Here is a 72,089-nt window from a genome sequence, read left to right as displayed (position 1 = left end):
GAGAGGGTGAGCTTGGATACTCAGTGAATGATATTAGTAATAAAGATTTTAATGAATGATATCCGAGATCTTTATCAAAACAATACGTATCATAACTTGTACAAATCAATGGATGAACCAAGTTCATCTATCAAGTCTTTCAAAGCTTCAAGGGATGCTTACTAGCATCAATATAACACAAGGGATGACATTCCTGACAAAACAAGGGAATAATCGACCCGGAATCGATTAGACAAACCCACCCGCACTAGACCGTCGATGGCAAGGGAGATATCTCAAACAAGGGTACTAGTTGCATTAGAGTCCCCTAGCACTAAGGACTTTCCAAGAATGTCATCAAAGCAAGATAATACTTGATACAAAACTAGGGATAATCATTCATGCTAAATCAAATATTTTCCAAAACAAAGCAAAGCTTTATCAAAACTTTATAACATAGCTTTATTAAAAATACCACTCACATAGCTCTTCGGATGCCGAGGTTAGAGCAAAGGTCTAAGTCCTACAAATACATAGCAAAGTCCACTAAATGCATTTCAAGAAGACAATAAAGAATGCTCAAAGATTGCTATGCAATGCACTCTCAAAACAAGTTTTACATGCGAGCAGATGATCTTGGCATTTCTTTCAAAACTGAGCCAAAACAAAGCAAGATATGCTGGGAGTTAAAACACTGTTTTTCATCTTGGGAAAACATGCTGGGTACCACCCAGATCTTGGCCGAGGTCCCACACCTCTTGGCCGGTATGGTCCTGATGACCACATTCAAGGAAATGAAGTCAGGAAAATCTGAGTTTCCCTTCGAAGAACATGAACATGAAGAAAATGAATGCAAAGATTATAACTTGTTATTACAAAATCTGAGTTTTCAAGAGATGAGTTCAAATACATGGACCTGGGTACCCATACTTGGAGATTTCGTGAAAACAACACAAAGACATGGATCATGATATAAACTTTTGGATCAAAACATGGTTTTCTTTCAAGAACACAAGAATATCTTCTTTTTCTTTTTTTTTCTAAAACCAAACTTTAAATCAATGCATGGCTCGCAAATCATGCTTGATCATGCAATGTGATTAGATGAACATAAAGAACAACATGAGCAGATCAAGAATCTAACCTTGGGGGTACGGATCTAACGGTTTAACCTCTAAGAATCAAGCTTGGAATCTAGCTCTCACTCTAAAACTTCTTCTTCTCCCTAGAGCTTCTCTCTCTAAAAGACAAAGATATGATACAAAATGATGTGTTCTCTCAACTGGTTCCTGACTTAACCCTCTGCTGGGACACGTGGCATTGTCGGATTGGATCTCCTCAAAAAGGTGACAGAATGACAAGACAAGAACATGACAAAAGTGTGTAAAACAAGCAAGGTGGTATGGGCTCTCTGGCAAGGTAATGATATCGGGTTAAATCATCAACTCCGGCAAGTAGGTTTTAATGATCTCGGCCAGAAAGGATAACACTTGGCCTAGCTGTGCCACACCTCGGTCTAGATGTGCCACACCTCGGTCTAGGTCATACCAATCCAGAAACAAGATCACTAGGTGCAATGATCAAAGATTTAGGATGCCTCGATGATAACATCTCGGCCTAGATGGTACACATCTCGGCCTAGGTGATGCACACCTCGGCCAATATGTCAGGGTGAAGGTGGAGGTCAACCAAATGGGTTCCAAAATGGTCCTAAGGGTAAGAGGTTCAAAGGTGTGATTTAGGCTTATAATGACCTCGGCTCCACACTAAACAAGAAATAAAACATGCAAGCAACACTTAGACAAAACAAATCAAGGTCTATAGATGCAAACTTATCAAGACAAAATCGTGTAAATGCATATGAGCATGACTAAGACAAAGTGAGGGCTGTTACATTTGGTCTGGTGGCCACTGCCTCAACCCACTTGGATACATAGTCCACAGCCACCAAAATGTATTCAAATCTAAAAGATGATGGAAAGGGACCCATGAAGTCGATGCCCCAAACATCAAAAATCTCAATAATCAAAATAGGGGTCATCGGCATCATATCTCGTTGTGACAAAAAGCCCATACGTTGACAACGCACGCAAGCTCTGCAAAAGTTATGGGCATCTTTAAAGATAGAGGGCCAGTAGAACCCACATTGTAAAACCTTGGCGGCTATTTTCTGCCCACTGAAGTGGCCGCCACATGCATGAGAGTGACAAAAGGTAAGAATGCTATCGGTTTCACTCTCAGGCACACAATGCCAAATCACTTGATCCAGACAATACTGGAACAATTTCGGGTCTTCCCAGAAATAGTGCTTGACTTGTGAGAAAAATTAGTCTTTGTCTTGCTTAGACCAAGTTTTAGGGATTTGACCAACCGCCAAGTAATTTGCAATATGAACAAACCACGGGGGGTTCGCTCGTGACACCACAAGACGTTACGCGTCCGAAAATGAGTTGTGCAAGGCTAAGGGATCACTCGTGTGCTCTATAAGGATTCGGGATAGATGATCCGCAACAACATTCTCAGATCTCTAGTCTCGAATTTCTAGGTCAAACACCTGAAGGAGTAGAATCCACCTAATCAGCATAGGTTTGGTCTATTTTTTGGATAATAAGTACCGCAAAGTAGCGTGGTCAGTGAACACAATGACTTTAGACCCTAGGAGATAGGTCCGAAACTTATCAAGTGCAAAGACAATAGCTAGTAATTCTTTCTCAATAGTAGTGTAGTTTAATGGAGCATCAGAAAGAGTGTGACTAGCATAATAGATAGCATAAGGTGCTTCATTCACCCTTTGGCCCAACACAGCCCCGACAGCATAGTCTGAGGTATCACACATGATTTCAAATGGGAGCAACCAATGTGGTGATTTCATGATTGGGGTGGTAGTAAGGGCTGCTTTAAGTGTTTCAAAAGCTTTCAAACATGCATCATCAAAGATAAAAGGCATGTCCTTAGCAAGTAAACTACATAACAGATGGGATATTTTTCTAAAGTCTCTGATGAATCGACGGTAAAAACCTACATGCCCTAGGAAAGACCGAACTTGACGCATAAAAGTGGGTGGAGGAGGGCCTGCAATGAGGTCAACCTTAGCTTTGTCCAACTTTATACCTTGAAGGGACACAATGTGTCCCAGCACTATACCCTCACGAACCATAAAATGGCTCTTCTCCTAACTCAAAATCAGGTTTACCTCAGTACATCGTTCCAACACTCTAGTCAAATTTCTAAGGCATTTCTCAAAAGATAGTCTAAACACCGAGAAATCATCCATGAAAATCTCTAAAAATTTGTCCACCATATCGGAGAAAATGGCCATCATACACCGTTGAAAAGTCGTCGATGCATCACACAGCCCAAAGGGCATGCGCCTATAGGTAAAAGTGCCAAAAAGACATGTGAATGTGGTATTTTCCTGGTCATCAGGGTACACAGAAACTTGATTATACCCCAACTAACCATCGAGAAAACAATAGAATCCCTGTCATGTTAACCGCTCTAGGATCTAATGAATAAAAGGTAAGGGAAAGTGATCCTTCCTAGTCATGGAATTGAGCTTACGATAATCAATGCACACTCGCTACCCAGTGGTGGTTCGTGTGAGAACTAACTCTCCTCGCTCATTCTCAACAACAATGATGCCCGATTTCTTGGGCACCACTTGTGTGGGACTCACCCACTTGCCATCCGAGATGGGGTACATAATACCCGCATCTAACAATTTCAACACCTCCTTTTTTACTACCTCTTTCATGTTGGGATTAAGCCTCGTTGCATTTCACGGGAAGGTTTGGTGTCCTCTTCTAGATGTATATTATGCATGCACATGGAGAGATCTATCCCTCACAAATCAACCACCGACCACCCTATAGGACTCTGGTGTGCCACGACAACACTCATTAATTGACTTTCCTACTCAGTAGTTGAGTCAAATGCAATTACAACCGGTAAAGTATCCTAAGGCCCTAAAAAAACATGTTTGAGTGTGGCCGGGAGTGGCTTCAACTCAAGTGTAGGTGGTATGACTAGAGATGGTATGGCAGGCTCTCTAGACAGAGAAAGAAGGGGCTCAAACTAGGCTTTCCATGGAGAAAAATCCAATGTAAGAGAAGAATCAAGCAAAGCATTCACTTCCTCAACTGACTTGTCAATATTAAAATCCTCAAACCCAAAATGAGCTAAACAAGCCTCTAAAGGGTTCTCTACAAGAATGGAGGGTAAAGCCTCCTCTAATATTTCCCCCACAACATCCATAAATAAGCACTCCTCTCTTTCATGGGGTTGTTGGGATGCTTGGAAAATATTGAGTTTCATTTGTATATTCCCAAATGAGACATCCATAACCCTGATACGACAATTAATACATGCATTAGCTGTAGCCAAGGAAGGTAAACCTAAGATCACAGGGATTCGTTTCCTAGAGCTGGCTTCCGGTTCCATATCTAAAACCAAAAAATCAACATGAAAATAAAACTTATCAACCTTTACTAGCACATCCTCAATTATGCCACATGGCACTTTGAGGAACCGGTCAGCCAACTGGAGTGTCATAGTAGTGGGCTTCAACTCGCCAAGCCCAAATTCCTCGTACACAGCGTACGACAACAAATTAACACTAGCCCCTAAATCTAACAAGGCTTTATCAATGAAATGGTCCCCTATAATGCATGCAGTGGTTGGGGCACCTGGGTCTATAAGCTTAGAGGATGTGTCACTCAATAAGATGAAGCTTACTTGCTCCGTAAGTATGACCTTTTGAGACACATGTGTCCTAGATTTACACTTTTGTGTACCAAGGTCCTTAAAAATTTTAGCATAAGAGTTTAATCACCCCCAACAAAGGGAGGTTGATTTTAACTTGTTTAAAAGCCTTCATCATCACTTCCATGGATATCGCCTTCTTATTGAAAGGGACGATGTATTAAGGCATTGGGGAAAGGGTTCCTTAGGCACATATGGTGCCTTAGACTCATGTGAAGTACTAAGGACTAAGTCATCCCCCTTATGTGTTTTTCTCTCCTCCTTGCTCTCATCAGGTTTACCACCGTGGTCACCCTTCTTAGCCTTAGTTGCATCAGATGCAACTGGTCTAGGCTCTAACTCCTTTCCACTCCTCAAAGTAATCACCGCTTGCACCTGTTTATGGTGCTTTCCATTCCCACTCGACCCCTCTGCCCCATATTGACTCTTAGGGTTAGCCATAGTCTGACTCGATAATTTTTCCTCTTCTCTCATATTCGTGTTATTGGCCATTTGACCTAATTGGGCCTCTAGCTTGGCAAAGGAGTAAGTGTGGGAGTGAACTACTAGTGCCAACCCTTTAAGCTCTGAAAGAACTTCCAACACCTAAGTCTCAAAGGTTAAGTTGCCTTGAGGAACAGGTGGGGTTATGGTTGCCGGTAAGGTTGTGGTGGACGGTAGGAAAATTGGTTGGCAAAATTATTAAAATTTTGCCTTGGTGGTGGAAGGTTATAAGAAGTGCCTTGTGAATGAGGTCTCTATGAAAAATTAGGGTGATTTCTCCATCCCGGATTATATGTGTTAGAATATGGGTCATTACTCGATCTGGAGAATCCTTGAGCGGCATTCACATGCTCTTAGACTAATTTTGGAAAATGTGATGCCAAAGGGCACTCACTCAAGTCATGAGCAGGGCTCGGACAAATAGCACATGCCTCATGAAATTGAGGCTGATCTTGCTGTGTTGGGGCATGTCCTGAAGCTAATAATTAGTCCATTTTGGGAGACAATGCCTCTACTTGTTGGGCTAACTCTAGGTTTTTCCCCGCCTCATAAATGCCCCCTCTTTTCGGGGCTCTAACTACAGGTTGCCGAACTTTTCGGGCTGTGGAGACATGGTGAAGGGAATTATCATTTAAGTTCTCAAATAATTGCGATGCCTCGGCATCATTTTTGGACATGAATGTCCCACCACAAGAAAAATCCATCATTTGGCGGTAAGGCTCAGTTAAGCCATATTTGAACAAGTTGCCAATCAAGCACTTGGTGGTGGGGACACTATTAGAGAAGGTCACGAAGTGTTTCCCATATTTCATGAAATTGGTTGCCATTAATTTGAGCAAAATTTGTGATGGCTCACCTAAGTTGGTTGGTCTTACCAATGGAAAAGTACTTCTCCAAAAACTTCTGCTGTAATTGGTCCCGTGTTGTGACATAATTAGCAGGTAAGAAGTTCAAACAATGTTTGGCTTTGTCCTTTAGTGAAAATGGGAACAGTCGCAACATTAAGGCCTTATTTGTGAAATTCTAGATCCTCACTGTAGAGCAAATTTATAGAAATTCATGCAGATGTTTGTAAGGGTCATCATGAGCTAGTCCATGGAATGATGGGAGCATTTGGATGGTGCTGGACTTAATCTCATAATGAGCAGCAGTGGTATCGAATAACTGAATGCATGATGGTGATGTATATGCAATGGGTGTGAAGTAATCCTTAAGGGTCTAGTTGGGCCCATTTAGGTTTGGGTTTGCCATTTCTAATGGCTCGAAGTATGGATATGGATATTCAAGCCTAGTAACACGAGAAGAGGCTCTACGGTTCCTAAGAGTTCTTTCTAGTTCAATGTCCAAACTCCACAATTCAGGGTGACAAGAACGGCGCCCGTGTATACACCACTCACACACACACACACCAAGTTTCAACTCTGGTGCACTAAGTTATGAAAGCAAAATACCAAAGGAGAAAATACTCACAACGGTTTAACGAAAAAGCTTTACTCGTCTTGCGGGTACTTGACGTGTAGACCGTTGTCTCTAACCTCCACTTGATCTCTTTCTTTCTTTATAGCACTTTGGTGCTTTGCTTGCGAGTATTTGCTTCTTTTCTTTTCTTTTTTTTTTGTTTAAAGCACTTTAGTGTTGCGGTTTGTTTTTAAATCTTGGTTGCGCTCCATTTGCACTTCGATGATAGCTCCACTTGCAAAAACTCTGCACATTTAGCAACGCTAAAATATAAAATCTAAACTAAAAATTAAAATAAGAATGTAACTTTAAATTAATTAGTTTCGCCAGAAGTCCCTGGCAACGACACCAAAATTTGATGGGTCGTTTCATACACCAAAAATAAACTCTAAACTATACCAAATTTCTCAGAATAATGGCAGGTCCAGGTATCGATCCACAGGGACAATTATGAAATTAAACTAATTTAATTGCTAAATTTCTAAATTAATTTTGATTAAAAAGATGATTGATTCATGAACTAATACTAATTAATATACTAACAAATTAAACAAGCGATTAAAAATGAAATTGGAATTACTGATTGTTGGAAAAACCTAAGGTAATGAATTCACCACTAGTTACATAACTAAGGTTTCAATTTGAAAATCAATTATGTTACGGTTCGAACTAAATAATACTTCGTAACTATAAGTTCAAAGCATTTGTCAAGAAAATCATAATGCTCAATGTATAGGCACGAACCATCTCAAGTAGTACGAGTCGTTCGCTCTAAACTAGAGTAGCAAAATGACTCGTCCATCGTAGTATGGCTCGTCTCAAACCTTGAATATGAAAGCAAAGAAAACCATTGTATGGAAAGCATTCAACAATCACAGAGACAAGAATACCTGAAAAGAATACTGAAAAATAAATTTGAAACTTCTTAAACACCATACAATTTGTTCAAACCTTTACATAATCAAAAAGTAAAAAGAAAACTCTATTTACTTGGCTAAGGTTTCATCAAAACCCTAGAAAAAGGAGCCTAGCTACTCATGGAGGAGTGGGAAGAGGTAGAGGGAGAAGAAGCCACCATGGGAGACATTCTTCAAACTTCAAGTTCATTCTCTAAAAACCCTAGCCTCTCTCTTCCTTTGAAAAAATATCAAAACCCTAATCTAGCCTTTTCATACCTTTGCAATTTTTTCCAAATTCAAAACATTAGGCACGCTTCTCGAGGTAAGGCCGCAGATGTGAAAAATTCCACCTTACGTATGGAAGAGGGTTCTGCATGTGCGGGAATGGGCCTCCGCACATGCAGTTTTTTTAGCCTCCGTTTGGCTGCAATGAATGGGCTGCGTGTGCGGGAATAGTCCTCTGCACGTGCGGGAAGCAATTTTTTTTCTACAATTTCTACATATATGCTCATTAAGTGACTGCCAAATGATATAATGTATGACCAACATTAACACATACTTTCAAACAAAAAAAAAAAAATCAATAGCAAAATTATATTTTTTGAAATAGATTTATGCTTTTCAAACAGATTTAGAAATAGATGTATGATGACTTTCAGCTTATCAGTCAGCATACAATTTAGAAACAGATTTTTGGTTTGGAAATTTCGCACTATTGTACGAAATTATATTCTAATTCTGTCAAACATCTAACCTTTTGAACATTGAAATAAAAATAAATTCAGACCTTCATTTTTTAATAGTGTCAAGAGACTATTTCACTGAGCAATTACAGAGTGGGGGAAAAAAAAAATCCCCAATGTATGACTTGATGGGTATTGCCCAAAATCTGATAAATAATCAACAAAGGGAAGCAAATAAATTATTTACTATTGCAATCAGAGCATCAAATTTCAATGAAAATAATCAGAATACATAAGATTACATACACAATCAATGAGTAGCCATACATGCAAATACATAGACAATCAATGGATTAGGGCTTTGAAACTAACGAGAAAGAAAGGAAAAAGAGGGGGAAATGTATCAAACCCTAAAATCAAACCCATTTACAACATCAAACCCATAAAACTCTAGTAATGAAACCACTTCAAACAAACCCATTTCAGAAATGAAGAAAAAATTAAACTGAATGGATAGAATAAACAACCCTAGAGCAAGAGTACACAGTTGGGGAAATAGAAGAAGGGGTAGAGAGAGAGAGAAAGAGAGAGAGAGAGACCGAGAGCGAGATAGAGAGAGTAAGAGCGAGACAGAGAGCGAGAGAGCAAAAGGGAGTGAGCAAGAGAGCGAACCTATTAGCAGTGGTGACAGTGCTGATTTGTGGCGTACAGGGACCGATAGTGCTGATGATGCACGATCGTAAGGTTTGTTGGTGATTGATCTGTGTGAGAGAGAGGTTATGTGGTTGTGTATACACAGAGAGGCTAAATGTGTGAGACAAAGGCGCGAATATGAAATCATTCCCTCTATAAAATTTAGAGCTTTAGCAACTAAATGTTTTATTTGTCGGGAAATGTTAATATATAAGGAGTAAATAATTTTATACAACTACTTTTTTTTTAGTCACCAAAATTGAATAAATTGCCGACCAAAATTTTTGGTCACTGAAATTTTTTCAATATCATCTAGTGCTATTTGGCGACTAAATATTATTTTGTTGGCAAAAGGTATAAGACGATGACTAAAAACAATTTAGTAGCCTAAAATATATACTATCGCCGACTAAAATTTTTGTTAGTAGCCTATAATGGAATATTTAGCGACAAAAATATTTTTTGGTCGCCAATAAGCTATATTTCTCGATTAAAAAAATTTAGCAGCTATATCATAAACCGGCATTGACTAAAATATTTATTTAGTCGCTAAAAAGTAAATTTTTGTTTATCATTCGGCGACTAAATAATTTTAATAGCCAAAACTAACTATACAACGACTAAGAAGTTTTTTTTGTCACCACTTGTGCCATTTTTAGCAACTAAAAATTGTTTGTCTCCAATTGTGGCAATATTAGTGACTAAATTTGTTTTAGTCCCCAATAATCAAATTTAGTCACCAATTCCACAACTTTTGGCGACTAAATTTTTTTTAGTCGCCAAATTTAGTGGCCAAAAATATAATTTCATGTAGTGTATATCAATGATTATAAATGTGTATATTTACATTTAATTTCTTTCACATTATGTAATCTCTTGAATTATTGGTGGTTACAAATCAAATAATTAAAAATAAAAATGTATTTGATAGGATAACTTGATATTCAGTCCATTGGATCAATTAATTCCAAAACTAATCCCACCATTCATTAGAGTGATCCAATTAAAGTCTGAACAAAATCTTGTATAGACTATCCCACAGAAATTAATTGCAGATAAGAAATTTTGAATCTAAAATCATAGATGGAAGGAGCACAAGGTCTCATGTTTGATTCTAATTCATTTATATGAAATAAAATAATAAGCAATTCAACAATCAATCACACGATATTAAAAACATGATATACATGTGTAGTCCCAATTACGTTGACCTCGTACTAAATTAACTACCTTGTTGACTCATTATATTGGAGAAGAAAAAAAAAAATCAAATACTTATCCTCTTTGAGAAAATATTATACACACTATAATATATAAAAGTTTTAGAGATCAAATTTTTTGGTCTTTAAAATTAAAAATTTTGTTGCAAAAGATATTTAACGACCAATTTCTATTGTTATGAGAATATTAGCTAAAAGGTCACCTTAAAAAGTCAAAAATAAGACTTTCAGTGACAAATTTTTGAAAATATCACTAATAAATATACTTTTAAGGACAAAATAATTTGATCTAAAAAAAGTTAATTTTTTAAGATAAAAAATTTGATCCAAAAAGATAATAATTTATCATTACTATCTAATTTTCGTTACTAAAAATATAATAATAATACTTTCGCAATAAAAATATTTGATCCTTAAATTTTAATTTCTAAAACTTTAATTTTTTTGTAATGACACAAATACATATTTCATTAACTTTTTTAATCGTCAAAACACAAAAGTGATTTATATTTTAACATAAATCAATCCGAGACTTTTTGTCAACACAAAAAGTTCAACCACGATAACCAACTACATTATTCTATCAATATTACTCTATCTCGAAACTCATTTCCAATTGTTTTCCTAGTATTTCACCTGCTCTATTCACGTGGCTTTCACTAATAAAAAATGTTATACAATATGGGTCTCCGTCCATTACAGCATAGACTCAGTAAATTTGCGTCAAATTATAATTAAAAATTTATTTTTGTATTTTAGTTAGTATTTTTTTATGGGATCCGAACGGTTTTCAGTCTAGATCTAGGATAGTTCGGCCTAGTTCGGCCGATTGGACCCACTTTTGAGCCTCTTTTTGATAATCAGAACCGTTCACATTTTAGGATTGTTGAGTACATTATTCCTGTAAAAAATCACGTCGATCGGATAACGGATACCATGTATTCATATCACTTTTGTCTAGACAAAAATGGACGGTTAAAAAATTAACAGCTCATAAGAAAAATGATTCGAATACATAGTATCCGTTATCCGATCGACGTGATTTTTTACAGGAATAATGCGCTCAACAAATCTTAAAATGTGAACGGTTTGGATTGTCAAAAGTGAGCCCAATGGGCCGGACTGAACCCCCCAGTCCATATGGTGGACTAGAGGCAAGCCCCAGCCTTTTTTATGTACACATTTCATCATGTTCTCTATTTTAAAATATTTATTTTTTATTGGGTGGTTGATTGGGTGGATGACCGGGTGGTCGATCACTTGGTGAAAATTGCCTAGTTTTGAGAGATATTAGGTGATCGACTGGGTGAATGATCGGGTAATCGGACCACTTAGTGAAAGTTGTCCAATTTTTTCATTTATTAGGTAGTCAACCAGGTGGTCGACTGGGTGAATGACTTGGTGATCGACCACTACATCATCAAGCAATGTACTTTAGCAATGTCAAAATTTATTTTTGTTGTAGCTAGCCTGATGCAAGGGTTCTTTTAGACCTTGTCTAGCTAATATAGCTCCAAAACTAATATAGTAAGCCTGATGCGGATGCTCTTATAACTTTGGTTGTTGAGACTTCCAGAGATAATTATCTTTATATTATAAAGAATTTTTTAACAATTGACAAAAAGGAAAAACAATACAAAAAAAAAAAAAGGTAGAAGAAGAATAAATGGGTCTAAGCCCATTATGGGTTGGTTGTTGAGCTTCTATAGTTGCTGGGTTATGATTATTCAGATGTAATTATCTTCATATTGTAAATAATTTTTTAATGATTGACCCAAACAAAAAATAAAAACCAGAAAGAAAAAGAAGAAGAAATGGATCTAACCGCATTATGGGGTTTGTTGTTGGACTTCTATAGTTGTTAAATTATGATTGTCTAGATGTAATTGTCTTTATAGTGTAAATAATTTTCACCGACTGACCAAAAATAAAAAAAGAAAACAGTTTATATAAAAGAATTGGGACTCACTATAGACCAAGAGTTGTCTTGATAAATGAAGTGATCTCTTATTTGGCATGATGTTAAGTGCAGCATTCCTACCTATTTCTGTTCTATCTGTTAATGTATATATGGTATATATTCCTACATATATTAGGTATTGATTTCCTAAATATATTAGATATTGTCATAGTTAGATCTCTTATAGGATACTCTTTTTCATAGTTAGATTTCTAGTAGAATACTCTTTCTCAGCCTATATATACAGGCCTTCTATTATATAGGACAAATCGTTCAATACAATTCATTCAATACAATATTATTCAATACAATACATATTATTTTTTTTTTTCCTTTCTCTCTCTCTGCTATTCTAACATAGTATCAGAGCTAGGTTAAGAACCTAGTAATCTCGCTTCAACGGTAAGTGGTAGCCTCGTCTTGGCCGCTTGTCGAACCTGAACCTATTTTGTTGTCATATTTTCCTATCAGTATCTCTTCGTGGTGATCTCTTCCTTTATCCACTGGTTTATTCCTACCCCAAATATCTTTATCATATATATTTTTTTTGCTTTTGTTTTTTACTCGTAATATATTTTTTTTTCCCTCCAATCTATCTTTCCCTCTGCTTCAACCTCAAATTGGTTTCTATCTTCAAACCTATTTTAGTTTGAGGGGGAGTATTATACATATATCATGGTGAACATGGTTATACACCATGCAAACCACCTAGCCGCCTCCTTTGGCGCACAATCCAAGCCGCACTCTCTGGTGCACAACCTAAGCCGCCCCCTCTCTGGTGCTCAATCCAAGCCACTTCCTCTAGCGCACCACCAAACTCGCCCCCTGGCGCACCATCCTAGCCGCCTTCTGGCGTACGCAATCATCTGTTACCATCATCGTTTAGCACTACGTCATAAGTTATGTGTATGTCATGCTTGCTAGTTCAACATCCAGTCTTTATAACGGTCCGGCATGACCCCATAAACTGTCCCGACATTGATTCCGATTAGCTCCTACATCGGTCTAGCATGACCCCTTTAAACTGTCCCGACATTAATTTCGATTAGCTCCTACATCGGTCCGGCATGACCCCTATAAACTGTCCTGGCATTAGTTCCAACCAATTCCTACAATGGTTTGACACAACCATAAACTATCTATCGGCATTAGTTCCAGCCAGTTTCTATATCGGTTCGCTCGACCTTAAATTGTCTTGGCATTAGTTTCAGCCAATTCCTACAATGGTCCGACACGACCATAAACTGTCTCCCGGCTTTAGTTCCGGCCTCTGATCTATTTCAAGCATCCTTGCGCTCCCGTTCGGATTTTGCAATCTATTTGCCTTTTATTTTATTTAGTTTTATTTCATATTTTAGTTTCTCTCTCCAAACTCAAGATATTTACCCTCCTTGAGTTTGAGGAGGGATGTTAATTTATATATGGTATATATTCCTACATATATTAGGTATTGATTTCCTACATATATTAGGTATTGCCATAGTTAGATCTCTTATAGGATATTATTTCTCATAATTAGATTTCTAGTAGAATACTCTTTCTTAGCCTATATATACAGGTCTTCTATTGTATAGGACAAATCATTCAATACAATTCATTCAATACAATATAATTTAATACAATACATATTATTTTCTATCTCTCTCTCTACTATTCTAACACTATCATTGTACAAGAAAAAAAAGAAAAATCAAAAAAAAAGAAGTGAGACTCAGTAAACTAACACGATAAATGTTACATCAGTTTATAAGAAAAATTTGTACATTGGATTATGATACACGTTTAAACAACTTCTACTAAAAATCCAACCATGAACCTTTTTTTCCATGCAACATGTATTACCAGCCCATTGCTAATGGAATTCGAGTGGTTTGTTTCATACTAGTATCAATTTCTAATGAAAGTATATATGCTTTTTCAATTGTCTTTTCCATAACATTTTTAGGAAGTTACCTTGAAGATTATATTCAAACTTTCAAAGTCAGTTGGTAAACCAATTCCAACTAGCTTCTGTTGTCAAGCATATATAGATTCTTCTCTTCGAATTGAAGCGTTTTATCTTGCAAGGTGTCTGATTCTTCTTTAGGAATACAAAAATCAAATTAAATACATAATATATGAGCCGTGCTTCGGACCCCCAGTGGGGTCGCACCCCCAGTGACGTGGCAGCATGGGGTTGGTAAAAAGCATTAAAAAATAAAAAATAAATAATAGTTTTTTGTTTTTTGGACCAATCACATGCGACCCCAGTACCCCCACTAGGGTCCGAAGCTTTTTCCATAATATATATGGACCAATAAGATTATTTAGAAGTGTGTCTCTTCAATAAATTCTTATAATAATATTTATTTTGGTGTTTAATTTCTGTGTTTGTAATAGAAGTGTATTCTCCTACAGACTACAGTACCGTGGGTTCATGAAATTAGTATGCTTACGAGATAGGGCCCTATGGAGTATGAATATGAAGTACGCCATTTTGAATTATATTTCAACATATTTGGTTTTGAGTTTTCAACTTTTTTAATGTTTAGTCAATTTTTTTTTTTAAAATGTTTATATTTAAAAAGTAAAATATTTATAAATAAATCTTTAAAAAATTAATAAATACACACACACAAAACAAAAAAAAAACTAAATTTTTATTCCTTTTGTATTTAATGTTATGCCTCCTATGCCCTCACTGTCTTTCCTATTCTCAATGTAAAATCATGGATTCAACCATCTTCATGTATCACAATTCACTTGAGACGATTTCGTCTTGCTATATTAACATGAAATAATCACTTGTTATGAACGGTTAAAAACTTTAGCCAAATTGAGTTATGATCGGTTATTTTGAACTTGACTTGTTTGATATCACTTCTTATAAGTTAAAAATATAAGTCAAAATCACTCACCTTTTAACTGCTAAATAATTATCTTTTACGATTGAAATAACATAATTCATACTTTCAAAAAAATTATAAAAAAATAAAAAATAAAATAAAATAAAAAACTATAAACAATTCATATAAATTCCACCCAGCTAATTGAAATGCTGTTTTCCTCTTTGCAGTGAACCCAAACAATGGAATACGCAAGGAACCCGACATTAAATTAGTATCCCAGTATCATCCAATAAATTTATTGACAGGATAAGAACTAATTATGCTCTGTTTGGTTTATCTGAATAATAGAATAGAATGAAATTAAATAATTATTTTTTAATTCCTTTATGAAATAATTATTATTTTTATAATGATGAATAATGATTTCATTTGTAATGTATTTTTTGTTATTTTTTTAGCTAACCAAATATGGGAATGTATATTTTGAAGGGTCAAGTAAATTTTACCCCTCGGAAAATGAGTGAGAGCACTAATTAGTGCTACCACTAATGATGTGGCAGTGGGCCCCACCATGAATGATTTGATGTTTTGGCCTTGGTGTTGTATTTTTTTTCTTTTTTTATTGAGTGCCATGTCATTAGTGGTCTTTTTAGAGCTCCAAAAAAAAAGACCGAGCACTCAAATAAAATAAAGAAAATTTAATTTTGAATTTTTTGAAATTATTGGATAATTTGGGAAAAATTAATTAACTTAAAGATAAACTGAAGTGATAATAATAAAAAAGGTGCTAAGACATTAAAGATCCTCCACCAATATTTCTTTAAAATATTTCATATTCAATTTGTATAACTTAATTACACAATGGTATTCTCAATCGGAAGATAAAAATAATTATTTCATATAAAAATTAATTCCAAAAGATTGATTATTTTGATTGATTGATTATAGTATAAAAATCTAGTTATTTGATTCGCAAAAAATATTAAACCTCTATCGTGTCCGAAATTTATGATAGAACAAAAGATTATGCAGAACAGAATTTATTTTATTTTCAAATAAATAAACTAATAAATCAAAATAATTGAAAGTGATGATTAAGTAATATGTATTGAGAAATAATTTCTGAATGTTTCATCTATTTAGGTTTCATTTGGAAAAAAAAAAATTTAGCCTGATTTTTTTGGTAATTTGGTCATTTTAGTTTGGTTAAAAAAGTTCCACTTAGGATGAATTTTGGGCTTTTTTTTTATAATTTTGTGAAAGAAAAAATAAAATGATTATGCTCTAGATGTGACATTCCATCTTAGTAACTTTTAATTTATTTTATCTTTTAATGAGTTAAATTAATTCTAATCATCTTGCCGAATGAAAGGTGATAGAATTCCAAAAATACAAATTGAGTGGGATTACTTTATGGGTAATATAAAGGATACTAAATTTTTTTACTAAATAAATTATCAAATTTTTCGCATGGAGGTGAGATCTACACTTTTTGTGAATCCTACACCCATATAAAACATTTTATCATTTATTTAATAAAAAACTTTGAGAATTTTCCTTACTTCATTGAGAGGTAAGAACGACGCGCCAAAATTTTGAGGCGGTAAAGGCCGTTTCATGCATCATCCATCAAAGTACCTTTTCTTTTCCAATTCTTTTCTCATAATTGCAAATTATTCAATCTTTATTTTAATTGTAAGTTATCCTGCAAAACAAAAAATAAAATTATTAAAAATAAAATGAGGGAATTAATTTAATAAAAGTGTATTGATAATTTTTAAAAAATAAAATAGTTATACACTTTTAACTATTCATCATTAATTTCTATTTAAAATTAAACGAAAATGCCATGTTAACCACCACATAACATAAAAAATATATTATTATATTAAAATTTAATTTGCATCAAATATGAGAATTATATATAATAAAATATTTTTATGACATGTGACTGCTAAATATGTCATTTTTTTGTCTAATTTTAGATATAAGTTAGTTGTATGCTGGGGCGGAGCCATGTTGGGCTCAGGAGAGTCACGTGCCCCCCTAGTTTTGGGGAAAAAAAGTTTTAAACATAAAGAAAATATATTAAATAAAAAAAGGGAGACTTATCTATAAAATTTTTTTTAGACACTTATGCTAGGCTAAGTCCTGTGTAATTTTTTATAGAGTCTCAAGTCCTATTTAGATAGGAATGTTTTCCACAAGATCCTACATAAACGTAACATGACACCTACATAAACGTAACGTAACGTGTTACGTTTCGCAAACTTAATGAGTTTTTATTTTTTTAAATTGAATGTGAAAATGCTGCTAGTTTATGTTGGTGTCACGTTACGTTTCATATAATATATGATCTATGGTAACATTCAATTTCCTATATAATAAATTGAATGTTGCCATAGTTTATAGGTGTCACGTTACGTTTATGTAGGTGTCACGTTATGTTACGTTTATGTAGATATGATCTATGGTAACATTCAATTTCCTATATAGGAAATTGAATGTTGCCACAGATTATAAGCGTCACGTTACGTTTATATAGGTGTCACGTTACGTTACGTTTATATAGATATGATCTATGGTAACATTCAATTTCCTATATATGGTTTTACTATTATTTATGCTATTAACAACTAATATTGAGGGTAAATGTGTCAACAAACTTTCCACAGGACTTATGGGAACATAAGTTTTTTAGTAGGACCGTATGTAGCATAAGTCTCCCTAATAGGACTTATAAATAATTTCCTATAAAAAATTATAAAAATATTATTTAAAGTGAAATATCAATGACATTTTTAAAATTATGAAAACAATAATGGCTATTTAAATTGAAAATAAAGAGGCTATAATAAGTTATATTATTATCTATAAAAATTTCAATATAATAATGATGTCTATCGTTATTGACATGCAAACATAATAAATTTCAATGAAGATATAGAATTTATTGGATTGTTAGTTACATTTGGCATATGAAGTTTATCCTACATGTGTTTCTTTCCATTCATAACTAAAATGACTACTATATAAAGTATAATCAAGCAACACATCTTCAATTATAAAAATAAAAAAATAATTACAATAGTTCATAACTAATATCAGAATGAGTCATAACTAACTATCACTTGATATGTAGTCCTAACTAAAATAACAACCACAAGAAGTTATAACTAAATTATATCTAACATTATAATGTGTTATAACTAAAGACCACGAAGATCATAATTGCGACATATGATAGACACTTTTTTTTTGCGGTATTTTATAGAATTTTTCTACTAAAATATATCATTTATGTGTCAACGTATCTTCTTTTTTAATTTTCCAATCCACCTATAAAATATTTACTCCCCAAAATTTGTATAAAATTTAATCTCAAACCCTTTAATTTAAAATTCATATTTATCCAAATGAACTCTTAACATTTAACTTTAGTAATATCTCATTGTTGTTTATTATGGAAAAGAAAAATTAATCAGTGTGTTTGGTTTAGGTTTTTTGGATTAAGTTTTTTGATTTTCGTATTTTTTTGTTTTTAGTGAATATTTTTAAAATTTTAAACATTTTTTTTTACTTTTTTAGATGCACCTTACTTAAATGTATCTAAAAAGTAAAAAATTTGTGAAAAATATTTTAAAAAATTAATAAATACATAAAAATACAAAAAAGGTATTGAATTCTCGTATTTTTTTTATATATATTTTTGGTATTTAGTGAATTTTTAAAAGGTTTTTTTTCACAATTTTTTTTTTAGTTATATTTATGTAGGTATGTCTAAAAAGTAAAAAAAAAATCTTAAAATATTAAAAAAAAAATTTAGTAAAAACAAAAAAAAAACGGAAAAAAAAAAAGTAGAATTTTCTGAAAAGTGTTTTCAGAAAAATAGAATCAAATTATCATTAATTTGTGCCCCTTCTGCACTGAATTCTTGGATACGCCACTGGTTGTATGAGTAAATTGGAGAAACACTTAACGGAAAAAAATAGTCGAACATAAAAGAAACAAAGTGTAATTTACCTCTATTTTGAAAGAATGATCATTTTAATAAACCAAACAGTGCCTTAATGAATTAAAATTGAAAATTTTAAAATTCTCGAAATATTGATTTATGATTATGTTTCAATTTTAAACAATGAATAACAATCATAATCAAACAATCAAAGATAAATCGATACACCGATTTAAAGTGGAAAAATCACAATTAGAGCGTCTTCAATTGTGATAAAAAAAATTACATACCAAAATCACAAAACAATCTACTGAGAAGACAAAAAAAAAATTACACAAGAGTACTTTCAATTACCTAACGAATCCACGCTTGAATTGAACCAAACCCGATGTGCCTCTTCTACCACCGTCTTCACCTTAGAATTGTCTTGCCCAACATTAAATTCACAACATTGATGTCGAATCCACGACGATGAGCCATTCCGAAATCTATCAAAGCTTCAAGCCCAAACTCTTCGGAATCCGCCGAAGAACACTTCTCTATTTTGTGAATGAAATCATAAGAACAACTCTTGATGTTAGACACTGTAGTTCATTAATCAATCGATCACCTTCTATACATCAAGAAAAATTCATATAAATAGCTTCCAATAGAAAACACTTTGTCTTTTCTTTCTCTCTAAGATTCTAGACGGCTTAAACCCTAAAATGAGCAAACAGCGTACTTTATAGTAAATTGGGTCGTGAAGACCGCTCGGGCGATGTGAGTAAAGGCAGTGTAAAACATATAGGCAAACCGCTCGAGTGTAACTTTTACCGCTCAAGCGGTAAAAAATTTTCTCAGAAGTTCAGGTGCTCTGCAAAAGTACTGGATGATTTTCTTCTCCGCTTGAACACACAAATGACTGCTAGAGCATTCAAACAACTTCGACTGTATTTTTGCTTTTAACAAAGTGGTAAAACATGAAATGATCAAGATCACAAACTCCTCTGCATAGGTACAATTCAGATTAGATTCGTATCTAAACATTCATAGTTTCACTAAAACAAAAGAGCAAATTAAATTACAATTGAAAGTAATTTTGTTAAATAGAATTACCAATAACAAAAATTTAACAAAAATGATGACCGAATTTTAGGCCGAAGTTGACTAACATAGCTGGTTGTAATTTGTATAATTTTCTTCTCTGCAAAAGTACTGGATGATTTTCTTCTTCGCTCAAACACATAAATGACCGCTAGAGCATTCAAACAACTTCGACTGTATTTTTGTTTTTAACAAAGTGGTAAAACATGAAATGATCAAGATCACAAACTCCTCTGCATAGGTATAATTCAGATTAGATTCATATCTAAACACTCATAGTTTCACTAAAACAAAAGAGCAAATTAAATTACAATTGAAAGTAATTTTGTTAAATAGAATTGTCAATAACAAAAATTTAACAAAAATGATGACCGAATTTTAGGCCGAAGTTGACTAACATGGCTGGTTGTAATTTGTATAATTTTTTTTTTTTTTTTTTTTTTTTTTTTTTGGGCTTCATGCATAAACAAATTAAAATCATTCACATGTATAAAAACAAATTAAAGTATCATTCGCGTGTATAAAAACAAATTAAAATCATCCACGTCTGTGAGTCTTGGATTCCCATTTTGGTTCCATTTGGATAATTTATTCTTACGTGGGAATATCGTCTGTAGATGTGCTTCAGAATTAAGATTTTGATAAACAAAAGCAACGACTTTCTCTCCTCGGATATTAAAAGAGAGTTTGAATGGTTCTTCAGCGTGTCTATCTTAGTTATGTTTGGTTCCTTTCCTGAAAAATTACATAACGGATTACATGAGGTAAATAAAAATTCAATAATGATTGAGGCTTCTATCTTTGGGAATCCCACTATTCCTAAAGTGATTTGGACCACTCATATGAAAGAGATAAAAATAAAAAATAAAATAAAATAAAATAAAAAATCAACACATAAATTTAAGGGCGAGATGGAGGCTCCAAAAATAGAGTTCTCACTCAGGCCTTGTTTGGGAATAGGCTAATTTAGTAATTTTTTAGTTATTCGGCTAAAATATGAGCTAAAAAAAACTAGTATGTTTGGGATGACTTTTTGACTTTTTACAAAAAAATGTGTAAAAAGTAGAGAGAAAAGAAAACCATTAACTTTTTAATATGTATTATTCACTTTTTAATTAATTTAATAACTTTTTAACTTTTTAATTAAAAGAAAAGGTTCTCAAACAAGTCCTCATGCTCGTTGAAAATTCTACCTGCTGTTCCCTTTTTTGGGGGGAAAGGATCAGGTTCTTTCATTTCAGACAACTCCCGAACCCAAGAAAAAGGACATGTTGTTTACTTAGTAGGCCAGACCTACCACGTACCTGTGTACCCATCAAATAAGAAAGAAAAAGAAAAATAGACAAATTATAATTTTCATATTTTTGTGCTTATGTCATTTTAATTCTTGTAATTTTAATTGGTTTGATTTTGACATTAAAATAATAATTTTGTCACAATTTGATTCAATTGATTATAATTTTTAATATTATTTTTTATGAGAAATACGCATATAATAAACGGCATGTGTTATACTTTAGAGATAAAATTATAATCTTATTCAATTCAGTGAGTCTTCAACTAACTCAAATGATTATTTTCTATCAAAAATCTTAATAGATTTATCAATTGGACCAAATAAATACAAAATCTAAAATTAAGAATCAAAATTGAATCAATTGAAAAGTACAGGAATCAAACCGAGACAAGATATAAAATATAAATACTATCGATATAATTTACCCAAAAAATATTTTATATAATCGGCATGTAATGTGACTAAATTAAAATGGTATACCATTCCATTTGTCTTGTGATAAAAAGTGATATCAAAGTTTATTGTGACTGAACATTCAATATCTTTGTAGACATACATTTATAACATTACAAATAATGAGTTGAATAATACACTAAATCAATTTAACCGCATGACATATATGTTACATAAAATACTTTTTTGTCAAATAGAACATAAGGAAAAAAGTGAGAGGAAATATATTTATACGTGTCTCTATAAAAGTAAAAGGACACGGCATAAATGGAGGCACGCGGCACGTTAGTCAATTTGAGGTGTTTGAATCCTCTAGAGTGATCTGGTGAAGTGATCCTTTAGAATGATCCTTTAGGGCGCGACACTTGTCTTACTAATAGAACCAACGCCTCAAATATTGACTAACGCCACAAAACACGAAGGTAAAAATCACCAAACGAACATCTTACTATCAAACACTTAATCAGTAAGCAAACATGGTGGGGTAGTGGGCGACGGGATGACGGGCAACGCAATGTGGTTCTTCCTTTACCCTTCTATTTTCTCTCTTTCCTTCGAACTACAAAACAAAGAAATTAAAAAAAAAAAATTCCCTCACCAAAACGAGGGAATGATCTCAGCCCTTGGTTACATTAGTGGGACAAGTGTCATGCCCTAAAGGATCACTTCACCAGATCACTCTAAAGGATCGGAACGCCAATTTGAGCTCCACCCAAAATGGGACCCATTTTGCTACACTCTTCTCCTCATGCTTCTCTCTCCTCTTTTCCCCTATCTCTTTCACATTGTCTCTCTTGTCGTCCCCTTACCTCTCCCTACTATGTAGGACTTTGTAAAATAACGCCAAATTCTCTAAAACCGCACTAATTCACATCAATTTGCACCGCTCTATCTGCTAATTGTGATTTAAACTTTAAAATTTATAATTCGCCTTCAAAACCACTCCGCCCTACTATAGTTAATACATATATATTTGTTAACCAATAATGAAATATCTAAGTAAAAATGAGTGTGAGAGAGATTTAAAATGTGAAATTTATTACAAATTAGAAGTTATATATATGAAAAATATTATGTAAAATTAGTTTGTGTTATAAATATGAAAAATATTATGCAAATTAGTATTATATATTATGCAAAGGCTTGATAATTGGTTAAAATATTATTCAACCCGCTTAAAACTTGCTCAAACCGCAATTTGCTAATTCGCAATCCGCTAATCTGCCATTCGATTTATAATTTTACTCTCAAACTATCCTAACCACACTGCGCCCACCCCTACTAGCAGCTTAAAGTTTTTAGAGTCTTCGAGCTAAACATCAAAATGAGACCTTAACTAATTAAGCTTTTGAAAATTTTGAGGCCTTCAATTATAACTTTTTGAAATTTTTTTATAGACCTTCAGTGACAGTCTAAGTAGCCTAATGGTTGAGTCACCTTTGACCACCCTCTCATTTTCCTCCCTCCCTCTAGCCCCTTATCTCGTTGCTCACCTCATTTTCTTTCTCTCAAAAGCCTCTCAATAACAAACACACCACCAGGCCCAAGGCCTTGTGGATTAATGGCATGAAGGTAAGACATAAGTGTTTGCAAGGAGAGACTAGACACACTTAGGGGTGTAAAAATGGCCCGCCGGTTTGAAGCCCACCTAAAGCCCGACCCATTTAGGCCCAACCAAGTTTGAACCCGAGCCCAGCTCAAACCCCCAAGTCTAGGCCTGGGCTGTGTGTTTTCTGGCCTGGCCCGTGAGCCAAACTCGAGGCCTGATCCAAGCCCACCCGAGGCCCAACATTATTTTAAAGCTATTTTAGTGAAAAAAGAAATAAAAAAATAAAAAATTGTCGGACTCAGCCCAAGACCAACTTGAGGCTCAAATTTCCTTAGGGCTTGGGCCGAGATTTTGCGCAAGTGGGTTAGTCCAAGCCAGTCCAATTTGTGGCAGGGCCCTGCAAGGCCTAAAGACGGGCTAGACCAAACCTAAATAGGCCATGCCAGGCCGTGTCAAAATTACACCCCTAGACACACTACTAGACTTCTACCAATAAAAAAAAGAAGACAGAAACAAACAATCCCACCACGAGGCAGTATCCATATGGTTAACCCTATACAACCTCATCGTTGTTTCCCAATTCTTACTTACAAAAGGTTCTATAATCGGATATTGCAGAGCAGAGTGGACTATGGAGATGAGAGATGTTGGGGCAACGATCATACAAATACTTCACAAAAGAAAAAAGAAGGGAAAATTATATCAAAATGATGTAATAATTGCTTTGAAAGTGAAATGAATAGGACATATGGACCAACAAGGGATTGCTTCAGTGGTAAGACCTTCAAATTCCTCACTCAAAACCTAGGTTCGAGTCTCCATAACCCATTGTTGGGGTTAAACATACTTCTTAGCGCTCAGAGCACGCGGAAGGCTTTACCTTTGGCCTCGACTTAAGTGCAGTGGGGTTCCTTGTAGATGTGTTGTGGGTACTATAAGGCAATACTCCTTGGCAAATATGTGGAGTAGCCTACCTGCATATCTATTTTGTTTGAATAAAAAAAAGAAAAAGAAAAAGAAAAAAAAAGAATAGGACATATGGGTAACCTTGATATGTACATAAAAAAATGTATAGAAATAAAATAATACTATGATAATTACATTTCTTATGTAAGAAAGAGAAAATATTATTTTGCCTCTCAAACTATCATTTAAAAATCAATTCAACTCCTATTCTTTTAATAATATTAATTTTATATCTAAATTATTTGATTTTGTATCAATTTTATCCCGACCATCAATTGTTGTTTATAATCAAACCGTAGTTGCCTATGTGACACTCAATCTTCATTTAAATTTTTATTTTACCTCCCAAACTATCCTAAAATATCAATTAGACCCCGAGCAAAATGAAATTTGGGAGTCTAATTGATATTTTAGAAATAGTTTGAGTGGCAAAATAAAATTTCAAATGAAATTTTGTTACCATATCAGCAACTTCTATTTGATTATGAACAATAGCTAACAGTAGGAGTAAAATTGATCTAAAATTAAATATTTTATGTGCAAAATTGATATTATTGAAAGAATAAAGGTTGAATTGATTTTTGAGTGATAATTTAGTGGGCAAAAGTAATATTTTCTCTATAAGAAATGTGTATTGAAATCCTAAATTTTTTTTGGAGGGGGGGTCATTATTTACGCTTTTATCAGTACCCGGTTTGAGAGTAATAATTTGCAAGATCCTTATGAAATACAATTCACCTTAACAAATCTCTATTTATAAAAATAATTGGACATAGAGTTGTCAAATTATTTCTAATAAAAGTCTATAAAAATAAAAATTATTTAGTACTTGAAAAACATTATATGTCCGTGGGCCGGGCTCGGACCCGGATAAGGCAGAAATTCCTATCCTCATGCCCGGAAGGTGTTTTGTTGCTTCTTATGATTAAATATTTGATTTTTCAAAGTGAACTCATACGAAATTACGGCTACGCGGATACAAAATGCGCCCTCTATAAATATGGTTGCAAATACGCCATTACCATTACCAGCAATCTTCATATAAGACTTGAAGTCGCTTGAGAACGTGTCTTTCACCGAGCCAACCTTTGATCTTCTTCGGTATCAGAAGTGAGCTAATATTTTCATGCTACATTAGTTTCTGCACGATATTATTCTTTTATTTCATCTCTCATTGTCATAATAAGGTTGTAACTATTAGACTTGCCTCCGTACACCGTACCATATATCATTCTGCTTTTTGAAACAAATCTCTATTTTTATTTTTATTTTTGTTTTTCAAAGCATGTTTACATTATTTGAAACAATCGCGCATGACTCTGTCCTCAAACTACCCACCTGCCTTGATAACCCCAACAAACATAGATGGCACTTGGCATTTGCTACAATCTACTGTTCAAGGGCCATCTCTTCTTGCTTGAAAGCCAAGAACAAGAGAAAGGTCTCCCCTGTTCCATCTAACCGAGTTGTTGTAATCGATGTTTTCGAACCACCACACCCCTGTTTCACCAACATTGATAAGTCAAGCTTCACCCAACTTGTCAAGAAGAAAAATCTAAACCAGCTTGTTGAAAAACATCATGGAGTTCATGGTCTAGCTTCTGATCTCAAAACCAATTTGGAGCTTGGAATAAATGGAGATGACGAAGAAGATATTTCGAGCAGACACGAAGCTTTTGGCACTAACACATATCAAAGGCCTTCCACGAAACGTTTCTATCGTTTCGTGTGGGAGGCTTTGAAAGATCCTACTATTATAATCCTTTTAGTATGTGCAGCTCTTTCACTTGGCTTCGGCATCAAAGAAAATGGGCTAAAAGAAGGGTGGTACGATGGAGGCAGCATATTTTTCGCTGTCTTTCTTGTCATAGCAGTCTCAGCAGGAAGTAATTTCAAGCAGAATAGGCAATTTCTCAAGTTATCTAAAGTTAGCAACAATATCCCAATTGATGTTGTGAGAAATGGAAGGAGGCAACAAGTTTCGATTTTTGAAATTGTTGTTGGAGATGTTGTTTGCTTAAAGATTGGAGATCAGGTTCCAGCTGACGGCCTGTTCATAGATGGGCACTCGCTACAAGTTGATGAATCGAGCATGACAGGCGAAAGCGAGCACGTCGAAGTGAATCTTACTAAAAATCCATTCTTGTTTTCGGGTACCAAGGTGGCTGATGGGTTTGGCCGAATGCTTGTGACATCGGTTGGCATGAGCACGACATGGGGCGAGATGATGAGCACAATCAGCCGCGACACCAACGAGCAAACTCCCTTACAAGCCCGGCTCAACAAACTAACCTCGGCCATAGGCAAGGTTGGTTTGGTTGTTGCTTTCCTAGTTCTAGTGGTGTTGTTGGTTCGGTATTTCACAGGCAATACAAAAGATGCAAATGGAAATACAGAGTTCAATGGAAGCAAGACAAAAGTTGATGACATTATCAATTCTGTTGTGGGGATTGTAGCTGCTGCAGTAACTATTGTTGTTGTTGCAATTCCTGAAGGCTTGCCATTGGCTGTCACACTTACTTTGGCTTATTCGATGAAGAGAATGATGGCTGATCAGGCAATGGTGAGAAAGCTCTCTGCATGTGAAACAATGGGTTCTGCCACCGTCATTTGTACTGACAAAACGGGAACCCTCACACTCAACCAAATGAAGGTAACAAAGTTCTGGCTCGGCCAAGAATCGATGGAGGAAAGAAATTCAACTTCAATTTCAGACAATGTTCTTGAATTGCTCCACCAAGGTGTCGGTTTGAATACAACAGGCACTGTTTACAAGTCCACTTCAGGACCCGAATTTGAGTTCTCTGGCAGCCCCACTGAAAAAGCAATTCTTTTTTGGGCTGTCATGGAACTAAACATGGATATGGAGAAACTGAAGCAGAGCTGTTCAATCCTCCATGTTGAAGCCTTCAATTCAACAAAGAAAAGAAGCGGCGTTTCAATGAGGAAGAAGGATGACAGTACGATCAATGTGCATTGGAAAGGGGCTGCAGAGATGGTGCTCGCAATGTGTTCCCATTACTATGATGTCTCTGGAGAAATCAAGGTCTTGGATGATGTTGAAAGGAAGAAATTTGATCAAATGATTCAAGGTATGGCCACGAGCAGCCTTCGATGCATTGCTTTTGCTCATAAACAAGTTCAAGAAGAAGAGAATGAAGGCGAAAAAGTGAACAAAAATTTGAAAGACTGCAATTTGACCCTTTTGGGATTGGTAGGTATAAAGGATCCATGTCGGCCTGGTGTGCAGAAAGCCGTGGAAGCTTGTCAGTATGCTGGAGTGAACATCAAAATGATCACTGGCGACAATGTTTTCACAGCTAGAGCTATAGCCACTGAATGCGGGATACTTAGGCCTAATCAGGATATTAGTGGAGCAGTGGTAGAAGGTGAGGAATTTCGCAACTACACTCCAGAGGAGCGATTGGAGAAAGTTGATAAAATCTGTGTGATGGCCAGATCTTCCCCATTCGATAAGCTTCTCATGGTGCAATGCTTGAAGCAGAAAGGCCATGTTGTGGCAGTTACTGGTGATGGCACGAATGATGCACCAGCATTGAAGAAAGCAGATATAGGTCTATCTATGGGGATTCAAGGAACAGAAGTGGCGAAAGAGAGTTCAGATATTGTCATTTTAGATGATAACTTTGGTTCTGTAGTCACGGTATTAAAGTGGGGAAGATGTGTCTACAACAACATTCAAAAATTCATCCAATTCCAGCTCACTGTGAATGTTGCTGCCCTTTTCATCAACTTTGTCGCAGCAGTTTCGGCCGGTGAAGTCCCACTTACAGCTGTCCAGTTATTGTGGGTGAACTTGATCATGGACACCTTAGGTGCTTTGGCTCTGGCCACAGAAAAGCCCTCCAAAGAACTCATGCATAAACCACCCGTGGGTCGTGTTGGGATCTGGGATCCCGCCCAAGACCTTATAGAAATCATTGCAAGCAGAAAAACACACCCACACATAAGGAGACACAATATTTTACGTGGTTCGGCCCAATGCCTACGTCCACGGGAGAGTAACCGGTTATCACTATACCAATGAGGAGATTACAGAAAGATTACAATAGAGGAGGAGCTCACACTCTCCTCACTCAGCCACTCACCCGTCTCCCTCGCTCACACCGAGGGAGACGGTCTCTCCGCCTCACATCTCTCACTCTCTTTGTTGTCTCACGGTTTGCTCACATTTTGCTCTCTCCTCTCAACCTCCATTTATAGGTGAGGGAGTAGGTGGGAGAGCCTTTGGGCAGCCTCCATCCTTGACTCTTCAAGATGGTTGGTGGCCTTCCATTGTTGACCAAGGTGTGTTCCCATGGAAGAGCATCACCTCCTTCACATGGGGTGAATTCAACAAATCACCCCCTCAACCCATGTGAGGTGATCCACTGCACACACTGCTGCTAATCTTGTCACGCCCAAATTCAACATAGTCTGCATCTCTTCACTGAGACGCTGCATCCCCTGAAGCTAGAGATAAAACACCAGAGATACAAGAGGAGGAGGGAATCCGACATCCTCAACTCAACTCACACCACTCTCTGATTTGGAGAGAGCCACTGCTCCTATCTCCCACAGATCTCTTCCATGCTTCCTGTCTCGGATGTCTATACCTGCTATGCTTGAACTTGCGCAACCAAGATATCCGACACCCCCTGATTGGATGTCCTGCACCCCCTGCTTGGATGCCCTTGACTATCATGCAACTCCTTGCATGATGAACACTGGAGCAACTAGAAAACTTCAGAGTTTGACACATCAACATCCTCAAGTTTCCTTGCTCGGAGCTTATTTCTGAACAACCAGCCTTTGCCCTTCTGCACTTCTGAACAACCTCCTGGCGTTTCCACATACGCTTGTTGTCTGTGCTGCAATCCCTGATGTTCGGTTCTGTCTCACTTGTCCGTACTGATGTTTGACAGTTAGCCCTTCTGTCAAGACAACTTCCACCGGTCTGTACAAGTTACCACTATGCAACTCCGTGCATAGTGCTCGCACCCATGGCTTCTGGTCTCCCTGCGTCAAGCTTGCTTGAGAGATCTACATCAACTCTATCATCTGCTGCCATGGAACTAAAGAAACCACCATAGAGAAATAAGACTTGCCACTCCTTGGCACGCACTCTTGCGTTTTACCTGTCTCAATTTCTCTGTCTGGAAGTTCCTGTGAACTGTCAACAACCCGCTGCTGCACACTCTTCTCGCGCCTCTGTACGACACTCTAGCGTACCCTTGCACTGTTGCACGTCTGCAATTGTACTTCTGCGCTTAGTATGCTCCTCTGCAACTATTGTTCTACATGTCCACATACCATTAGTACCTTCTCGTATACAGTAGCTCCAACAGCCACAGTATTTCCCTGAGCCTGTACTGGTTGCCAAATCATCTATCCGTCGATGAATGGTCTTCTCTTTTGATTGAACCAGATCCTCCGATCACCTCAACAACCAGGAAAGTTCCCAGGAAAGACTGGTGGGGTCACAACCGGTCCCACTTAAGAACCAGTCTCCTTAGACAGTGTCTTTTTGACAGAACTTTCCTAGACCTTTGATCTTGAGATAATCATGTCTGCAATCCTCTGATCGCCCCTGACCAATCCTGATCTCCCTCGATCTGCCATTTGATCAAGCCTGATCTCCTCTGGTCTTCAATGATCTATCTCAATCTGTATCTGGTTGTCCAATCGGGTCAGAATCTGCCCATTCTAACCTCTTCAGTGAATCCGCAGCGTTCCACAATATCCGGCAACCTTCCTTCGAGTATTGAAGATGACAAACTCCCATGTTTTGACAATCTTTCCAAACCGTTCAGAATTTCACTATTCTGACCTCGCGGTTGCGTCCGGAGCGGTCCGTTTAGCTAGAACCAACCTTCGCTGCACTTCCAGGGACCTCACTGAAAAACTTTCCCCGAAACCTGGGCCACACCACAATTTTCTGAAAATTCTGGGCCAAATTGAAATCTTCAGAAGTTCAGGGAATATTCCGTGTACCAACAGAATATTCCGTCCACTGCCCCTGACGCCGTCTGCCACTTTAATCTGCCTTCTTTTTACAGAAACTTCATCTCCAAAATCTGACCGTACGGATGTGTCCGGAATACTCCAAATAGTCTGAAACCACTATTGGATCACCAAAAACGGACTCCAAATGGCTTCGATCTAGCCAAAACATTTTGTACGCCTCAGATCTGCGGCTGCACCGTAGCCGCGAAGCACTGGATCCTTCCTCCTGCCTCTGGTTGACTGGTCAACACCACGCTGACGTGGCAGACACGTGGCTGCCACGTGGATGACACGTGGCGGAGATTATGACACGTCGCTGCTGACGTGGGTCCACGTGGCGTGCGCGTGGGCCTGGCGCGTGTCACGGACGCGCGTCTGCTCAGTCACCTTCTTCCTCTCGCCGCGCGTGTGGCGCGTGCCTGAGACTGGGCCGACGCGCCGGCTGCCTTCACGGCGCGTGGAGGCGCGTGCCGAGACTGGTTCTCACGCGCCTTCTTCAGGCGGCGCGTGGGGGTGCGTGCCAACTCCTCTGGGTGTCTGCTTTATATGGTTGGACTCCTCTTCTCGAGCCCTTGCTCCTGGTATGCTCAAAACCTGATTTCGAGCAACTTGATTTCTGGGCAGTTTCGAATACCACGCTGTTTTTGTTCCGAAACGCCACCGACGAGGCTCTGATACCACTTGTTGGGATCTGGGATCCCGCCCAAGACCTTATAGAAATCATTGCAAGCAGAAAAACACACCCACACATAAGGAGACACAATATTTTACGTGGTTCGGCCCAATGCCTACGTCCACGGGAGAGTAACCGGTTATCACTATACCAATGAGGAGATTACAGAAAGATTACAATAGAGGAGGAGCTCACACTCTCCTCACTCAGCCACTCACCCGTCTCCCTCGCTCACACCGAGGGAGACGGTCTCTCCGCCTCACATCTCTCACTCTCTTTGTTGTCTCACGGTTTGCTCACATTTTGCTCTCCCCCCTCTCAACCTCCATTTATAGGTGAGGGAGTAGGTGGGAGAGCCTTTGGGCAGCCTCCATCCTTGACTCTTCAAGATGGTTGGTGGCCTTCCATTGTTGACCAAGGTGTGTTCCCATGGAAGAGCATCACCTCCTTCACATGGGGTGAATTCAACAGGTCGAACTAAACCACTCATCTCCAACATTATGTGGAGGAACCTGCTAGCTCAAGCATTCTACCAGATAGCCGTGCTACTGACCTTACAATTCGGAGGCAAATCAATCTTTGGGGTGAATACAAATGTCAACAACACGCTAATCTTCAATACTTTTGTGCTTTGCCAAGTTTTCAACGAATTCAATGCAAGGAAGCTTGAGAAGAAGAATGTCTTCAAGGAAATACATAGGAGCAAGTTGTTTTTGGCGATCATTGGGATTACCATTGTTCTTCAAGTGGTGATGGTGGAATTCCTGAAGAAATTTGCAAGTACAGAGAGGTTGAATTGGTGGCAGTGGGTAGTATGTATTGGATTTGCTGCAGTATCTTGGCCGATTGGTTGGCTTGTGAAGTGGATACCTGTTCCCGAGAAACCATTTTTCAGCTACCTCAAATGGAGAAATACAAAATACTTGTAAATATGAATAGTTAGGTATTTAATATTTGACGTCATAGACATTGTTAGTTTTATCATTATGTATGTTCAATTACTGTATTATAAGTGACAGTTTAATAAATGAGCAAATAATAAAACTTGTATTGTTTTTTTCTTAGACATACCCGAAGGTACTGTTTCAAATTCTTGCTTTTTTTTTTTTTTCTTTTTTTTTTCATCCTATCTGTGAAGGTACTCAAGGATATAGAAGGTTTAATCAGATCATTTTTGTAGAAAACCACAATGGTTTGGCATTTGTGGGCTCTTCGAAGAAAATCAGATTCAATATTCTTTTTATTTATTTTTTCTAACTCGGCGGTCGTAGTTTGAGAAGGGAAATCGAGCCCTTGACCTCCTAGCGAGGTATAAGGATTCTGACCAACTAAAGAGCTTCAAAACTTTTGTATATAAAGTTATCTCTGTATCACATTTGGAGGAAATAAATAATAGGGTATATTTACTCTAATAAGGGCGGCTCGGCCCACCAATAAGGCTTGTTCTGACTAAGATTGCATATATGTTGTGTTTTTAGTAGGAGCCTTGTGTAATTGTCACTCAGTCACTGTTCAACTATTCACTCAAGTAAGGAGAGATGTTGCAAAAATATTTAAGATGATTGAAGAAGATATGAGAGCAAAGATTAGATGTTGATGGCAAGTCCAGAACAGCGAAGGTAATTGGCATCTCTAGCAAATCCTGGAACATCTCTAGCAAATCCTGAAGATGTTGATTGCTAGGATTTGGAACATCTCTAGCAAATCCTGAAGCAATATCAATAGCTAGAGACAAGACAAATCAATGGCTCTGCTTTTAGTTGAAACTATTATTTTGTAAAATAGGTATGTCCCTTCGTAGCTTTCTATTCAGTGCTTCACTATTAATGAATCATTGATTACCTACCATAAACAAAATGAAGATAAACTTGTTACAGTAATAAGATTCTTTTTAATAATTTTTTTTTTTATAAAGTTTTTGGAAGAAAATTCTTTAAGTTTCCTTGAAAAGCAAAGTTATATTATACCTTATCTGCAAACAGAATTGTGGGCTACACATCTTATCCATATCTATTTTTGTCTTGTGGTCAAACAATAATAAATTCTTAGATATGTTCGGGTGATTTACTTGGAATCAAGTAGGATGAATCCACATCAACTGGTGTAAATAACCGGGGTAAACAAATCAGTGTGTAATTCGCAACACGCTTATTGGCCTGTTTGTTACAATGTAAACAAGTTGATTAAACTTTCTTCTGCTTTCGAAAACAACAACAAAAAATAAATAAATAAATTGTGAGCTTCTCTCTGGTTTCTTGCAGTACTTCTATTTGTATTAAACCTTCAACCCAAAGATTAGAGTTTTGGGGTCCCTACTGAAACAACAATGAACCGTGTGTCTTTTGTTTTAAGATTAGAGTTTCGGGGCCCCTACTGATCGACATAAATTGTGAACGCACATTGCTTTTTTTCTTGGGAAAAATATTGCTAAAGGTAATGATACTTGGGTTCAAAAAATAAACTATTTTTTCAATGGGAGGTGGTGTTTGGCAAGTGGTTTTGGGGCTAAAATAGCCACAAAAAACAAAATAGGCTATTTTAACCATAACAAACAAAACATCACATCCAACCCATAATTTATACTATTCTCTCACAAAAAAAAGTCAAAAAAGCTAAAAAGTCCTTCTCAAACCAAACTTTTTAGACCAGGCTAAAATAGTCAAAAAAGCCAAAAAGCTAAAAAGTCAACCCACTTCCCAAACGGAGGCTAAGTCATCATGTCAATTTAAGAGAGTGTTCAGATTTGGTAATCTCGTTTTTTGGGGAAATGGGGTGGTTGTTGTGTGGCAATATGAGCCCATTTCGAGATCCGTTTCAATAATCTAAATGGTTCACATTTTAAAATATAATGAGTAGAACATACCTGTAAAAAATCAATTTGATCGGATATCATTAACCCTTTCATCCACTTACATTTATACTTTGTTTTATATTTCAAATAACAATTGTCATTTATTTTTATAGATACAAATGAATTTCGATTAAATGGTTAACAATGTCCGATTAACTTGATTTTTTATAATTGTTTCCTACTCGATGTATATTTTAAAATGTGAACTGTTTGGATCATCAAAACGGGATCCGAAATAGGCTCATATTGCCCGCTATTGTTCCCATTTTGAGACCGATGTCAGTAATATGAATTGTTTACTTTTTAGGAATATTTGAATAGAATATTAATGTAAAAAATTACAATGGTATTGAACGTCGATAACTATACATTTGAATCATATTTATTAAAAAAAATGAATGATAAATATTATTTCAATAATAACCATTCATTTTTTATAATACAAATTTAATTCAAACATATAATATAACTACCGATATCACTTCTCAACTTTATATTCGTTGCTTCACTATTAATGAATTATTGATTACCTACCAAAAAAAATTTAGTTGAAGAAAAACTTTGTCACATTAAGACTGTGTTTGGATATAAAATTTATAAAAAAATAAAATAAAATAAAGGGGCATTTATTAATAAATCATATATCCATTATTTATGGACCTTTTAGTCCCATAAATATTCTTATAATTTCATAAGTCCTATTTCATATTAAAATTTCTCAAATCAAGCAATACCCACATTTGAAAAAGTAATAAGACAATAGTGCACACATTAGAATGATATTCCATTTTTACATTTTAAAAATGACACATTTGACAAAAAGTTAATAAGACAATAATATACACATTAGAATGATGGTATATTATCACATTTTAAGAATGACACATTTGGCAAATTTTAATAAGACAATAGTGTACAAATGTCTCATTGTCACATTTTAAGTAGAATGACACATTTGACAAAAGTTTAATAAGACAATAGTGCACACTTTAGATTGATATCCCATTGTCACATTTTAAGAATGTCACATTTGATAAAAATTTAATAAGATAATAGTGCACAAATGAAACATACCTACATTTGAAATCTTCAAGAAATATATTAAAAGGATCTCACGGTGCACCTTTTCAAATTCAATGAGACTAATTACAAAAAATTCATGAAACGTTTTGGTACATGCTTTTCTGAGATAAGACTTTTGAGTAAATTTATCAAAAATAAAAAAATGTAGGGAACGGAAGAAGGAAGAAGGAAGAAGGAAGAAGGAAGGGAAATGAAATAGGAAATAATGTTGGGATTAGTTCACCCATGTTATTTATGTGAGTCCTATATAATTATTAGTTATTATGTTGATTTATACATGCTTTTGAGTTAGCATAGCATAGTTTGGATTACTTAATTGTATGAGAATTATATTTCTTATGAGTAAGCTATTATAAATAGGGTAATTTTATGGTACACACCCATATGCAAGTTATATCATTTGTGATATTGATTATTACAAATGGCATAACTCAATATTATGAAAGTCATAATTAATAAAAATAAAAATAAATTGAGTTATAACCAAACATCAAAAGGTATAAGAGAGAACTCTTAGATCATAACAAAAATAATGTCATAATTAATATCTCAAGGAGTTATAACTAACAACACAGTATATGATAACCAAAGGCACAAAAGTCGTAATTAAGGATGTGTAACCATGTGAGCTACAGGTTTTGGTCAGAGAACAATGAGAGAAAATAAACATATAAAGGGTAAGGGAAAAAAAATACCATAAAGCATCAGAATGAGTAAAGGCGCAACTATCTTTGACGATGGGGTTTATGTAGTGATGTGAGTTTTGAGTATTTTGATCATCTCATCTATATCATCTATTTTATTAGGGTAGTGCAATGTCTCTGTTTTGTAAATGTAGGCAATTTGCGTCAAATCACATAAACTTTTATGTGTGTATATTTTTCTCTGTAGTATGTGTGTAATTGTGCTTCCATTCTCTTTTGGGGAGACATGGAATGAATCCCAACAAAAAATGCATTTAAATTGGTACAACTCAAAAATAATTGTACTGAAAGAAATATTGAGAGAGTGATTGAAAGAGAGAAATATTGAGAGAGTGATTGAAAGAGCTAATACACTCTGTGATTCAATTGTATATTAAACATGAAGAGAAGGCTCCATTATATAGGAGAGCTAATACAACATCATTATGATACTACATTATGAAAGAAAACATATAAAAATAAAAAGTAGCCGAAAGTTGAAGGCACTACCTAAAGCACTACAATAAATCATCTGATGGAGAAGCACTAACTATTAAATATATATTAATGATATAAGCATGCAGCTGGTATTATTAACAAATAGCTTGCTTGATTTCCAATACTCCCCCTCAAGCTACGTTGTAGATATTAATCATTCCCAATTTTTCCGTCAGATCTTCGAAGTGAACGCGAGCAAGAGCTTTTGTGAGAATGTCAGCCTTTTGATAGTTTGTTGGAGTGTAGCTGACTTGAAAAACTCCTTTTTCAATCTTTTCCTTGATAAAGTGTCGATCTATCTCCACGTGTTTCGTTCGATCATGATGAACCGGATTCTTAGCTATACTGATGGCGGCTTGGTTGTCGCAGTATAAAACCATGGGATGCTCAGATGGAACCCGTAATTCTTCTAACATCCTGTTCAACCAGATTCCCTCACAGATACCTAGTGCCATAGCACGAAATTCTGCCTCAGCACTACTACGGGCTACCACTGACTGTTTCTTGCTTCGCCATGTAACCGCGTTCCCCCAAACAAACGAACAATAGCCAGAAGTTGATCTTCGATCAGTCAATGAACTTGCCCAATCTGCATCTGAAAAAATCTCAATTTTTCTATTTGTTGTTCTTTGGAAGAAGAGACCCTTTCCTGGTGTCCTTTTTAGGTACCTCAATATTCTGATCACAGCAGTCATGTGTTTTTCGGTTGGATTATTCATGAATTGACTGACCACACTAACAGAGAAGCCGATGTCTGGCCTTGTATGAGAAAGATAAATGAGTTTTCCCACAAGACGTTGATATCTCCCTTTATCACTTGGTGCACTACCGTCACTTTCTTCCAGTTTGATAGTTGTGTCCATAGGTGTGTCTGCCGGCTTGCATCCTAGCATCCCTGTTTCATTCAGTAAGTCTAGAACGTATTTACGTTGTGAGACTGCTATACCTTTCTTTGACCTAGCAATCTCCATTCCAAGAAAGTACTTAAGGTTTCCAAGATCTTTAATCTCAAATTCCTTTGTTAGGAATTTTTTAAGTAAGCCAATTTCCTCTTCATGATCACCTGTTAGAATTATGTCATCGACATAAACAATGATAATTGCCAATTTCCCTCCTAGGGAGTGCTTCACAAATAATGTATGATCGGATTGACATTGAACAAAACCGTACCCTTTCACTGCCTTAGTGAACCGTTCAAACCAGGCCCTGGGAGATTGTTTGAGACCATACAAGGATTTTTGGAGTCTGCAAACTTTGTTGAAATTTAATGTTGTCTCAAGTCCAGCAGGAATGTCCATGTAAACTTCTTCCTCTAAGTCACCATTGAGAAAGGCATTTTTCACATCAAGTTGGTGAAGTGTCCAATCGAGATTAGCTGCCAAGGATAAAAGTACACGAACAGTGTTGAGCTTGGCAACTGGAGCAAAGGTTTCTTGATAGTCAATGCCATAGGATTGGGAGAATCCTTTGGCGACCAACCGAGCTTTATAACGTTCTACATTACCATCTGCCTTGTGTTTTACTGTGAAAATCCACTTACACCCAACTGGTTTCTTACCTCTTGGAAGATCAGTAATTGCCCAAGTACCATTCTTTTCCAGAGCCCGAACTTCCTCATTGACTGCCGCCTTCCATTTCGGATACTTGAAAGCTTCCTGAATATTCCGCGGAATGGGTATCTCCGTGATGCTAGAAGTGAAGGCACGAAACGAAGGTGATAGCTTATCATAAGAAATAAAGTTCCCAATGGGATGCTGAGTACATGATCTAACTCCTTTTCTCCAAGCTATGGGCATATTAAGAATACTATTTTCTAACTCAAAATTATCAGTACTATCTGTGGGAGGAAGATTGTCACCTGGAATGTTGCTTGGATTAGAACCCGGTTCAGCCTCATGGGATTGTTGAGAAATTGCTCCTTCCTCCGTTTCCTCTTGGATGTGCTCATTATCCCGCAAGTCAACAATGAACTCAGAATTTTCGGCAGGTAAAGATTGATTCAATGACTCAGGAGGTGTGGGATTTTTGGTGGTGATGGATGGCTCACTAAATGACTCAAGGGTCCAAAATTGATATTCCTGGGTTGGAGTCTCCCCCTGAAGAATGATTTTAGGGTAGTAAGACTGGGTTTCAAAAAATGTGACACCCATGGAATTGTAGAATTTCCTTGTGACCGGAGAGTAACACTTATACCCTTTTTGATGTGACGAATACCCAATGAAGATACACTTGAGCGACCTAGGATCAAGTTTACTTCGATACTGTTGATGGATATGAACAAAGACAGAACACCCGAAAATTTTTGGTGGGATAGTGGAGATGAGGCGAGTAGTTGGAAAGGATTTTAGGAGAAGTTGACAAGGAGTTTGGAATTGTAGTACCCTAGATGGCATCCTATTGATAAGGTAGGCTGCTGTAAGAACAGCTTCCCCCCAGAAGAATTGTGGAACATTTGTGGAAAACATTAGCGATCTAGCAACATCTAACAAATGTCTATTTTTCCGTTCAGCGATGCCATTTTGTTGTGGGGTGTCAACACATGAACTTAAGTGAACTATCCCTTCTTTGGCTAAAAATTCTCCTAGAATGGAGTTGAAATAGTCCCGAGCATTATCAGATTTTAGAATTTGGATTTTTGACTGGAATTGTGTCTGAATCATAATTTGAAAATTTTTGAAAATTTGGCTTGTTTCAGATTTTTCTTTCATGAGGAAGACCCAGGTTAATCTAGTATGATCATCTATGAATGAGACAAACCACCTAGTACCAGTTACATTTTTTATTCTTGATGGACCCCAGATATCACTATGAATTAGTGAGAATGGACGAGACGCTTTATAGGATTGAATGGGAAAATGGGACCGTACATGCTTAGACAATTGACAGATTTCACAATCAAAAGGTTTTGGAGTTTTAAATAATGAAGGAAATAAATGCTTGAGATACATAACATTCGGATGACCTAAGCGATAGTGCCACAACATAATTGCTCTATCGTTATTTTGACACGAAACCGAAAAAGAACTACCACGAATTGCCGTTTGAGGTTGTTCCTGTGGATAGTGGCGTTCCTTAAGGATGTAGAGTCCAGAGCATTCCTCAGCATTGCCAATCGTCTTCCCCGAATCCAAATCCTGAAATTCACAATGAGTGGAGAAAAAATTAGTAACACACCTCTTTTCCTTAGTGAGTTTACTAATTGACAATAAATTACAGTCCAAGTCAGGAACAAGGAGAACAGAGCTGAGAATAAGATTCCTAGACAGCACAACTGAACCTATACCAGCAACCTTTGATAGTGAACCATCTGCTATTCGGACCGTTAAATTATTTTGACATGAGCTATATGTATCAAAAATTGTTGCATCTCCCGTCATATGATCAGATGCTCCTGAGTCCACAATCCAAGGTTTTTTGCGTTTCTTACCAACAGTAAAGGCGTTCAAAGAATTACCTTTGTGAGCCAAGGTTCCGGATCCAATGATGTGGTTGGAAGACGAACCAGATTGTGACTGTAGTAGTTTCTGGAGCATCTCCATTTGCTCCTTGGTGAAAGGGCTTGCTTCAGGTTGTGGTGATCGTTCATTTGTACCTACATGATTACCTCGTCCTTCTTTCTCAAGAGGCTGACGTGGCTTCCAATCTGCTGGCTTTCCATGAATCTTCCAGCAAGTTTCTCTCGAGTGACCCGGCTTTCTACAATGATCACACCAAGGCCTACCTCCTTTATTTTTCTGACGGTTGTCAATAGGAGCGAATTGAGTCTTAAGAGCCGAGCTTTCTGCCATATTCAGTTGTTGATGGGATCCCATCATGAGTTTTTTCCGGCTTTCTTCGCGACGGACTTCAGAGAATGCCTCTCTAAGGCTAGGTAGCGGTTTTACTCCCATAATTCTTCCTCTGATTTCATCAAGATTTGTGTTTAATCCTAACAAGAATGTAAACACACGCTTCCCTTCGACAATCTTTTTATACAACAAACCATCAGTAACACACTGCCAGTTATGAACCTCAAACGTATCAAGTTGTCGCCATAGACGAGTAAGGGTATTGAAATATTCAGTTACCGTAAGATTGTCTTGACGTAAATCGTGGAGGGAGCTTTCAAGCTGGATGATTTCAGATGTGTTTTCCTTGTCTGAAAACGTTTCTTTTGCCATGTCCCAGATCTCTTTGGCAGTATCAAATGACAGAAAATTTTCGCCAATGTCAGTGGTCATAGAGTTGACGAGCCACGACATGACCATGTTATTTTCAGCTATCCACCTTTTGTAGGTTGATGCTGTGGTTTCTGGTAGTGCTGAGGCTCCGGTGATGTAGTCGTCTTTCTCCTTTCCCCGTATAAACATTAATATGGATTGAGACCATTGCAAATAATTTTGCCCATTCAGTTTATGGGCGGTGATCGGAGGATGAGAGGTTTCCATTTGATGAGAGGATAAAGATGATGAGATGATAATATCAGAAGAAGAGGAGGATGAGTCGATAGCCATTCCAAAAGCTGGACCGTATTTAGGCATGAAATAGAAGAATAGATTTGAGTAGAAGAGAGAGACAACAAGAAAATATTGATGATAAGACAGGATTACACCTGCTCTGATACCATGAAAGAAATACTGAGAGAGTGATTGAAAGAGAGAAATATTGAGAGAGTGATTGAAAGAGCTAATACACTCTGTGATTCAATTGTATATTAAACATGAAGAGAAGGCTCCATTATATAGGAGAGCTAATACAACATCATTATGATACTACATTATGAAAGAAAACATATAAAAATAAAAAGTAGCCGAAAGTTGAAGGCACTACCTAAAGCACTACAATAAATCATCTGATGGAGAAGCACTAACTATTAAATATATATTAATGATATAAGCATGCAGCTGGTATTATTAACAAATAGCTTGCTTGATTTCCAATATGTACTTTCATAAAGTGCACGTGAAAACTGTAACACCATACGCAATTCTCACTTGTTTTAATTTGCATTTTTATGAAAGTATAATGACTTTGAATTATTACCCTTTAAATGCAATTTAATGAATTATATAGCTTAGATTTTTGTTTCAGTTTCGTACTTCATTTTCCTTTCTCTCTACGAATTCTCACTTAAATCTTCATCCAAATACTTTATTTAAATTCTACATGGAACTTGCAAGACTCAAATCGTGGTTTTTTTAGGAATTTTTATTAGAAAAAGATAGGTTAGCTGGTAATATGGTTATATTTGACGCAGTTTATTGGAACTAGTTATATTTATATTTAATTTGAGAATGTTTAGTGCATTTTTTTATTACAAATTATGAGATAAAAAATAATTTAAATATATTATAACAAACTCACGGAGATAATAATGTTTGTAGTTTTTATGTTTTGATTACCAATAAGCTTGCAACAGGATGTTACCAAACAACCCATATACTCTACGCTATATGAATTTTGGGATAGTGAAGGAAAAACAGAGTTTACTCTGGCATAACTAAAATACAGAGATAGGCCATCATGACAGATGCATCACCATAAGGTTAATCTACTGTCACGAATTAAGGTTTTGAAGATAAAAAAATGAAGGATAAAATCATTTTTAGAGAATATTCTAATGGTTGAAAGTTTTATTATTGCATATTTAACTACGAAATTAGATATTTATTGATAAATTATCCTTTTTTTTAATTTAAATTTTTTGTCTCAAAATAAATCTCAAAAAAATATATATTTTTTCAACTTAAAATTATTTATGCCTACAAATATATTTAAAATTTTATTGTTAAAAATCATTTATATTTTACTTTTCGAGGCGAGTCAAATAATTTTGGAGAACCAATATGTAATTAAAAGGCTTCACATGCACAGCCACCGCCGATCCAGCACCATTATATTATAAGCTCTACAAAAGATAGACTTAGGCAGTGGTGGCCTCTTAGAAGAAAATGAGATTTAATATATATATATATATATATACATATTTTTAGATCGGACGGAGGATGTTGTCGGAGAAGGGGACTTGCACCCTCGACCTCCAAGTGTGGTGCAATGATTCTGACCAATTAGAGAGGTTTAAAAAGGATTGGGCTCCAAGTCCTGTTTGGACTCATATGTTACATCATAAGTTTCGTTTTAATAATTTAAATTTTTTATTTTGTAAGGTTCTTTATGTATATGATAACTTTTTTAACTTTCGAAGGTTAAAAATATAATTTGAGCGTGTCAGTAAGAATCAATAAACCCTTACAGAAATAATAAATGCCAACCAATTAATCAGACAGTTATTTCAAAGTTCTTTTAACCTCAATGAATAGGACTTTTACTGATGACTTGTTATTAGGAGAAAATTTAGAAAAACTAATCACAATAGTAAAAGGAGAAGGGAGTGAATAGTGTCAGAAAATAAATTTCATTCAGTAAACAAACGTTTACAATTGTACCTTTGCAGTTCCACAGTTTCGAATGGGATTACAGTAACGAACAGACTAATTTAGAACTACGTAAGTGCAGGAAAGTAAAGGACTGGAAGGTAAAAAACTAAAAAGTAAATACTTGAAAGGTAAAGAACTAGAAAAATGTAAGGTAAAATAGATTGGTTTCTAAATCTGATTATGCGTTCCTGTAAATGTAGCCATCAATGGCTATTTATAGGAAAATCCTTCCAGCAATAACTACCCAATAATTACCTAAAATTATCCACTTTTTCACCTTCATTCTCACAATACCACATGTCTCTCCATGTCTTCCACTAAGTCATTTTGTCCATCATATTCTCCACATGTGCTTTAACTTCTTTCATCCTGTCTTCCATGTTCCACCATGCAAGACCACTAACTTTGTAACTTCTCTTAACTCTTGATTGATCATATCCTTTTTATTTTCAAACACACTCTTGTCGTCTATGTTTTTAGACGACATATAAATTAATATTTACACACTGGAAGATATATAAACAAATTTTTGATAACATGGTGCTTTTAGTCATTTTTACTATTTGTAGCTGAAAAACATTAAACATAAAATAGGAAAAACATTAACACCATTCTCAACCGGTGGCCTAAAAAAAACAATAATATTACAAATTTATCCTTATCAATCTAGAATTTACCTAAAAAAAAATTAATGGCTCAGATTCATTTCATATGTAGACTCCACACTTCATTAATTTAATTTTCACCACACAAAATACAATCAAAGTAAATTCTACATGCAAAGGTGGATTCTTAGCATTTTTCAAAAAAAAAAAAAAAATGGTGAATGCCCAGTAGAAGTAATATTGGCAGCAACCACAACAGATGTGGTAACATCACAGCATAATGGGCAATGAAGGATACTTTTTGGGGAAATAACAATACAGTATCACAGTAAAAAAAGATTACTAATTAATGATAAAGTTTACAAATTTTAATAATTAAAATGTTATACTTTTTCATGATTCTATAATTTTAATTTCTGGTACCACTGTCTTGTTATTTTCCCATACTTTTTTTCTGAGTATTATTCAACGCACAAAAATTGCAGCAAGATCGTCAATTATATGAAGAACCAAAAAGAGAAAATTTTAATTGCTCCTTAAGCGAATAGACGTTAAAACTGAAAAAGTGTTTACTGAAAGAAAAATACAGATTGTAACCAAAAAAATAATAATATCTACTTATATAAATTCACTTTCATACACACACAAATGCTCATGTAATTACACATTTTAAATGTAAAGCAAACATTACAGATTTTTAGGCACCGAGAAAGGGATGGAGAGCGCTAAATGTTGAGGAGTTGGGGTCACTGTTGTGTCTCAATTTGAAATGTATTATACACTTATTTTTATGATCCTAACCTTTCATTTTGTAGGGTTTGCTGAGTACTTAAAAATCATATTAATCGGATATCAAGTATATGATCAAATTGCATATTTTTTATGCTATTTCTCAAAAGAAAAACTTATTGTTTATTTTTGATTGCCGATCATATAATTATTGATATCCGATTAATATGATTTTTGATGGACATGAAGTACTCAACAAACCCTACAAAATGATCAGTTCGGATCATAAACAAAAAACCATAATACACATCAAATTAAGGCACAACAATCACTGCTGGGACCCCCCTCTTACTCATGGTTCCTTTTGTAAGAACTTTATTTTTATATTGAAAAGATTAGCTCAGACAAAATATATATATATATATATATATATAATTCTATCATATTTAAATTAGCAATTAACTCGTGCAATGCACGTCCTATATTTTTTTCAACAAATATTTGATGATACGATGTGTATGTTATGAAAGAATAATTTTAATTTTAGTTTTTATTTTAAACTAAAATTAAAGTATGATTGTAATTATTTATTTTGATAATATTGGCGTTATCATTCCATAAAAGTGTTACTTGAATGCTTATATATATATATATATATATTAATTTTAGTTCAATTATTTGTATATTTTGATAATTTTAGTTCTATTGTATTATAAAAGTGTAATTATCATATAATAATTTTGTATGATATAGATTAAATTATAAAATATTAAAATAAATATTCATTTGGATATTAAAAATAGGGTGAAACGCCAATAAATCTCAAAATGTAATCTTGTGAACTGTTTAGCCTTCCTTTTTTCTTGTAAACCCAAAGGTCCTATTAAAGTGAAAATTACAGAAAAGGTAGTCACTTACACGTTTGGATTTAATTTTTTAGGAATAAAACGTAACAATGTAACACTTCAAAAAACTCCATAGTGTACTTTTTCCAAATATAACACTCCAATGTAACAAATAAAAAAAACTCCTTAATGTATTTTTCTCAAACGTAACACTCCAATTAATGTAATTCCAAACGTAACACAACACAAAAAAATACTAAAAAAACTCCTTAGTGTACTTTTTGTAAACTTAATATTCACAGTTTGAAATTATACATTTATTCACACACTTATAAAATGTATTTTTTTTTAATTATTTTTGAGTGAATCAAACATAAAATAAATATTTTCAAAAAATTGTCATATTATTGTATTTCATTTACTAGTAAACTCAATAAAATATTAGAGTCAAAGGTCACAGTAACCCGTGCCTTGCATGTGCCTTTTATGCTAGTATATAATTTTTCTCCATTCCCCATTCCCTATTACGCAAATGAACCAAGCTATTCATGAACAAACTCGGCTCGGCTTAGCTCGGCTCGTTTAGTAAACGAGCCGAGCCGAGCTCGAGCTCGAGCTTGCACGAGCTCGGCTTGTTTAGCTATATTTAAATTATATAATAAATATATTATTTATATATTAAATAATATATAAATATATATAAATAATTGTATAAATACATTATTTATATTTTTAATAATATTTAAAAAAATTATCGAGCCGAACCGAGCCCAGTTTCTTATCGAGCTGAGCTCGAGCTGAATAAAAGAGCTTGATATATAAACGAGCCAAGCTCGAGCTCAGCAAAGCTCGGCTCGGCTCGTTTGCAGCCCTATTTCTTATTCTCCATCTCCCATGAGGACCACCTTTCCCATCGCCTAAGGAGTTTGGGTTTTTCCCAACCTAGCTTGACCCTTTTTTTTTTCTTCAGCCACAGCCAAATTTAATTTAATTTAATTTTTTTGTTCAATAGCAAAATCAAGTGCACATTAGTTAATTAATTAAGAAACTTATTTTAAAGTAATCAAATTTATAATCTTGAAACAATCAAATAAGTTTTAGTCATCGAAAAAGAAAATCTCCAAAAAAAAAATGTGCTACTGAGTTTAGAAAAATATCTAATTTTCAATTTTATCCAAATTTAATGGCTAAGTACAACAGATCTATTAGGAAGTTTCAAGAGATGTATCCATTACCTTTTCTTTCTCTTTTTTTTTTTCTTTTTTTTTTAAAAAAAATAGATAAATTAGAAATACACTTTTGAGATTTGTTTAAAATATAGATTGTCTAATGCGATTTAAAAAATTAAAAATATTCTCTTGTCAAAATTTTTTATTTAACTTTATTAATTGAAAAACTAAAATTCATAACTATTTTTCTATATAATAATTAAATTATTAATTGAAATATTTTTTGGTGTACAATTTTAACACACACAAAAAAATTTATGCCACTATAAAAATATAAGTATTTTTTCACTGTTATATTATTTGTAATTTTTCCAAAAGCATTTTGGATGATGAGGCCCCTCCAAAAGTCACACAGAGCATTATGAATACGTCCAGACACGACTATTTTTTTTTTTTTTTAATAGGGAAAGTTGTGGGGAAGTATTTTGTGAAAGACAGCATGTGGCAAAGGTGACGCCGAAGTGTCAGCCGAGGTGCTACGTGGCCTGGTCACACACCGAGATGACCTCTGCTGGGCCGAGGTTGTCTTTGAAGATACCGGAATCCGAGATAAGCGGATAAGGGACAAGAGTCCTAGAACAAAGAAGGATCTCAGTCTGGATAAAGATAAGGCTCAAGAAAAGTTTATCTCTATCTAGACGAGGGTATAGGATGAGCATTGAGCCTGAGTCCATTAAAGCGAGGCTTCTAATGGGATTAGGTCACTGTTGGTTATAAAAGCAAGGCACTCTCATGGGTCTGAGGTAAGTTCTTTCTTGTGAGTTTAAGCACAATTTGCTATCTTTAAGAGATATTGATTACTGACTTGATTGTCAGAGTGCCCCCCGGTGGACGAACCGCCGCCAGATTCTCATCTTCTTGTGCAGGTTGTTGGGCTTAATCTATTCTGCCGGTACTCTCCAGTTGAGTTCCCCGTTTGGTTGCGTGGTCATAAATCAACACCCACAATTTGGCGTCGTGTGTGAGAACTTAAGGAGAATAGATGGCCAACGACGAACAGGAAGAAAAGATTGGGGATAACATTAACGGTGAGAGTTCTGAACATAGAGATCCTAAGATTGGGAAAGAAAACTGTAATGAAGAAGCACAGGATTTGAATCCTGGGGAAATGGACGTCGGCAAAGAGGGAAATGTCCCAAAGAAAGTAGATCAATATGAGTACTACAACGAAAGCAACCTCTAGGTATGGAAGGATAGATGCTTGCGAAGGGACAGCAAGATTAAAGGGATGGCGAACAAGTTGGCAGACCTATAATCGATTGTCAACTTCATGATACAAAACAACGTAATACAACTGCAGTTCCCGTTGCAGGACACGCCGGTACCAGCAGCAAAGACCGACTCCCAGAAAGGGGGGTAGAAAACAATCCCAGCAGTCCAGCAGCATGGCAAAGAAAAGGAACGCTCACATCGACCCTCACAGAATGTCGGGTGAGCAGAGTCAGTGAGAGGTGAGTCACAGAGGATGCCTTGTACCAAGGGAACCCATGTCAAAAAACCTCAACATATACAGGGGAAGGGCCTGTGTATCAATACAGTGAATGAAGAAAAGTCCAAAAGGACACACCACGACGCCGGGAGCAGCACACTAAAAAGACTGAAATTTGTTGATAATCGAGCTCCCGATCGAATGAAGAAAGATCTGAAGATTACCTCAAGAGGAAGCGCCTCAATGCCAAGGTCACATCTCCTGTCAAACCGAGAACACCGTTCTCAGTGGAGTTGGAAAACACGCTAGGGACGAAGGCACCAAAACAAGAGAAGAGAAACGGCTCGCCGAAGCGAGGCCGAGGTAACACTGGTTTTAATAGGCAGAAAATAGGGTTGAGGGCTACACAAGCAGTCACCACTGTATTCAGGATCCCGATCTACAAAATCTTGGAAAGGATCAGGAACCAACTGTATTACAGAGCACCAAAGAAGATCCCTGGTGAGTTTATAGGAAGGAGCCTTGGGAAGCATTGTGCTTACCATAATGAAGATGGGCACTTGACCCAAACATATAGGGCTCTAAAGACACACTTGGAGGATCTGGTCAAACAGGGTCACTTAAGAGACCTAGTAGATGAAGCCATAACAATGGAAAAGTAAGCAAGGCTACCCCAGGCACCGACAACACCACCTCCACCACTGCCACCACAGCAAGCAGATAGACCACGGGTGATCAATATGATTCACTAAAAGGTTAATGAGAATGATGTACATAGGGAAACTCAGAGGGTAAGGCACCTACAACATGTGTACCAACTCTAGCAAAAGAAGCCTAGGACAAATGAGTACCAGGGTCCAGTGGTTTCTTTTACTGAGGCAGACCTGGATATGGTGCAGCATCCACACAATGATGCCCTGGTGATAACGCTGAAGATTGGAGAGTGCCAGGTGAGTCGCATACTGGTTGATCAAGGCAGCTCTTGTGACATCATGTATGTTAGATATTACAAGGAGCTTGGCCTTTACCCAGATGACCTAGAACAATCCAACAGCCTGATGGTTGGATTCAAAGAAACACCAACGTGGCCTCTAGGAGCCATAAATTTGGAGGTACAGATAGGCACGAAGAAGGTAAGCATAGAGTTTACAGTGATTGATACCCCCTCCCCTTACAATGTTATTTTGGGAAGACCGTGGTTGCACGCAATGAGGGATGTTCCTTCAACGCTGCACCAATTGTTGTTGTTCCCAATGGAGCATAGAATTGAGGAGGTTAGAAGGGATCAGGTGCAGGCAAAAAATTGCTCCATGAGAGCAATGAAGTCCACCTACAATGTGCAAGAACTAGAGACAGTTGAAATTGAAGACAAGGAGATGGAGGTCCTAGATGACGTCGGAAAAAAACCAGCTGACAAGAGTGAGGAGGCTTTGAAAATGATTCTGGTCCAGGAAGATGATGGAGAGCACTTTTTCCTTCTCGGCTCAGGCTTAGTCGAGGAAGAGGAAAGGGAGTTAGAAGCTTTCTTAGTACATGTGTAAGCAGTTGAGGAGGAAGTGGACAAGCTGCTGGAAGCCCAGGCTATCTGAGAAGTACACTAGCTAACCTGGTTGTCCAACACGGTGGTAGTGAAAAAGAAGAATGGCAAGTAGAGGGTCTGTGTGGACTTCACCAGCCTAAATAAGGCTTGCCCCAACGACAGTTTTCCATGCCTAAGATTGATCAGTTAGTAGATACCACTTCAGGACATGGGAGGATAAGTTTCTTAGACGCATACAGAGGCTACCATCAAATAGCAATGTATGCCTCAGATGAAGAGAATATGGCATTCATCACCCCAAAAGGACTCTATTGTTACAGAATAATGTCTTTTCGGGTTAAAAAATGCAAGAGCAGTCTACCAGCGGTTATTGACCAAGATGTTTAAACATCTGATTGGGAAGATAGTAGAAGTCTACATTGATGACATGGTCATGAAGACCAAGGAGCCTGGGAACCATTTGGCCGATTTGAAGGCAGTCTTTGATATCTTTAGAACATATCTGCTCTGACTCAATACTTCAAAATGTGCATTTGGAGTCGGGTTTGGTAAGTATAGTTCTGCTACTGCCGGTGTTAAACCATTCACATTGGAACAATACAATCCGATGTCTAAACAAATAATTCATTTCCCACACTTTGCACAAGTGTCCATAGAAGTGTATCAATTGGCCTTCATGCTCTCCTTCCACGACTAATCCACTATTCTGACTTTTACGATGGTTATCATGGTCGATAGTATAAAATCGAACACCGTTACAAATACATTTTGAATATGTGTTCACTAAGCCACTAGGACCATTAGCTAATGACCACATCCCATCAGTTACTTTGGGGAACACTTGGCTCCGCAAGTCATTCATCTACATGAAGAACATGTGTCATGTTACAAGCATGCACAATATTAACGTAATGTATGATTGATTGTATGAGGAGAATTCTAGCTTACACGATCTTTGAACCATTTAGGGAGTTCTTTGAGTTGTCTATTTGCGATGTCGAATGCATCGGTTGTTTGTTGTAACAAGTTCTTGTGCTTCCTAGTTACAAAAACGGGATTCAAAAGTATTTACAAAAATCAAGACTAATCAATTTATAACTATAACATTCTAAATACATATGAAGGATTCATACTCTACGTATTTTTCCACTTCTGTGCTATTGTGTAGGACAAAGCAATGAGCCATCTCGCGTTCAGCTACAGATACACATCGGATGCCCTTGTCATTAGACCAAAGGGACGAACATTTTGAGTGAATACAGCCAACCCTGGGCCACGGTCACCCATGTCATAATTCCTTTCTGGGCGATTAAACAATGTTTCAACTCCATCCAAATACATTGAACAAAATGTTGTACACTCTTTGGAAATGTAAGCCTCGGCAATTAAACCTTCAAGATGATCTTTATTGGCCACAAATCCTTTTAGACAGCCAAGCAACCTAAAGATGAAGACGATGACAATGTTGTACTGCAATCTTTATATCAGCACTAAAGTGTTAATTAAAATTTAACACAAATAACAAGTTTGAGTTAATACCTCTCAATTGGGTACGTCCATCGACATTGCATTGGCCCTCCAAGCATAGCCTCTCGAGGCAAGTAAATTCCTAATTGGACCATGACATCAAAAAAAGCCAAAAGGGAAAATCTTCTCAAGCTTACAAAGTATGAGTATGATTTGTTCATCCAATTTCTCTAAATCTGAACGCCTCAATGTCTTTGAACAAAATTGTTTGAAAAAATTTCCCAACTCAAAAATTGTGGTTCCAATTTCCTTATTAAAGTAGCCACGCATCCTAATCGGAAGAATTCATTGTATAAGGACATGACAGTTATGACTTTTGAGGCCAGATAATTTACTTGCTTGAGCGGTCACACAATTGGAGATATTTGCTGCATAGCCATCAGTGTACTTAATTGATTTCAAAAAATCACAAAAGCCTTCTCTCTCTTTCAGGGACAATGTGTACAATGCGGGAGGCTTTTCAAAGGACCCATTGGAATGCCTCTTCAAGTGTAATTCTTTACGTATTCTCATGTCCTCCAAATCTAAGCGTTGTTTGTCCATGTCCTTGTTCTTTCCATCTACGCTCAAAAGTGTCATAATGACATTGTCACATATATTCTTCTAAATATGCATGACATCAAGCGTGTCAAAGCTTCAACATTTTCCAATAGGACAAGTCAAACATAATGCTTCTCTTAGTCCTATTCAAATTTGGATTTGCATTCCTTTGTTGTTTTAGATTTTGTGGGTGCTTTCCATATGGGTTGTAAGTCCTAGAATACATTTGCTCTGGTATTTGTTCCCCTAATAAGTCCAAAGGTTTGGACCTATACTCAAATTTACCATTGAAAAAGCTTACTTGTTCGCCAATTGTGGTTCTCAGGCAAGTAGCGACAGGCACTCACGTACCCTATCTTACTTCGTAAACCCTGTGGCGATGCATTAACGTTACAATTAAGGCAAGCCAAGCAACCTTTTGTACTCCACCCTAACATGTTACAATATGCAGGGAAGTTGTAGACACCCCATTTGTGACCAACCTTAAGAATCAGACGTCATCAATTGAGCGCTCGGTGATGGCGTATGTTGTGCTTGTTTCGAGTTTCGGAGTTCTTGGCTGAGAGTCTTGCCTCTAGACCTCAGGACCCTTTTGTGCTTTGCCTCGGTTTGCAAACCAGGTCTTGTATTCTCTTCCCGAAGGAATGGAGAGGTCCTGTAGACCATCTCTCAGTGGTCGTAGACTACTTTTCATGGTCGTAGGCTACTGTTCCCGTTTGGAGACTAGTTTCCGATTTTCGGAGCCGTCGGCCGCGCACCTTGGCTCGGGACCGCTTAACATTCTCTATTTGCTTTGATTTTTGGAGTTATAACTAACAACACAGTATATGATAACCAAAGGCACAAAAGTCATAATTAAGGATGTGTAACCATGTGAGCTACAGGTTTTGGTGAGAGAGCAATGAGAGAAAACAAACATATAAAGGGTAAGGGAAAAAAAATACCATAAAGCATCAGAATGAGTAAAGGCGCAACTATCTTTGACGATGGGGTTTATGTAGTGATGTGAGTTTTGAGTATTTTGATCATCTCATCTATATCATCTATTTTATTAGGGTAGTGCAATGTCTCTGTTTTGTAAATGTAGGCAATTTGCGTCAAATCACATAAACTTCTATGTGTGTATATTTTTCTCTGTAGTATGTGTGTAATTGTGCTTCCATTCTCTTTCGGGGAGACATGGAATGAATCCCAACAAAAAATGCATTTAAATTGGTACAACTCAAAAATAATTGTACTTTCATAAAGTGCACGTGAAAACTGTAACACCATACACAATTCTCACTTGTTTTAATTTGCATTTTTATGAAAGTATAATGACTTTGAATTATTACCCTTCAAATGCAATTTAATGAATTATATAGCTTAGATTTTTGTTTCAGTTTCGTACTTCATTTTCCTTTCTCTCTACGAATTCTCACTTAAATCTTCATCCAAATACTTTATTTAAATTCTACATGGAACTTGCAAGACTCAAATGGTGGTTTTTTTAGGAATTTTTATTAGAAAAAGATAGGTTAGCTGGTAATATGGTTATATTTGACGCAGTTTATTGGAACTAGTTATATTTATATTTAATTTGAGAATATGTGTAGAAGTGTTTAGTGCATTTTTTTATTACAAATTATGAGATAAAAAATAATTTAAATATATTATAACAAACTCACGGAGATAATGTTTGTAGTTTTTATGTTTTGATTATCAATAAGCTTGCAACAGGATGTTACCAAACAACCCATATACGCTACGCTATATGAATTTTGGGATAGTGAAGGAAAAACAGAGTTTACTCTGGCATAACTAAAATACAGAGATAGGCCATCATGACAGATGCATCACCATAAGGTTAATCTACTGTCACGAATTAAGGTTTTGAAGATAAACAATTGAAGGATAAAATCATTTTTAGAGAATATTCTAATGGTTGAAAGTTTTATTATTGCATATTTAACTACGAAATTAGATATTTATTGATAAATTATCTTTTTTTTTAATTCAAATTTTTTGTCTCAAAATAAATCTCAAAAAAATATATATATTTTCAACTTAAAATTATTTATGCCTACAAATATATTTACAATTTTATTGTTAAAAATCATTTATATTTTACTTTTCGAGGCGAGTCCAATAATTTTGGAGAACCAATATGTAATTAAAAGGCTTCACATGCACAGCCACCGCCGATCCAGCACCATTATATTGGCCCTGTTTGGTAGAGATGTGGAAAAGTGCTTATAGCTTATACCTTTACAGCTTATAACTTATAACTATGAACATAAGCTGATTTCTGACTTATAAATTAAGCTTCTCCTGCCACACTCAAAGAATAAGTTGATTTCTAACTTACAAAAAGCTACAAGTTATAAGCTTAAGCTAAATCAAACACATCAAAATAGCTTAAATTAAGCTGAAAGTTAAAATAAGCTGAAAAAAAGCTGTACCAAACAAGGCTATTATAAGCTCTACAGAAGATAGACTTAGGCAGTGGTGGCCTCTTAGAAGAAAATGAGATTTAATATATATATATATACATATTTTTAGATCGGACGGAGGCTGTAGTCGGAGAAGGGGATTTGCACCCTCGACCTCCAAGTGTGGTGCAATGATTCTGACCAATTAGAGAGGTTTAAAAAGGATTGGGCTCCAAGTCCTGTTTGGACTCATATGTTACATCATAAGCTTCGTTTTAATAATTTAAATTTTTTATTTTGTAAGGTTCTTTGGCCCCGTTTGTTTCGTTGGATATAAAATGGAGGATATAATATGATGTGGGATTTAGTCAGGATATATAATGAATAGGATAAAAGTATTGGATAGTATATCCCCCAAGTCATGTTTGTTGACTTGATATATAAGATTGGATATATGTTATGCATGTTTGTTTTACAAAATATATTGTGGGATATAACAAGTAATTTCCAAGATTGCCCTCATAATATTATATTATATTAAATTAAATTAAATAATATTATATTATATTAAATTCAAAATTTATATTAAACTCAATTCAATAATATTATATTAAATTAAATTAAATTAAATAATATTATATTAAATTCAAAATTTGTATTAAATTAAATAATATTATATTAAATTAAATTAAATTCAATAATATTTATATTAAATTAAATTCAATAATTATATTATGTTAAATTAAATGATATTATATTATATTAAATTAAATTCAATAATATTTATATTAAATTAAATTCAATAATTATATTATATTAAATTCAAAATTTTATATTAAATTATATTATATTAAATTCAATTTAATAATATTATATTAACTTAAATTAAATTAAATAATATTATATTATATTAAATTCAAAATTTGTATTAAATTATATTAAATTCAAAATTTGTATTAAATTATATTATATTATATTAAAGTAAATTAAATTCAATAATATTTATATTAAATTAAATTCAATAATTATATTATATTAAATTAAATAATATTATATTATATTAAATTCAAAATTTTATATTAAATTATATTATATTAAATTAAATTCAATAATATTATATTAACTTAAATTAAATTCAATAATATTATATTATATTAAATTCAAAATTTTATATTAAATTATATTATATTAAATTAAATTAAATTAAATAATATAATATTATATCATATTAAATTCAATAATATTTATATTATATTAAATTCAATAATATTAAATTAAATTCAATAATTATATTATATTAAATTCAAAAAAATATATTAAATTATATTATGTTAGATAGAAAAAAGGGTAAATTGGACTTTTTACATCATATCCCCACCAAGGGGATATGATATAATGGGGGGGGGGTGTGGTATTGTATATCCTCCACTTTTGGGGGATATACAATCCCACCGGATATTATATCCCCTTCAAAAAAAAATTACAAACATGAGATATATGGACCCCACCGGATATAATATCCAATCCCAATCTTTATATCCCCCAATCAAACAGGGCCTTTATGTATATGACAACTTTTTTAACTTTCGAAGGTTAAAAATGTAATTTGAGCATGTCAGTAAGAATCAATAAGTCCTTACAGAAATAATAAATGCCAACCAATTAAGCAAACAGTTATTTCAAAGTTCTTTTAACCTCAATGAATAGGACTTTTACTGATGACTTGTTATTATGAGAAAATTTAGAAAAACTAATCACAATAGTAAAAGGAGAAGGGAGTGAATATTGTCAGAAAATAAATTTCATTAAGTAAACAAACGTTTACAATTGTACCTTTGTAGTTCCACAGTTTCGAATGGGATTACAGTAATGAACAGACTAATTTAGAACTACGTAAGTGCGGGAAAGTAAAGGACTGGAAGGTAAAAAACTAAAAAGTAAATAATTGAAAGGTAAAGAACTGGAAAAATGTAAGGTAAAATAGATTGGTTTCTAAATCTGATTCTGTGTTCCTGTAAATGTAGCCATCAATGGCTATTTATAGGAAAATCCTTCCAGCAATGACTACCCAATAATTACCTAAAATTAATGACTACCCAATAATTACCTAAAATTATCCACTTTTTCACCTTCATTCTCACAATACCACATGTCTCTCCATGTCTTCCAGTAAGTCATTTTGTCCATCATATTCTTTACATGTGCTTTAACTTCTTCCATCTTGTCTTCCATGTTCCACCATGCAAGACCACTAACTGTGTAACTTCTCTTAACTCTTGATTGATCAAAAAAGTGTCACGTGTCCTGCAATAATAATAATAATAATAATAATACTATTTATGGTGTCAACAGTATAACATTTATCAAAAAAATTAAGTTGATCTGATAATCATATCCTTTTTATTTTCAAAAACACTCTTGTTGTCTATGTTTTTAGACGACATATAAATTAATATTTACACACTGGAAGATATATAAACAAATTTTTGATAACATGGTGCTTTTAGTCATTTTTACTATTTGTAGCTGAAAAACATTAAACATAAAAATAGGAAAAACATTAACACCATTCTCAACCGGTGGCCTAAAAAAAACAATAATATTACAAATTTATCCTTATCAATCTAGAATTTACCTAAAAAAAAATTAATGGCTCAGATTCATTTCATATGTAGACTCCACACTTCATTAATTTAATTTTCACCACACAAAATACATTCAAAGTAAATTCTACATGCAAAGGTGGATTCTTAGCATTTTTCAAAAAAAAAAAAAAAATGGTGAATGCCCAGTAGAAGTAATATTGGCAGCAACCACAACAGATGTGGTAACATCACAGCATAATGGGCAATGAAGGATACTTTTTGGGGAAATAACAATACAGTATCACAGTAAAAAAAGATTACTAATTAATGATAAAGTTTACAAATTTTAATAATTAAAATGTTATACTTTTTCATGATTCTATAATTTTAATTTCTGGTACCACTGTCTTGTTATTTTCCCATACTTTTTTTCTGAGTATTATTCAACGCACAAAAATTGCAGCAAGATCGTCAATTATATGAAGAACCAAAAAGAGAAAATTTTAATTGCTCCTTAAGCGAATAGACGTTAAAACTGAAAAAGTGTTTACTGAAAGAAAAATACAGATTGTAACCAAAAAAATAATAATATCTACTTATATAAATTCACTTTCATACACACACAAATGCTCACGTAATTACACATTTTAAATGTAAAGCAAACATTACAGATTTTTAGGCACCGAGAAAGGGATGGAGAGCGCTAAATGTTGAGGAGTTGGGGTCACTGTTGTGTCTCAATTTGAAATGTATTATACACTTATTTTTATGATCCTAACCTTTCATTTTGTAGGGTTTGTTGAGTACTTAAAAATTATATTAATCGGATATCAATAACTATATGATCAAATTGCATATTTTTTATGCTATTTCTCAAAAGAAAAACTTATTGTTTATTTTTGATTGCCGATCATATAATTATTGATATCCGATTAATATGATTTTTGATGGACACGAAGTACTCAACAAACCCTACAAAATGATCAGTTCGGATCATAAACATAAAACCATAATACACATCAAATTAAGGCACAACAATCACTGCTGGGACCCCCCCTCTTACTCATGGTTCCTTTTGTAAGAACTTTATTTTTATATTGAAAAGATTAGCTCAGACAATATATATATATATATATAATTCTATCATATTTAAATTAGCAATTAACTCGTGCAATGCACGTCCTATATTTTTTTCAACAAATATTTGATGATACGATGTGTATGTTATGAAAGAATAATTTTAATTTTAGTTTTCATTTTAAACTAAAATTAAAGTATGATTGTAATTATTTATTTTGATAATATTGGCGTTATCATTCCATAAAAGTGTTACTTGAATGCTTATATATATATATATATATATATTAATTTTAGTTCAATTATTTGTATATTTTGATCATTTTAGTTCTATTATATTATAAAAGTGTAATTATCATATAATAATTTTGTATGATATAGATTAAATTATAAAATATTAAAATAAATATTCATTTGGATATTAAAAATAGGGTGAAACGCCAATAAATCTCAAAATGTAATCTTGTGAACTGTTTAGCCTTCCTTTTTTCTTATAAACCCAAAGGTCCTATTAAAGTGAAAATTACACAAAAGGTAGTCACTTACACGTTTGGATTTAATTTTTTAGGAATAAAACGTAACAATGTAACAATTCAAAAAACTCCATAGTGTACTTTTTCCAAATATAACACTCCAATGTAACACATAAAAAAACTCCTTAATGTATTTTTCTCAAACGTAACACTCCAATTAATGTAATTCCAAACATAACACAACACAAAAAAATACTAAAAAAACTCCTTAGTGTACTTTTTGTAAACTTAATATTCACAGTTTGAAATTATACATTTATTCACACACTTATAAAATGTATTTTTTTTTAATTATTTTTGAGTGAATCAAACATAAAATAAATATTTTCAAAAAATTGTCATATTATTGTATTTCATTTACTAATAAACTCAATAAAATATTAGAGTCAAAGGTCACAGTAACCCGTGCCTTGCATGTGCCTTTTATGCTAGTATATAATTTTTCTCCATTCCCCATTCCCTATTACGCAAATGAACCAAGCTATTCATGAACAAACTCGGCTCGGCTCAGCTCGGCTCAGCTCGGCTCGTTTAGTAAACAAGCCGAGCCGAGCTCGAGCTCGAGCTTGCACGAGCTCGGCTTGTTTAGCTATATTTAAATTATATAATAAATATATTATTTATATATTAAATAATATATAAATATATATAAATAATTGTATAAATACATTATTTATATATTTAATAATATTTAAAAAAATTATCGAGCCGGACCGAGCCCAGTTTCTTATAGAGCTGAGCTCGAGCTCAATAAAAGAGCTTGATATGTAAACGAGCCGAGCTCGAGCTCAGCAAAGCTCGGCTCGGCTCGTTTGCAGCCCTATTTCTTATTCTCCATCTCCCATGAGGACCACCTTTCCCATCGCCTAAGGAGTTTGGGTTTTTCCCAACCTAGCTTGACCCTTTTTTTTTTCTTCAGCCACAGCCAAATTTAATTTAATTTAATTTAATTTAATTTAATTTTTTTGTTCAATAGCAAAATCAAGTGCACATTAATTAATTAATTAAGAAACTTATTTTAAAGTAATCAAATTTATAATCTTGAAACAATCAAATAAGTTTTTAGTCATCGAAAAAAAAAATCTCCAAAAAAAAAATGTGCTACTGAGTTTAGAAAAATATCTAATTTTCAATTTTATCCAAATTTAATGGCTAAGTACAACAGATCTATTAGGAAGTTTCAAGAGATGTATCCATCACCTTTTCTTTCTCTTTTTTTTTTTCTTTTTTTTAAAAAAAAAATAGATAAATTACAAATACACTTTTGAGATTTGTTTAAAATATAGATTGTCTAATGCGATTTAAAAAATTAAAAATATTCTCTTGTCAAAATTTTTTATTTAACTTTATTAATTGAAAAACTAAAATTCATAACTATTTTTCTATATAATAATTATTTTATTAATTGAAATATTTTTTGGTTTACAATTTTAACACACACAAAAAAATTTATGTCACTATAAAAATATAAGTATTTTTTCACTGTTATATTATTTGTAATTTTTCCAAAAGCATTTTGGATGATGAGGCCCCTCCAAAAGTCACACAGAGCATTATGAATACGTCCAGACACGACTATTTTTTTTTTTTTTTTAATAGGGAAAGTTGTGGGGAAGTATTTTGTGAAAGACAGCATGTGGCAAAGGTGACACCGAAGTGTCAGCCGAGGTGCTACGTGGCCTGGTCACACACCGAGATGACCTCTGCTGGGCCGAAGTTGTCTTTGAAGATACCGGAATCCGAGATAAGCGGATAAGGGACAAGAGTCCTAGAACAAAGAAGGATCTCAGTCTGGATAAAGATAAGGCTCAAGAAAAGTTTATCTCTATCTAGACGAGGGTATAGGATGAGCATTGAGCCTGAGTCCATTAAAGTGAGGCTTCTAATGGGATCAGGTCACTGTTGGTTATAAAAGCAAGGCACTCTCATGGGTCTGAGGTAAGTTCTTTCTTGTGAGTTTAAGCACAATTTGCTATCTTTAAGAGATATTGATTATTGACTTGATTGTCAGAGTGCCCCCCGGTGGATGAACCGCTGCCAGATTCTCATCTTCTTGTGCAGGTTGTTGGGCTTAATCTATTCTGCCGGTACTCTCCAGTTGAGTTCCCCGTTTGGTTGCGTGGTCATAAATCAACACCCACAATTTGGCGTCGTGTGTGAGAACTCAAGGAGAATAGATGGCCAACGACGAACAGGAAGAAAAGATTGGGGATAACATTAACAGTGAGAGTTCTGAACATAGAGATCCTAAGATTGGGAAAGAAAACTGTAATGAAGAAGCACAGGATTTGAATCCTGGGGAAAAGGACGTCGGCAAAGAGGGAAATGTCCAAAAGAAAGCAGATCAATATGAGTACTACAACGAAAGCAACCTCTAGGTATGGAAGGATAGATGCTTGCGAAGGGACAGCAAGATTAAAGGGATGGCGAACAAGTTGGCAGACCTATAATCGATTGTCAACTTCATGATACAAAACAACGTAATACAACTGCAGTTCCCGTTGCAGGACACGCCGGTACCAGCAGCAAAGACCGACTCCCAGAAAGGAGGGCAGAAAACAATCCCAACAGTCCAGCAGCATGGCAAAGAAAAGGAACGCTCACATCGACCCTCACAGAATGTCGGGTGAGCAGAGTCAGTGAGAGGTGAGTCACAGAGGATGCCTTGTACCAAGGGAACCCATGTCAAAAAACCTCGACATATACAGGGGAAGGGCCTGTGTATCAATACAGTGAATGAAGAAAAGTCCAAAAGGACACACCACGACGCCGGGAGCAGCGCACTAAAAAGACTGAAATTTGTTGATAATCGAGCTCCCGATCGAATGAAGAAAGATCTGAAGATTACCTCCAGAGGAAGCGCCTCAATGCCAAGGTCACATCTTCTGTCAAATCGAGAACACCGTTCTCAGTGGAGTTGGAAAACACGCTAGGTACGAAGGCACCAAAACAAGAGAAGAGAAACGGCTCGCCGAAGCGAGGCCGAGGTAACACTGGTTTTAATAGGCAGAAAATAGGGTTGAGGGCTACACAAGCAGTCACCACTGTATTCAAGATCCCGGTCTACAAAATCTTGGAAAGGATCAGGAACCAACTGTATTACAGAGCACCAGAGAAGATCCCTGGTGAGTTTATAGGAAGGAGCCTTGGGAAGCATTGTGCTTACCATAATGAAGATGGGCACTTGACCCAAACATATAGGGCTCTAAAGACACACTTGGAGGATCTGGTCAAACAGGGTCACTTAAGAGACCTAGTAGATAAAGCCCTAACAAGGGAAAAGTAAGCAAGGCTACCCCAGGCACCGACAGCACCACCTCCACCATTGCCACCACAGCAAGCAGATAGACCACGGGTGATCAATATGATTCACTAAAAGGTTAATGAGAATGATGTACATAGGGAAACTCAGAGGGTAAGGCACCTACAGCATGTGTACCAACTCTAGCAAAAGAAGCCTAGGACAAATGAGTACCAGGGTCCAGTGGTTTCTTTTACTGAGGCAGACCTGGATATGGTGCAGCATCCACACAATGATGCCCTGGTGATAACGCTGAAGATTGGAGAGTGCCAGGTGAGTCGCATACTGGTTGATCAAGGCAGCTCTTGTGACATCATGTATGTTAGATATTACAAGGAGCTTGGCCTTTACCCAGATGACCTAGAACAATCCAACAGCCTGATGGTTGGATTCAAAGAAACACCAACGTGGCCTCTAGGAGCCATAAATTTGGAGGTACAGATAGGCACGAAGAAGGTAAGTATAGAGTTTACAGTGATTGATACCCCCTCCCCTTACAATGTTATTTTGGGAAGACCGTGGTTGCACGCAATGAGGGATGTTCCTTCAACGCTGCACCAATTGTTGTTGTTCCCAATGGAGCATAGAATTGAGGAGGTTAGAAGGGATCAGGTGCAGGAAAAAAATTGCTCCATGAGAGCAATGAAGTCCACCTACAATGTGCAAGAACTAGAGACAGTTGAAATTGAAGACGAGGAGATGGAGGTCCTAGATGACGTCGGAAAAGAACCAGCTGACAAGAGTGAGGAGGCTTTGAAAATGATTCTGGTCCAGGAAGATGATGGAGAGCGCTTTTTCCTTCTCGGCACAGGCTTAGTTGAGGAAGAGGAAAGGGAGTTAGAAGCTTTCTTAGTACATGTGTAAGCAGTTGAGAAGGAAGTGGACAAGCTGGTGGAAGCCCAGGCTATCTGAGAAGTACACTAGCTAACCTGGTTGTCCAACACGGTGGTAGTGAAAAAGAAGAACGGCAAGTAGAGGGTCTGTGTGGACTTCACCAGCCTAAATAAGGCTTGCCCCAACGACAGTTTTCCATGCCTAAGATTGATCAGTTAGTAGATACCACTTCAAGACATGGGAGGATAAGTTTCTTAGACGCATACAGAGGCTACCATCAAATAGTAATGTATGCCCCTGATGAAGAGAATATGGCATTCATCACCCCAAAAGGACTCTATTGTTACAGAATAATGTCTTTCGGGTTAAAAAATGCAAAAGCAGTCTACCAGCGGTTATTGACCAAGATGTTTAAACATCTGATTGGGAAGATAGTAGAAGTCTACATTGATGACATGGTCATGAAGACCAAGGAGCCTGGGAACCATTTGGCCGATTTGAAGGCAGTCTTTGATATCTTTAGAACATATCTGCTCTGACTCAATACTTCAAAATGTGCATTTGGAGTCGGGTTTGGTAAGTATAGTTCTGCTACTGCCGGTGTTAAACCATTCACATTGGAACAATACAATCCGATGTCTAAACAAATAATTCATTTCCCACACTTTGCACAAGTGTCCATAGAAGTGTATCAATTGGCCTTCATGCTCTCCTTCCACGACTAATCCACTATTCTGACTTTTACGATGGTTATCATGGTCGATAGTATAAAATCGAACACCGTTACAAATACATTTTGAATATGTGTTCACTAAGCCACTAGGACCATTAGCTAATGACCACATCCCATCAGTTACTTTGGGGAACACTTGGCTCCGCAATTCATTCATCTACATGAAGAACATGTGTCATGTTACAAGCATGCACAATATTAACGTAATGTATGATTGATTGTATGAGGAGAATTCTAGCTTACACGATCTTTGAACCATTTAGGGAGTTCTTTGAGTTGTCTATTTGCGATGTCGAATGCATCAGTTGTTTGTTGTAACAAGTTCTTGTGCTTCCTAGTTACAAAAACGGGATTCAAAAGTATTTACAAAAATCAAGACTAATCAATTTATAACTATAACATTCTAAATACATATGAAGGATTCATACTCTACGTATTTTTCCACTTCTGTGCTATTGTGTAGGACAAAGCAATGAGCCATCTCGCGTTCAGCTACGGATACACATCGGATGCCCTTGTCATTAGACCAAAGGGACGAACATTTTGAGTGAATACAGCCAACCCTGGGCCACGGTCAGCCATGTCATAATTCCTTTCTGGGCGATTAAACAATGTTTCAACTCCATCCAAATACATTGAACAAAATGTTGTACACTCTTTGGAAATGTAAGCCTCGGCAATTAAACCTTCAAGATGATCTTTATTGGCCACAAATCCTTTTAGACAGCCAAGCAACCTAAAGATGAAGACGATGACAATGTTGTACTGCAATCTTTATATCAGCACTAAAGTGTTAATTAAAATTTAACACAAATAACAAGTTTGAGTTAATACCTCTCAATTGGGTACGTCCATCGACATTGCATTGGCCCTCCAAGCATAGCCTCTCGAGGCAAGTAAATTCCTAATTGGACCATGGCATCAAAAAAAGCCAAAAGGGAAAATCTTCTCAAGCTTACAAAGTATGAGTATGATTTGTTCATCCAATTTCTCTAAATCTGAACGCCTCAATGTCTTTGAACAAAATTGTTTGAAAAAATTTCCCAACTCAAAAATTGTGGTTCCAATTTCCTTATTAAAGTAGCCACGCATCCTAATCGGAAGAATTCATTGTATAAGGACATGACAATTATGACTTTTGAGGCCAGATAATTTACTTGCTTGAGCGGTCACACAATTGGAGATATTTGCTGCATAGCCATCAGTGTACTTAATTGATTTCAAAAAATCACAAAAGCCTTCTCTCTCTTTCAGGGACAATGTGTACAATGCGGAAGGCTTTTCAAAGGACCCATTGGAATGCCTCTTCAAGTGTAATTCTTTACATATTCTCATGTCCTCCAAATCTAAGCGTTCTTTGTCCATGTCCTTGTTCTTTCCATCTACGCTCAAAAGTGTCCTAATGACATTGTCACATATATTCTTCTAAATATGCATGACATCAAGCGTGTCAAAACTTCAACGTTTTCATTCCTTTGTTGTTTTAGATTTTGTGGGTGCCTTCCATATGGGTTGTAAGTCCTAGAATACATTTGCTCTGGTATTTGTTCCCCTAATAAGTCCAAAGGTTTGGACCTATACTCAAATTTACCATTGAAAAAGCTTACTTGTTCGCCAATTGTGGTTCTCAGGCAAGTAGCGACAGGAACTCATGTACCCTATCTTACTTCGTAAACCCTGTGGCGATGCATTAACGTTACAATTAAGGCAAGCCAAGCAACCTTTTGTACTCCACCCTAACATGTTACCATATGCAGGGAAGTTGTAGACACCCCATTTGTGACTGACCTTAAGACTCAGACCTCATCAATTAAGCGCTCGGTGATGGCGTATGTTGTGCTTGTTTCGAGTTTCGGAGTTCTTGGCTGAGAGTCTTGCCTCTAGACCTTAGGACCCTTTTGTGCTTTGCCTCGGTTTGCAAACCAGGTCTTGTATTCTCTTCCCGAAGGAATGGAGAGGTCCTGTAGACCATCTCTCAGTGGTCGTAGACTACTTTTCATGGTCGTAGGCTACTGTTCCCATTTGGAGACTAGTTTCCGATTTTCGGAGCCGTCGGCCGCGCACCTTGGCTCAGGACCGCTTAACATTCTCTATTTGCTTTGATTTTTGGAGTACACCTTGTTTCCTCTGTCTAGAGGGACACTGTGGCCCGGGAGATCACCTTTGTGGTTGTATGCCACTTTCGTTGCTTAATAGCCTATTTTCGGGGCACCCAGCTGCGCGTTTTGGCATGGACCTTGTTTTCATTGTTTGGGAGGTAGTACAAGGGTGGGAGACCACCTTTTCTCCTTGGAGACCACTTTTCTCCTGCCGGCCTATTTTCTTGTCAGGAAGCTGGTCTCCTTGGTCTTTGGGCCACATTTACTAGTCTCCCACCCTACCACCAACTTGCATTTAGTTGGGAGACCACCAAATGGAGCTGCCGATCACCTTTCTTTGAGTTGGACCTTTTGAACTGGTCGGCCGACCACCAGAACTGGTCGGCCAGCCTCCCCCAGTTTTGTCTCTGTGAGTTGTTGCCAGCTGTGCCAGCTGGAAGGCACAGACTGTATCCTCCATACACGTGTATGGAGGATATGCACCCTTGTTTAGCTTCTCCAAGAAGCTTGAACCCATTGATTTCTCTATAAGAGAGGGCCTTCCTCTCCTTATACCAGGTTCAGATTTTTGTCTAAGGCTCCAAGCTTGTATCTCTCTATATCTCTATACTTTAGGCATAGAAAGTGTTGGTTCTTGGCCTATTGCACCACACCTCTTAAGCACACACCCCCACCATTGTCCTACGGTTCTTGAAGGGTGTTGAGAGGTCTCAAAGAGTTGGTTTTGGGCTGGAGAAGCTGTTGGTTTTGCTGAGCTACAAGGGTAATCACTTTTCCCTCTTTTAAGCATTATCTTGATCATTCTCTTAGATATACTTGCTTACATATTTGAGCTTTTTTGTTAACTGAAAAAAGCTTCATATTTAAGTTCTTTTGATGTTTGTTTAAGACCCTTTTGGTGTTGGGGGTCATCTACTCTCTTGCATGCTTATTTTGGCCTTGTTTTGTGCCATGTCGTAAGGCATTTGAGATGGTCTTAGCTTGGCCTTCTTACCATTGAAATCCAGTGTATTTTTAGTGGTAAATATGTGGTTTTGAGGCCCAAAATCAGAGAGTGGTGACCCTCTCCCTCATTGTCTTGTTCACTAGCATTTTTGGCCTTACAAAGGAGCCTTCATTTGCACACCTCCAAGCCTTGTTTCAAGCCCTTTTCAGTGACTTTTAGGGCCTGCCTAGGCTCTGTCCAAAGTTGGTTTTGTCACCTTGGGTGTGTCTCTTGCATGTGTAGAATAACCCCTCTTATAGCCTATCAAAGGAGCATGTCATTCTTGCATGCATTGATCATGTTTCGGTGGGTTTTTGGGATTTATTTGGCATGTCATGCCTCTAACTTTTTCTGGTTTAGTGGCCTCTTGAATGCTTCATATGCTTGCAGTGTAATCCATGTTCACTAGCTCACATTGCATGTTGTTTTGGCCCTTGATTATAGCATATTTTGGCTATAACAACCCTCATTTTAACTTAGTCATGCTTGCATACATTTATGGATGATCTTGTTTTAATATGTACAATTGCAAATCTTGTCTTGTTTTGCTTGAATGATTGCTTGCATGCTTTGTTCTCGTCTGGTGCGTTGTCGAGGTCATCTTAAGCCTAAACACCTTCAAGACCTTTGTCACTTAGAACTATCTTGGAACCCTGTTGGTTGACCTCCATCTTCACCCTCACATATTGGCCGAGATGTCACCATCTAGGCCGTGGTGTGTGTCGCCTGGGCCGAGATGTGCATCATCTGGGCCGAGATATTAATATCTAGGCGTTCTAGATCCTTGATCCTTGCATGAGTGATTTTGTTCCTGGAATGGTATGACCTAGACCGAGGTGTGGCACATCTAGGCCAAGGTGTGGCACAATTTAGTCAAGTGTTGTCCTTCCAAGCCGATGTCCTTGCCCCTTGATTGCCGGAGTCTTGTTGTTAGCCGATGTCGTTACTTGTCGGTGTGTTCTTGCCGCCTAGCTTGTTGAGTACACTTTGTCTTGGTCTTGTCTTGTCATGTCAGTCACCTTTTTGGATAGAGCCAATCAGCCAATGCCACGTGTCCCGGTAGAGGGATTTAGTTAGTGATTATCGTGAGGAGCATATCTTTTTATATCAATCTTTCCTTTTAGAGAGAGAAACTTTAAGATGAAGAAGGAGAAGTTTGAGCTAGAGAGAGTGAACTTCCAAGCTTGATCGTTGGAGCTTGGGCCGTTAGATTCGAGTTTTGAGGTTAGAATCTTAACCTATTCTTGTTGTTCTTATTGATCATCTAGCTGCATTACACGATCAAACCTGTTCTACACGCCATTTATCGATTTAAAGTTGGCTTTGGAAAGAGAAAACGGTTTTCATGTGCTTTTGAAGAAAAGCCTCGTTTGATCCGAAAGTTTGCATTAAGGCTCATGCTTTTGTGTTTGTTTTGATAAGATCCTTGAGTGTGGGTACCCAGGTCCATGTTTTTGAAATTATAGCATGAAATCTCAGCTTTTGTAATAGCAAGTTTTGATCATTGCGTTCATCTTCTTCATACTCATGTTCTTCATGTTTATCTAGAGGGAAACCCAGATTTTCCCGACTTCGCTTTTGAATGTGGCCATCGAGGCTACACCTCGGCAAGGAGGTGTGGGACCTTGGCCTAGACCTGGTAGTTGCCCAGCGTGTTTTTCCAAAGATATGAAACTGTGTTTCGATTTGATTGACTTAGTTTTGAAGAATGCCGAGGTCATGTGCATGTAAGCTAGACTTGTTTTGAGTAGTACATTCAATAGACTTTACCATGTGTTTGTAGGACTTGGACTTGCCTTGACCCCGACATTTGAAGAACTATGTGAGTGGTATTTTTAATAAAGCTATGTTATACGTTTTGATAAAGACTTTGCGTTGCTTTGTTTTTGAAAGATATTTGTTAAGCATGAATGATTGTCCTTAGTTTTGTATCTCTTATTATACTTGCTTGAATGACCTTCTCGGAAAGTCCCTTGTGCTGGAGGACTCTAAACTTTCGCAGCACATCTCATTTTGGAAGTCCCTTGTGCTGGATGACTCTAAACTTTCGCAGCACATCTTGTCTTGAAAGTCCCTTGTGCTGGAGGACTCTAAACTTTCGCAGCACTCTCGTGTTAAAAGGCTACGGGCCTTTGTAACATAGGTCCCTTGTGCTAGAGGACTCTAAACTTTGGTAGCACCCTTGCTTGAGATGCCTCTCTTACCTTGTCTTGTTTTGCCACTGACGGTTTACCGTGTGGATATGTTGCCGGAATGTTATCGTTTGTAATATGTTGATGCTAGTAAGCACCCCTTAAAGCTTTAAATATTTGTTAGATGGGTGAGGACCATCCCTTGTTATTTAAAGTTTTTGACTTGTATTGTTTTGAGAGGACTTCGGCTGCTATTCATGCAAACCCTTTATTATTTTACCATTCACTGAGTATCCAAGCTCACCCTCTCTATATATAGGTAGGTGATGAGCAAGAAGACGGTGACGCCTAGATGTGATTCTGGAGCTTATTTTGGATTTTGATTATGTCGGCTTAACCTGTAATTACGTCGGCAGTCTTGAAAATTATGCTTCTCGATTTGTAATACTTGTATGTTACATACATCGGCTTGAGAAGCCTTTTGATCAAGATGTGTGTTTTGTATACATGTTATGTCGGCCGTGAGGACGTCGGCAATCCTGAAGATTTTGCTTCTAGCTGTATTTCATGTATTTCTTCATGTCGGCTTGTGAAGCCCTTTTGTTAATATGTAAGATGTAATTTGTACTTCGCTTCGTTTGTAATTGAGTTGTAACCCATCTGCAGATGATTGCTATTTCATTTAACTTATGCACAGCTCTTATGGACTAATCTGATTGTATGTATCGCTTCCGTACTTGTGAGCCCCAAATATTTATACTCTGTTGTGTGTGAATTTTGAAAGTTGGCCTTCGGTAATCTCGGATTACTGGCCATCACGGCACCAAACTACTAGGGGTGGTTTGGGGTCGTGACAGAATGGTATCAGAGCTCAAGTTCCTTGGTATACGTTATTCACACACTTTGAGTCCTAAAGAGCATAGGATTTCCCCTTAGAAGGATGTTAGGATTGCATCATATTGCTTGCTATGTGGTCAAGGTGTGCATCATCTCGGCATGCTTAATTGTTACTTGCCTACGTGATTATTTGTTCATTTTGTTTAAAAGTCACATTTTGCATACTCATAGCATCATGAGGAGAGGTAAACCTCCAGTTGGCCGAGATCAGTCCGAGGACAGACTGGAGAGGTTAGTTGAAGGTTTGGCCCGCGAATCAAGGCAGACAAGACAGCAGTATGCTAGTGCTACATCGACTCAGGCCGAGCAGACAAACGGCCGAAATACAGTTCCACCTCCACCACCTCCAGTACCACAAGTGCCCCCACAGCCAGCTTTATATGGGGACGGCACGATAGCTCTGATCAGGGAGTTCAAGAAAATGAAGCCTCCAAGATTCCAAGGGGCTATAGAACCGATGAAGGCCGAAGCTTGGGTTTTGGAAATGGAAAAACTGTTCGAGATCTTTCCCAGCATTGACACCCAAAAGGTGACATTAGCAGCTTTTACACTAGATGACAATGCCCGCAGATGGTGGATGATGGTTCGAGAAAGTAATCCAGACTTGACCTGGACCCGATTTTTAGAATTGTTCTACACCAAGCATTTTCCCTTAAGTGTTCGGAATCGCAAGGCTACCGAGTTTCAGACTTTGACGCAAGGCAGTAGAACAGTAGCTGAATATGACTGTGCCTTTACCGAGTTGGCAAGGTACGCACCCCACATGGTCAATGATGAATATATGAAAGCTAAGAAGTTCGAAAGTGGACTCCGTGGACCGATACAAGACCGGGTTAACATGCTCAACATGCCGACTTATGCCGGAGTGTTGGACAAAGCTATTCTAGCCGAAGCCAACTTGAACAGATACCAGGGTTCGGAAGAGAGTCGGAGGAAGAGGCAGAGTTATGACAATCGCCGAGCACAGTTTGGTACCAAGAAAAAAGCGAACGTCGACAGTTCAAGCAACCCAAGACAAGAGAGTGGTGCTAAGCCGATATGTTCCAGTTGTGGGAAGCCACATTTCGGGGTTTGTCGTCGGGCGTCTGGGGCTTGTTACGAATGTGGTGAAGTAGGTCATTTTGTGAGGGACTGTCCAAAAACGAAGGCTGGGGAAAGTAAGAAAGATGAGAATACTTCGGGCTCCGTGCAGAAAGGTAACGCTGGGAAAGGACTGATGAGACAAGGCAAAGTTTTTGCACTGGTACCAGGGGACACTCAAAATGCTGAGACAGTGGTGTTAGGTATGCTTTCAATTTGCTCTCAAAGTGCATATGTATTGATTGATTCGGGTTCTACGCATTCATTCATTTTTGCTAAGTTTGCCGAGAAGATTAATAGGAAACTAGAACCCCTTGATTATGTATTATCTGTATCTACTCCATCTGGGAGATCTATGAATGTTGCATCCATCTATCGAGTATGTGTTGTTGTGATTGGGAATGTTGAACTGTTAGCTGACTTAATGCCATTGGACATAACTCATTTTGATGTTATTTTGGGAATGGATTGGTTAGTGGCAAATCACGCGTCCATAAATTGTGTTTCAAAGAGTGTCACGTTAAAACCCCCAAACCTAGCCGAGGTCACGTTTCAAGGAAAAGGGGTAGTATCCCCACCTTACTTAATTTCATCCATGAAAGCCTATAGATTGATCCAAAAAGGGTGTCAAGGCTATCTGTGTAGCATACTAAATAATTTGAATGAAAGTGTTGAGTTAGCCGACGTCCCAGTGGTTAATGAATTCCCCGACGTCTTCCCAAATGATTTGCCTGGCCACTTAGTTGATACAGAGGTAGAGTTTACTGTTGACATCATATCGGGAACCCAGCCCATCTCTAAAACACCCTATAGGATGGCCTCCGCCGAGCTTAAGGAATTGAAACTTCAACTACAAAAGTTGCTAGATAAGGGTTTTATTAGGCCGAGCACTTCACCCTGGGGAGCACCCATCTTGTTTGTTAAGAAGAAGGATGGTACGCTTCGCCTATGTATTGATTACCGAGAACTGAATAAGGTAACCATCAGGAATAAGTACCCGTTGCCGAGGATAGACGATTTGTTTGACCAGTTGCAGGGAGCACGAGTCTTTTTCAAAATTGACCTTAGGTCGAGTTATCATCAGCTTAAGGTTAAAGCTGAGGATGTTGAGAAGACCACTTTTCGGACGAGGTATGGCCACTACGAGTTTTTAGTGATGCCTTTTGGAGTGACCAATGCCCCTACAGCATTTATGGATTTGATAAACAGAGTGTTTAAGCCATATCTAGACGAGTTTGTGGTTGTCTTCATCGATGATATATTGATTTACTCTAGAAGTAAAGCCGAACACGAGGAGCATTTGAGACTTACCTTACAAACTTTAAGGGATCGGAAATTGTATGCTAAATTTAACAAGTGTGAGTTTTGGCTTTCCACTATTTCATTTTTGGGTCATGTAATTGATGAAGAGGGTATTTCGATCGATCCTAGTAAAATTGAAGCCGTTGTAAATTGGCCGAGGCCGGCTAATGTGATCGAGGTTCGTAGCTTTCTGGGATTGGCTGGTTATTACAGAAAATTCGTAAAGGATTTCTCAAGGCTTGCAATTCCATTGACACAACTGACTAAGAAGGGAGTGGCTTATGAATGGACTAAGGATAGAGAAGCAGCTTTCCAAGAGTTGAAAACGAGATTAGTCGCAGCACCAATTCTTGTACTACCATCAGGTAATGAAGAGTTTCATGTCTACAGTGATGCTTCACATAAGGGTCTGGGTTGTGTATTAATGCAAAAAGGTAGAGTTATAGCATATGCCTCTCGTCAGTTGAAGCCACATGAAAAGAATTATCCCACCCATGATTTGGAATTAGCAGCCGTGGTGTTTGCTTTGAAGATTTGGCGCCACTACTTGTATGGAGCTTCTTGTCAGGTTTTTACAGATCATAAAAGCTTTAAGTACTTGTTCACTCAGAAGGAATTGAATTTGAGGCAGAGAAGATGGCTTGAGTTATTGAAAGATTACGATATGCAGATTCAATATCACCCAGGAAAAGCTAACACCGTAGCCGATTCTTTAAACAGAAAGGTGGTTGGAAATTTGGCATGCCTAACCGCGATCTCAGTGGAGCTGACTATTATTGAGGAAGTAAAGACGAGACAAATGGAAGATGAATTCTTCAAGAAAGTAGCCGACGAGATTATCACAAAGCCGAGATCAGGGTACACCATAGAGAATCAAGTGCTCAAGTTTGAAGGAAGGTTGTGTGTAGCCGACATCCCAGAGTTGAAAAGAAAAATTTTGCAGGAAGCTCATGGTTCCAAGTTTGCTGTTCACCCCGGGAACACCAAGATGTATCAGGATGTGAAGCAGACGTTTTGGTGGCCGAACATGAAAGGAGAGATAGCCGAGTTCGTGTCGCAATGCCTGTATTGTCAACAAGTGAAAGCAGAACATCAAAGGCTAGCAGGACTTCTTCAACCCTTACCGATTCCTGAGTGGAAATGGGAGCACATCTCCATGGACTTTGTGGTTGGTTTTCCGAAGACACAAAAGGGTA

General features: G+C 36.4%; 3 protein-coding genes across 3 annotated transcripts; 1 reads left to right on the top strand and 2 right to left on the bottom strand.

Annotated features, from left to right (window-relative positions):
• Nucleotides 1–25,302: 25,302 nt before the first annotated feature.
• Nucleotides 25,303–32,017, top strand: LOC114305020 (putative calcium-transporting ATPase 13, plasma membrane-type). Its single transcript, XM_082877562.1, has 2 exons — nucleotides 25,303–28,166; nucleotides 31,421–32,017. The coding sequence occupies exons 1-2, from the start codon at nucleotides 25,556–25,558 to the stop codon at nucleotides 31,876–31,878; spliced, it is 3,069 nt and encodes a 1,022-aa protein (XP_082733688.1). The 5' UTR covers nucleotides 25,303–25,555; the 3' UTR covers nucleotides 31,879–32,017.
• A 6,968-nt stretch (nucleotides 32,018–38,985) lies between these two features.
• Nucleotides 38,986–40,046, bottom strand: LOC145794604 (uncharacterized). Its single transcript, XM_082877022.1, has 2 exons — nucleotides 39,519–40,046; nucleotides 38,986–39,198 (listed from the first exon to the last, which is right to left on the bottom strand). The coding sequence occupies exons 1-2, from the start codon at nucleotides 39,952–39,954 to the stop codon at nucleotides 39,164–39,166; spliced, it is 471 nt and encodes a 156-aa protein (XP_082733148.1). The 5' UTR covers nucleotides 39,955–40,046; the 3' UTR covers nucleotides 38,986–39,163.
• Nucleotides 39,987–40,557, bottom strand: LOC145795651 (uncharacterized). The gene is made up of 2 exons (XM_082880496.1): nucleotides 40,075–40,557; nucleotides 39,987–39,992 (listed from the first exon to the last, which is right to left on the bottom strand). The coding sequence occupies exons 1-2, from the start codon at nucleotides 40,555–40,557 to the stop codon at nucleotides 39,987–39,989; spliced, it is 489 nt and encodes a 162-aa protein (XP_082736622.1).
• Between the last annotated feature and the right edge of the window lie 31,532 nt (nucleotides 40,558–72,089).

The sequence above is a fragment of the Camellia sinensis genome, chromosome 7 (assembly GCF_055761805.1).
Source record: "Camellia sinensis isolate YWXY chromosome 7, ASM5576180v1, whole genome shotgun sequence".
NCBI lineage: Eukaryota > Viridiplantae > Streptophyta > Magnoliopsida > Ericales > Theaceae > Camellia > Camellia sinensis.
Note: the sequence above shows the minus strand (reverse complement) of the source record. Positions and strands in the feature narration are given on the sequence as shown.

What these genes read in the sequence shown, in the direction of transcription:
- LOC145795651 (XM_082880496.1), bottom strand. Translation starts at nt 40,557, where the DNA reads ATGGCTATCGACTCATCCTCCTCTTCTTCTGATATTATCATCTCATCA.
- LOC145794604 (XM_082877022.1), bottom strand. Translation starts at nt 39,954, where the DNA reads ATGGGAGTAAAACCGCTACCTAGCCTTAGAGAGGCATTCTCTGAAGTC. An exon ending in CGGAACCTTGGCTCACAAAG is followed by an intron (nt 39,199 to 39,518) that starts GTAATTCTTTGA and finishes TGTGAATTTCAG; the next exon opens with GATTTGGATTCGGGGAAGAC.
- LOC114305020 (XM_082877562.1), top strand. Translation starts at nt 25,556, where the DNA reads ATGTTTACATTATTTGAAACAATCGCGCATGACTCTGTCCTCAAACTA. An exon ending in CATGCATAAACCACCCGTGG is followed by an intron (nt 28,167 to 31,420) that starts GTCGTGTTGGGA and finishes TGAATTCAACAG; the next exon opens with GTCGAACTAAACCACTCATC.